Source organism: Balaenoptera borealis (genome assembly GCF_965194805.1).
Source record: "Balaenoptera borealis genome assembly, chromosome: 12".
NCBI classification, from domain to species: domain Eukaryota; kingdom Metazoa; phylum Chordata; class Mammalia; order Artiodactyla; family Balaenopteridae; genus Balaenoptera; species Balaenoptera borealis.
Window position 1 is genome coordinate 74,568,911 of NC_138869.1, and position 72,089 is coordinate 74,640,999.

The following is a 72,089-nucleotide window of genomic DNA, read 5'->3' on the forward strand; positions in this document are numbered from 1 at the left end:
CATAGCACAGGGAGATCAGCTCGGTGCTTTGTGACCACCTAGAGGGGTGGGATGGGGAGGGTGGGAGGGAGGGAGATGCAAGAGGGAAGAGAAATGGGAACATATTGTATATGTATAACTGATTCACTTTGTTATAAAGCAGAAGCTAACACACCATTGTAAGGCAATTATACTTCAATAAAGATGTTTAAAAAAAAAAAAAAAAAGAAGAAGCTTGGAGTAATAGCTTTCCTCGTGGGAGGCTCTCTCCTGGCTTTAAGCGATCTCGCTAGGCCCTGCTTGTGCCTCAGCGATGGTGTGGTTGCCCAATTCCAGGTAGATTTCCTGGGTTTCAGGCCGCATGTCCAGGACTCTAAAAGCTGTGGGTGAGTTAAAGCAAACATCACTGTAACACACATTCACTTTCACTTATAAGGAATCCAAGTCTCAAAAGCAGACAATCCCTTAGGAGCATCTCTTTAAAAGAAATCCACAGTCTCAATGGACATTAGCTGTGTGGGCATTTCTCACAATCCCCTACTAGATGAGTAAGGACTCTCTTGGTTGTGACAGAAATCCAAGTAAGTCTACCTTAGACAAAAAGGAAATGTTCTCGCCTTCAGGAAGGGTGCAGGTGCAGCTGGGGAAGACTGGAAGCAGGGATTCCATGATCTTCCTAGAACCTTCTCATGGCTCTTCTCTGGTGCTTTAAGTGTCAAATTCATTCTCTCCTATGGAAGACTGACTTTCTCCACTCATCTCTTGCCAACTTCACTACCAGAAAGGAAAAGGCTTTTCTCAACCAAGACTTAGTTAAAACAAGAAGAAGGAATGACACTTGCAGAAGAGGGGCCTGTGATCGAAGCAGGGACAGTCATTCCTGCTGCCAGGGAACCAGGTGCCCTGAGTGGTCTATCTTGGGTCATGTGCCCTCTCATAGCCTATGATTGACAACTTCCGGCTCAAACTGCAGAATTGGAGTAGAGGGGGAGAATTCTTCAAAAGAAAATTGTTCTTACTAAATGAAAATGGTATTTGGGAGGGAGGAAGGATGCTGAGCAAGCAATAATGGATCTCTATGTCTCAACTCCCCAGGTACCCAAAGGACACATTCACAAAAAGTAGAAGATTTAAACTCAAGTGCTTCTATTAGCTAGGTCAAGGACATGTAACCCTCAGAGCCCTGAATTATGCACAAGGCTTGGGTTTGAGGTTTAAGTAGAACTTGCTCCCTACCCCGCCAACTCAAAAGTCATAGGTCAGCAATCAACGTGCTTAAGAAAAGAGAGCAGAGCTTCAAACTGCAAGGAGGAAGGAATTTGGCAAAGTTACCCACTCAATAAAGATCACAAAGCTTCCAGAAGGGCTCTCTCATTCCAACTGACAGAATCAGTGCCCCGAGTCAGGAACTCCCTAGGAGGCCTATCTCTGTCCCAACTAGTAAATGAGACCCAATCAACATCTCAGCGATCTGGGTAGATAACAAATTCTCCTGGGTGGTGAGTAGGATTAGGAAGGAGTGGATTGATTGGTGGAACTGTTTCCTCGGCATTTACCCACTTTGTGTTCTGTTGGCCCAGTGAGCTCAAGATTATGGTCCTCACTCACATCTATGGTCAACCAGGAATGAGACAACCCCCTTCAGTAGGGGAGACCAGGAGTCATCAAGGGAAACCTCTGAGGCTACCCCTTAACATTGACCACTTATTTCTATAAACTCCTAGAACCAGAGAAATGGGCAGTTCTGCTATTGATTCTAGAAACTTCTCAAATGAACAGAATAAGACATTTAGCCCCAAATCATAAACTTACCAAATGTTGACCCCCTACTGTATTTGCCAACCAAATAATTGCTAGCCTTATAGAAAATTTTGGTTCACTAGAGCAGTAAACACCTAAGTAGCACAGTACAATGACCGCAGTATAAAAACTGTCCCAAATTGAAACCATATGAATCTTCACCCTTTATTAAATTCCCTTGGAGACATTTAAGTTCTAGCAACGTATTCTCCCTTTTTTTGTTGCCATGGAGAAAACAGAATCTCTCTTCCCTGGGGGAAATTAAAGTCCCAGAGAAATTAGAGGCCAGAGTCTCATTGTAATTTTCTAATATATCACAATCAGCTAGACACAGCCTCACTGTGTTCATTCTGTTTACTTCCCTGCACACACCCCCTCCTCCCACCCCTCACCTTTCTCAGATCCTTTTCTGCCCTTCTCTCTGCCCTGGGAGGCTGGTCCCTGGGAACTGCATCATTGGAGGTCCCTTGCTTGCTGGCTTCTCATCAGGTTCAGCCAATGAGAGCCATTGATTGGAGACTGGAGGGTGGGAAGAGAGGTTGGAATATTTCTTCCAGCTTCCTCCCTGCTTTGGGACACATTTCTGGCAGTGGCTGTGTACTTGAACAACTACAGATTCTGTCTAGAAACCCCTTCTACCCAGATCTAGCTCTCAGTGGGCTAAGATAACACTTTTTCCTCTCCTTTCTTATTTAAGGGTATTACCAGGTTCCTGCTGTTGCCAGCCTTGGTGACTCAACCACCCTGTTGATTCCCTTAATTCTGTCCATACCTCTGACCATCCTTTAATTACATCCTCTTCCTTTGACCCATTGGTGTTGCCTCCTGTTTCCTGCTGTAATCTTGACTTCACACTTAAATACCTGGCACCAGGCAGTCTGGGTCCTTCTCCAATAGCAGGATTCCAGGATGTCTTCCACGAAAGTGGATGGAATCATTTCAGCACCTGCACTGTTGAACTGATTCCAACTTGAAGTCTCATCTGTTCCACTTTTCCAAAGTTCCAAAGGGTAACAGGACATAGGGATGTCATAGCACCAATCCTAGACCCATACCATTTAGTTACAATAGCATTCCCTAAACAAGAGTGATGTTTCCAGAACACAGTGCTTATTACGGTCTCTGGGCCCACACTGCTGTTGCCAGCTGTCGACACTAACACAGACGAAGTGCCATCTGAGAGAATTAAGGTAGACAAGAAAGCAAAAAGAGAAGAGAAAATCTGAACTTCAGCTTCACTGGATGCCAGAGCATTAGTCAATAATGCTGTTCACCAAATATTCACCCATCTTCCCCATTCCAAGCACAAAAAAGGACTGATTTCCTGGTTCCTTGTGGTTGGGTGGGGTGTTATGACTAGTTCAGCCAATGAATCTTGAGTAGAAATGACTGGAAGTGACGTGTGTCTGTCTGTGGCTGAGCATTTACTATCTGGTGTGAGACTTTCCAGAGAGCTCTTTCCTTCTGGCGTGATGACCCGCCAAGTTCAAAATTTTGGATGCTTCACCAGCCTGGGTCCCTTAGTGACCATGATGAGAACCCCCAAGTTAATCCATTATGAACATGAAGTATGAGAGAAAAATACATCTTTGAGCCACCAAAATGGAGAGATTGTGCGTTACTACAGTACAATTTAGCTTACCCTGATTCAAATTATTTTTTAACATAGTTGAAGTCTAATGAACTCAATGACCTTTACCACTTGCTTCTTTCCAAGCCTTGCAGAAGCCCCACTTGAAGAGCTATAGAACCTGTCATTGCTTATGCTCCAAAAACCAAGTGCAATGCATCATGTCCTCTGTCTCACACTCTGTAATGTCTTTCTTTAGCCTTTGGATCCCCCGGGCCATGGCTGATTTTACTACTCTAAAGGCAGCACCAGAATCCCTCTTTTCCACCAGTTTCCCTGCAGCATCAGTTCCCCTGGAGAAGCAAAAAATGTCCTGAGTAGCATTTGAGAATGAGTTTCTTGAGGTGAGGGAGGGGGAGTTGTGATAGCAGAAGCCATTCTACCCACAAAGATGAAAGAGTTTTCTCTGAATTGCATTTGCTCTGGCCCAGCCGACAGCCCTTCCCTCTCCATGTGGGGTGAGGTTAGCTGGCAGAGATTCATTACATGTGCAGATACTTCCACAATTTAATGTCCCAGAGTGAGTCTCCCCTGACCCTAGGAAAGACATTTCTAATGAAGGCCACGACAAGACCCAAGTTCATTTAAGATCCTGAACCAGCCATATACCAGAGACCACAACCTTCTAATAATGTAGTGATTGGTTCCCAGATTCTGTGAATGTACCCACTTGATCTGCCATGATTTCCCAAGTGTTATAAGCAGAGGGGGAGGAGTTTAATAGCACTAGATGGTATTTCCATGGGACTCTAGAATGTCAGTCATTTCTCCAGTTTACAATGTTCCTTAGAGAAGCACAAGGAACAGGAGCTAAACTGAAAAGCAATTATTCCTTGATTGCCAGCTAGACTAGGGTCTCCTCCTTCTGATACTTACTCTTTTTCTTTTTTTAATTTAATTTTATTTATTTATTTTTATACAGCGGGTTCTTATTGATACTTACTCTTTGCAAAAGCTGGGTAGGAGGGCCAAGAAGGCATGGTAGACAGCTTCCAATACGGCCTGCAAAGATTCACATCTAGTGCTATCCAGACTCAATCTCCAGCAGTGATCCCCACGCCTAGAAATATCCACACTCTTATGCAGTCTACTCCCACCTTGTATCAGGATTGGTCTGTGTAATTAACGCATGCAGCCGTAGCAATGGCATGACACCTCTAAAATTAGGTTATAAAAGACATCGAAGCTTTGTTTTGGGTTCTCTCTCCCTTTTGGATCACTTGCTCTGGAAGAAGCCAGTTGCCATGTGTTTTGAACATTGAGGGAGCCCTATGGAGAGGCCCGTGTGGTCTTCCGTCCAACAGCCTGGGAGGAACCAAGGCCAGCCAATGCCCACGTGAGTGAGCTTGGGAGCAGATCCTCCAGCACCAGATGCCTGGTGCCCCAGTCAACAGCTTGACTGTAACCTCCTGAGCCAGAACTACCAAACTAAGCCATTCCTGGCCCTTGAGATTATGTGAGATAATGTTCTTTTAATCTGCTAAATTTTGCAGTATTTTTTTACATAACAATAGATAATAAAAGGCCAATGGCTCTCTGAACCATGGGACCTTCCCAAACCTCTGGTGGCCAACAGCGTACCAGAACTTGAAGCAACATTCAGCCTCTTGGTTCTGCCTTCTGGGGTTGAGTGCCGTGCCTCAACGACCCACCCATCAACTCTCTATCCTTTTGGGAGCAGAGGGGTAAGAGAATAGGAAAGGAATGGGTATACAAGTAGATCTGTGATGAAGAAAGGAGACAGTTTGAGATTTATTTCCACTTTTACACATACCTAGACTAATGCTTCTCTTTATTATCTGTGTAATGGTCTGCTGTTGGCCGAGCTGGGCCTTTCTCATTGTACAGGCAATGCTTCTACTTCTCTTCCAAGTGTACCTAAGTGCATAGATACCGGATGAGAGGATTTGCTTTGGAAATTGGGGGAGCAGTTTTGGTTGGAGAGGAAAGTCTAGGAAGCAAATGTAAACAAAGGTAGTGAGGGGTCTGAGCTCAACAGTCACAGTGACAGAGGCTGAACTTGCTCTTCAGGAGAGATTCATACACAGAGCGAGGCTCTGGGCCCAGGAGAATCACTCTGGATCTGGGCAGGAAGCTTTTCTCCCTCTTGCTGCTGTAACCCAGGAACTCAGGCATCTCCAGGTTGGAAAACCCAGGATGCATGCCCCTGGCAGTGGTGGGTCCCTGTCCCTCAGAGACAAGATCAAGTTAAATTAAATCACTAGAAGCAGAGAGCTGACACCAATCTGGAGTTAATACAGGCCCCATCACCCAGGAAATCAGAAGAGGAGGAAGATGGGAGACTAAACATGGGCATTTTTTTTTTTTTCAGACCTATCCTGACACCAACTGGGTATCTAAAAATTCCATTCTAAAGATAAAAAATAAAATAAAAAAATAAAAAAATAAAAATTCCATTCTGACATTAGCAGCTGATGGAAGAGAAGCATAGGGCAAGGTCAGGATGCAGGGGTCGTCCAGAGCTCCTGCCTCCTCCAGGTGTGCCACCCTCCCGGCACCTCAGCGTGCTTACCAGCTGGGAAGTTCCTTGAACCTCTTCATTTAGGGGTTTTTATGGTTGTTTCATTATGTAGGTAGGATTGATTAAACCGTTGGCCATTGGTGATTGAACTCAATCTCCAGCCCTTCTTCCTTCCCTGGAGGTTGAGGGGCGGGCCTGAAACCTACAACCTTCTCATCATGTGGTTGGTTTGTGTGACAACCAGCCCCACCCTGAAGCTATCTAGTGATCTCTCCTCCAACCCATGAGTCATCTTCCTAGCACACAAAAGATAGTAAATTCCAGGGGTTTTAGGAGCTCTGTGCCAGGAACCCAGGACAAAAATCAAATATTCTTTATTATACCACAGCAAGAGACTTTAGAATAAAGTGACAAAGTTGGGGCAATTTTTGAATCTCCCTAGGAGTACACAGAGGCCGTAGTGCTGGGACTCTGGGCCCCTGCCCTGAGTCTCCAAAATGGGCTACTCCAGGTTGCAGGGGTGTGTCCCACAGGTGAGCTCTGTCATTACTCATCCTATGGGAGCCATGAAACGGTACATGTTTTCAGAAAGGAGCCACTTCAGGCAGAACTGAACTCTCAAAAATGCCTTGCACTACCTGCTCAGGGATTCCTTCAAGCCATGTCCCAGGTGACAGTTTCCTTTGCACTAGGCCAAACCTAAGGTATGGAAAGAACACAGACTATTACCCTGAATATTTAATATTTTTCCCTGGGAGTCTTGAAGCATGAAGAAAAAATGAGAATGTTCAACATATGAAGAAAATGATTCTTGGCTCCAGGAAAAATCAGACTAAGCACATTTTGATTTCAGTATTATAAAGGCAATTAAATTACCTTTATGATATAGCAAATACTCCTATAGGAAAACTATAATTTTCTTTTTAAAAGGTGGTTTTGCTTTTTTCCCCCTTCTTATTAATTTTTAAGAATCTTGAGTTGACAGCGCTGTTACTAATACCAAAACCCACGGATGGTTCCTTGACACATTTGACTGGATGAAACTGATGGCCTTGGGTTTCCTATGCAGCCATGTTTCACATCTAGGGAAACAAGTTTGTACTGGCTATAGGAGACTACAGAAAGGAGTTAGTCTCATCCTTCCCTGGGAGTGGGACTGTCTTCATTTAAAGATAAGGTGGGGTGCACTGTGAAGGGAAAGAACTGAAGTTATGTCACTTACTTTAGCAGTTTTCTGCAAAGCAAAATATCCTGGAAGCAAACAAAACAGTTCTTGAAGACCTGCCTTATACTGTTTCCCTGCACATGAGCTTCTCAAAAAATAAAAGGCACCAATAAACGAGTTACTTTTTCATTTCCATACATGGGGAAATGTACAAAGCTCTAGTAATATGCCTACTCACAGTATTGCAGTTGGTAATGTTTTCATACACTTGCAAATGTTAAAAGTCAAAAGTACTTCAATCTTGTACTCTTTGTAAATATGCAAAGTTTTGTATAGGATTCTTTTACTCATTAAAAGCCTGTAGTTTTTAATATGTGATTTGGAGGTCTTCTTAATTCTCGTTTGGGGATTTTATTTATATTTACATTTTGCCCCCCAAATCTTGCTTTTATTGTTTTTAAGGAGGCTGGTCAGGACACTGAAATAACAAAATGCTTTTAGAAATTAAAGAAAAAAGAAAGTAAGGTTATAAAAAATTTTTTAAGTCAGGCAATGAGATGCCTGGTACATTTGGGTCACACACATCTGATTTCACATCAGACAATGGCTTATTAATCACTGCCTGGGTACAGACACTGAATATTTGAATATTCAAGAATGTTTATTGTATTGAATGAAGAGAAAGAAGGCTAAATTCAATCAGCTGTTGGGCTGCTGAATTTTTACATTTTAGGACTTAGTTTCCTCATCTGTAAACTGAGAGTCTTAGATAAGACTTCTAAGGCCAGTTTTAAAAAATACTTTAAAGACTACAGCTTCCAGCTTCTCAGTCAACTGTTTAATACTATCAACTCTATTAGCTACAGGTCAGGTTCTCAAACTTGGCTGCACACTGCAATCACCTGGGGAGTTTTAAACCATCCCAAAACCCAGCCACCGCTCTTGGATTGACTGAATTGGTCTTGGGTGTGGCCTGAGCATTGGGAACATGGGAGGTGGGTAGGGAACAGTGGTCAAGGGGGTTAGATGCTCCCCAGGTGATTCTAATGTGTCGCAAAATTTGAGAACCACAGGTCTAGGTCCTGTATTAGAATTACCTAGGTTGCTTCTTAAAGGTGCAGGTACCCTGCTCTCAGGCTCAGATTCAGTAGGTAGAGGATGAAGCCTAAAAAGCTACTTTTTAAACAACTTCGGGGCTTCCCTGGTAGCGCAGTGGTTAAGAATCTGCCTGCCAAGGCAGGGGACACGGGTTCGAGCCCTGGTCTGGGAAGATCCCACATGCCACGGAACAACTAAGCCCGTGAGCCACAACTACTGAGCCTGTGCATCAGGAGCCTGTGCTCCGCAACAAGAGAGGCCGCGATAGTGAGAGGCCCGCGCACCGCGATGAAGAGTGGCCCCCGCTCGCCGCAACTGGAGAAAGCCCTCGCACAGAAACGAAGACCCAACACAGCCAAAAATAAATAAATAAATAAATAAATAAATAAACAACTTCGTCCCGTGGTTGATGCAGTGGTTCTCAGAGCCACGATTGAGAGGCACTGCTTTAGATAATAATTCTTGGGTGCTCACTTATGGTTTAGATAAATGGGACCAGCCTGAAGGAACAGCTCCTCCGAATTGGGTTCTATCTTTGGGAAACTGGAAGACAGTGAAGAACACTGGGGCAAATGGTCATTCCGTGCAATTATTATAGGTTGAGATTTACTTGGGAAAAGTTTGGGATGTTGTCAAGAGCAGGAAAATCCCTCCAGCCACGTGAAATCCCCTGTGAAAACAGAGACCCAGATCTGAACTGTTTAGACAGAGCCACAGGAGACCATACCACAGGCCAGAGTGTCTGGGGCTCAACCAACCTCTTTCTTCTTTATAAAGACCCATCCATGTCTTCTGAGTCCGTACAATCTTGGACATAAGCAAAGTGCTTAGTGACATTCTGCCATAAATGCTATGGCCCAATGTCACAGTCTTTGGGTGGGCCCATCATATCAGGACACCCAGTGGGCAGCACTTTCCTGATGGCCTGGTCCCATACAATCACCGGTGCCCTGCTCTGGCATCCATGATGCCCATTTCATCTGGACTCTCTAAATAATGGTGGAGAGGAGCAAAGGTATCTGGTTGGGTGTAGCAGAAGCTGTTGGGGCCCTGTCCAGACTCTTCCAACCCCTTCTGTTTCAGTGCATGCTGGTCTGACTTCCATTTCCCAGCACCTGCTTCTCTGCCTGAAGACCTTTTGTTTTATCCTCAAATACAGTAATACACACATGAAGCCCTCAACTAATGACTGATGGGAGCTGGAGTGAGCTTCCTTGCCTCTTGGGTGGGATAACTCTGAGGTATGTTTCCTGCAGAGGTTCCCAGAATTCCTCAATGGGATTAAACTTCAGAGCCCACAGTGGCAAGTAGCATACCCTTTACTGACGCTCCCCTTCCTTGTCTCACTTCCTCACTCTCCAGCCTGACCGAGTCCATCCATGGATGAGGTTGGCCAGCCTGTCTTAGGAGGTTTCTGGATGGGAAAAAGAGGGAAAACTCTACTACATAAGAGCATTGAGACAGTGACCCTGCCCCACCAGTGAAGCGTGGCCCATGAATGTCAGATTCTGACCTATTGCACTAGCCATTCCTCTCCCACAGAGGAGCAAGGTGATGCTAAAAGGTAGTAGACATTCCTCTGTCTTCATGCTCTCACATGGAGGGGGAGAGGAGGTCCCTTCTTTCATGGTCCATGTCTGTAGTGCTGTTAAGCCCATTCCTCCACTGAGCACAAGTCTACTATGTAGGTAGACCTATTAAATCTCTTTCAGGTCATCTCATTTCTCTTTGTCTCCTGGGTCACGCCCCTATCTCAGGCCACCAAAAAGCTCGGATCAACACCACAGAGCCTCACGTGCAAACTTTTCTTCATTTGCCCCTCCATGTCCTTCTCTGTGCCCAGGAGGCTGACCCCCACAGACTGCATCACTGAGGTTTCCATGCCATCTGTCTTCTGCTTAGGTTAAGCTAGCGGGAAACATGGGCTGAGGTCACAGGGGAGGGGTCTCCTCTCTGTCTCCCTACCGGCTGGGCGTGATCTTGACAATTGTTGCATTCTTCTACAGCCACAGCTTCTGTTAGGTGGCCCCTCTCCCATGGCTCCAACCCCCTCCCCTTGACCTTGTGGGATTGGTGTGGTAAAGGCTCTCACTGATGCTAGTCCCCAAGTGCCGCACCATCCTTTCTGGGCTTAATCTGTCCACATCTCTGTAAATGTCCTTCATTAACCTTTCTTCAATAAAACCTTATGAGTGTGTCATATGTTTCCCATGGGAAGCCTGATACACCCTCTAAATCAGGGGTCCCCAACCCTGATTAGGGTCTCCCCTGTTAGGAACTGGGCTGCACAGCAGGAGGTGAGCGGTGGGTGGAGTGAGTGAAGCTTCATCTGCCGCTCCCCATGGTTCCCCATCCCTCAAATTACCACCTGAACCATCCCCCCACCCCCCACTGTGGAAAAATTGTCTTCCACGAAACTGGTCCCTGGTGCCAAAATGGTTGGGGACCACTGCTCTAAATGATCCCCCTGCAATATGCCCCTATAATCCATTCTGCACACAGAGGCACAGAGCCACTTTTCTAAAATGCAGATCTGCTACTGCTCTCCTGATTAGCATGCTCCAATGTGATTAACTGCCCTCAGGTTAATTTCCAAACTCCTACAAGTTCCCACATGATCTGTTCTCATGTTGCGTCTTGTCACCTTCCCTCTTGTTCTTTTCAGTCCAGCCAGACCAAAATTTTTAGTTGCTGAAAACCTCCTTGTCTTGAACGTTTACAACATACAGCTGTACCCACCTCATCCACAGTTTTGTTTTCCACAGTTTCAGTTACCCATGGTCAACTGTGGTCTGAAAATACATGAATGAAGAGTTCCGGAAATAAACAATGCATAAGTTTGGAATTGCAGCCATTCTGAGTCATGTGATGAAACCATGTGCCAGCCTGCTCTGTCCTGATTGGCATGTGAATCATCCCCTTGGCCAGTGTATTCATGCTGTACACACTACCCACCCATTAGTCACTTAGCAACCATAGGGGTTATGGGACCAACTGTCACAGTATCACATTCACATAACTTTTATTACAGTATATTGGTGTCACTATTCTATTATTGTTGTTAATTTCTTACTGTACATAGTTTATAAATTAAATGAACATATGCACATATGTATAGGAAAAAACATAGTGTATATGGGGTTTGGTACTCTAGTTTTAGGCATCCACTGCCTTGGAATGTATCTCCCGTGGATAAATGGGGACTACTGCATGGCTTTCTGCCTGAAACCTGCCCTCTTCCTCCTTTATCTCCTACCCCTGAGCGCTACAATCTCAATCTTTTATCTGGATAGATTCTACTTGTACGTTAGGTCTTAGTTTGGATGTCACCTCTTCTCCCTTCAACAGTCTGGATTAGGGACTTTAGTTTTCGTAGCACACATTTATTTGCCCACGTATCCCAGCAAACTATGATTTTCCTGCCTTCCAGAGCTCTCGTTTGTATCATCCTATTTCCAGTCTCAGGAACAATGCCTGGGAAAGGAACAGGATGGTCAACAGCTCAGTAACTATGACATTTGTTCACTGGTTTTGTTTCCTGCAGTAATTATCTCCTGCTCAGCCTGCAACTGTGGTATACAACTAAGAACCTTATAGCAAAAGGAATGTAATACAGGAACTCTCAGGCTGATTGGGATCCTATAAAAAGAAAAAAAAAATAGAATGATTCTCTGGCTTCAGATCACCCTACTCTCAGGGCTTAATGTTGACGGATGGTGCACATCCATATTTTAACTCAGCCTCTGGATATTTGAGAATCCCTCCACATATATAGACCTCTTTTCAAAGATAATTACTATAGAACCAGTCTCATCTCATGTTTTTTAAAAAAATCTCACATAGAATTGGATTATGGATTGGCTATAATCTTGTCTTATAAAGCATTCATCATGAACCCATGAATAACTTGACATTTAGCTATTTTTAATAATACTTATATTTTCCACCCCCCTCCACCCCCAAATTAAGATCTTGACGATAACCTACCTCCAACAATGCAGTTTCATCCATCCCCTGCCCCTGCTTTTCCTGCCTCAGGTAACTACCATCCTGAATCCTGTGTTGATTACTTATCTGCTTTCCTTTTACTATAACTATAGGTATAAAGAGCATCTGTTTGCATTTTAGTGTTTTTAATTTTATAAAAAAGGCATCTGGATATAATTATATATACTACACATAAAAATAAACCTTTGGATTTATTTTTTCACTTTATTTACTTGGTTAAAGTTCACATGTATTGTTATATGTCACTGCAGTTATTTTGTTCTTTCTGCTGAATAATCGCCCACAGTAAATACATCATAATTTATTCATTCTCCTACAGGGGACAGGCATTTGGATGGTTTCCAAGGCCATTGCAAATAATGGTGTTACAAACAGTCTATTACATGTCTCCTGTTGCATATATATTAGTCAGAATAAGCTATTATATGCTACAGTAACAAACAACTTTTAAAATCTAAGCCTTAAAACTACAAAGGTTTATTTCTCACTCATGCTATGTCTCCTCGTAGTCAAGAAGGAAGGCTCTGCTCATTATAATCACTTAAGGACTTAGGCTGACAAAATAGTCATCACTTCAAATGTTGACAGTAGGTGTTCCAGAGGGGAAAAAAGGGAGCCCTGAAGGGTCTGACATCAGCGTTTCAGTGATCTGGCATGGAAGTGACACATCACTTCCACTTAGAATTCACTGGCCAAAACTAGACCTATGGGCCCACCCAGTCACAAGGGACCAGGAGGTTCATTTTCACAGAAGAGGGGAGAACCAGATATATTCAGAAAACAGTTTGGATATTCAGCTTTAGGAGATAATGCCAAATACTTTACAACCCAGCCGTTCCCCTCCTGTGTATATATGCAAAGAATTTTGCACATTGTTATTTATTAATGCTATCTTCCAGAATGATTGTACCAAATTATACTTCCACTTGCATGATAAGAAATCTTGTGGATGCACAACTTTTCCAACTCTTGGTATTGCTAGATTTCAAGAATTTTCTTTTTTCCAATTGAATGGGTATAAAATGGTATCTCACTGTGATCTTGATTTGTACTCTTTTGATCACTGATGACTGTCTTGTTTTTATGGTTATGTATGTTTCATCTTCTGTGAAATGCCCACTTATGTCTTTGCCTATTTGCTATTTACTTGTAGGACTTCTTTCTATATTCTGAATACTAGTATTTTATAATTAGTATGTATTACAGAAATCTCTCAGTTTGTAACTTGTCGTTTCACTTCCTGGATGAAAAACTCTTAATTTTAACATAATCGGCTTTATCAGTTTTCTGTCATGGTTAATGCTTTTCCTGTCTTAAGAAAAATTTCCAAACTCCAAGTTGCAAAAAATGAAACTTTACAATTCTCAGTAGGAGATAAGTGAATTCTTTAATTCATATAAAGTTATTGGACGTGTCTGTGTTTGAGGGCTGTATAAGTTCAATTTGATTTTACTCCATATGGTTAAAATTTTCCAGGGATATTTGTTGAAAAATCGTTCCTTTACCTATAACATGACATACTGCTGTCATGTTATGTTTCTGGGGCTCCCTATTCTTTTTGTCAATTTGTCTATTTTTTTCAGTACCACCCAGTTTAAATTAATGTAGCATCATATTTAGTGATTGTATCTGATACAGAAAGACTCCTTTTTACCTTTTTTTCTTTTTTTGTAGATTATTCTTGGCCATTTGACATTCCATATAAGGTTTACAATCATCTTACTGAGTTCTATAAAACCCCAGCATTAAACTTTCAATCAAACATGCTATAATTCTCCATTTGTTTAAATCTTTAAAAATATGTCTGAAGGTTTATTTTCCCTATACAGGTGTTACATATTTTTTGTTGGATTTATTCTTAAATCCTTTATATTCTGATAGTGTTATAAATGATGTCTTCTTCTCTTCAACTACATTTTCCAATTGTTTGCTGCTGCTATCTAGAAATACAACCAAATTTGAATATATATACTATTCTTACATCCAGGCTTCTTAACACATGTTGTTTCTGATAAAATTTAAAGGAATCTATATACAAGTTACCTTCTATAGCCAACAGCAGTTTTATTTCCTCCTTCCCAGTCCTTATGCCTGTATTTTTCTTGTCTTATTACACGGGCTAAGACTGTCAATATAATGTCAATCAATTAGTGAAAATTCTTGTTTCATTTCTAGTTTTAAAATAAATGCTTTTAATGATTCCCTAGTTAAAAATTTCCATCATAAATGACTATAGAACATTATATGTCTTATCATGAGCTTTTTAGATAACTGTCATGAACTGTGAAGGGTCTGAGATTTTACCCTCCATGCAAGCTAGTAAATGAGACTACCATATCTTTATAGACTCTGGCAAAAGATACGAGGCTCTTGGGTAAGAGATAAGGGACTATTACCCATGGTGCAGCAGGAAGCATTATCTTCATGCTCATATCTGATCCCCTTGCCCCTCAAGCCCTACGAGAACAACACAGGGCTGCCCAGGTGGATGCTGCACATGCAGTGGATTTGCGCTCTAGCTGAGAAAGTGAATCTTTGAAAATAGACTACAAGCAAATATGTCCAACATTCAGCCTGAAGTGAGACATTATCTTTATTATACAAGACAGTAAAAAAAAACCTGTCATTTGCTTCAGAAAGACAATATCTTTCAAGGCTATCTTCTAGGCAATGATCTTGAAGAGAGAGTCTGGAATAAAGGACATGGTAGCTTCTGCTCACAAAATGTGCATAAATATAAGATCCATAGAGAATTGTCTCTCAATATTTCCTGTTAACCTGTTGATGTGGCAGGTTATACTTATGAGTTTTCTAATATTAAGTGAGGGTTTTCTCACTTTCCTCTTTTGATGTTTCCTGCTTTAGCTTTTCCAGTATCAGTCTTGGAGGAAGGGGTTAACATTGACTAGTTCAGCACCTTGGTAGTTCTGGTGGCTTCTCATCCTTCAGTATGGCTGCAAAGGCTCTCTGTACCTACCAAACCTTGTGTGAGGAGGTCAGGTATTCCCCATCCAACTTGAGATGGGAAATTAAGACTCACAGCATTCAGTGATCAGCCCAAAGGCCAGTATGATCTCCACAGTCAAGCTGTCTCATTCGAGGTGTGGGCCAGTACGTCTGACCTTCCATCTGCATCTCCCTTCTCCTACTTTCCCACTCACCCCCAAGGTAAAGAAACACACAGCTTGTCAGGGAACAATATTCCCGTCAACTTCCTCTACTGCCAACCCATGGCTGTCAAGATCATGCCTCTTCTTAGGCAGTTTTACTTAAATTTCCCTATCAGGCTAAATGGAATACAGAATAACCATCATGGGGCTCTGCCCCAAGCAGATTTCCAATGGGGACATGTACTGGGCCCACCTGGATAAGAATGAAACCAAGACATGAATAGGCAAGTAACCATTAGATGAATTCAAGCCTATCAATCTCCATTGCATGATCCTTTCTGTCTACCCAGAACCCTCGAGCTGCAAAATCGTCCCTAATCAGCATCCCACAGCCAAACCTTTTTCACCTTCGTCTCCCTCCCCCCTTTCAAAGCTTGTCAGTCCTTTGTTCCATCTTAATAATTTAAAGAACCATCTGTACAGTTAGGAATAATAGATGCTGGTAGATTTATGACCTTCCCCTCTAACATAGGTATTTTATCAGATCTTGTTAAAAATGCTCGTAATTCCATAAGAGTGGTGAAAATATTTAGAGGTAATTAGGTAAGTAGGTACCTTGGAGAAGCATATATTAGGGATTGGTATTTTTTTCTTCCCTAGGATTGATTCCTAGATGCTATAAACTACTGGCATGGGAGATACAGCGTAAGAATGGGGATCAATAGGAAGGGCATTTGGGGGCTTTATCACCCCTGCAGGGACTGGGGATGGGAACTCACGCATCTAAGCACAGGCAAGAACTACAGAAAAGATGTGGTATCCCACTTCTAGATCTCCAAGTCTGCTCACTCTCACCTTGTACAAACCATCTGTCTTTTCATACCTGACTATCCTTCTGGCTTGAGAGACCCCAGCAAGGAAGTGGGAGGAGGGCTGGAGAGGTCTAAATGGTAACCTGGAGCTGTTAACTCCGACTTTTTTAGGTTTGCCATCAGCTGCATGGATGTGCAACCACCCAATAGCTTTACCGGTAACTCACCTCACCAAATACCCTGTTTCTCACTGAAGTGGGTAGGGAGGAGGGGAAGATCAGTTTTGGATGTGTACCATTCAATGAGTCCTCTTCTGCTTTCCTAAAGCCTTTGGAACCATGTCAGAACTCCAGCCATTCCCAAGATACACCATGTAGCCAACCGCCACTGGGTGTATCCAGACACTTCTCCCTCTCCCCAAATTCCCTTCCCCACCTGATCTAGGTATGCCTTTCTCCCTCTAAATTCAGTCTAGCTGTCATCTGTGAAGTTACCAGTAAAGTCCTCTCCTTTCTGACCGCCTTCCCAAGAGGCGGATTTGACTACCCTCCTTGCTATTTACTAGAAACATCTTCGAGGTGTCAGATGCAGAGGGCCATCGTGCTGTACCGCCTTTGGTAAATGCCTCCCTTTCTAAGCAGGGTTTTTTGGAAGCAAGGAATCCCTTTATCTCTCTCGCCGGTACTTAGCACGGTAGGATTCCTTAAATTTGTTCATAGGACATGTCCCCAGGCAGCCAACAGGATACGTCCCTTCTTTTCAGTGTTTCTCACCTCATTCCATCAGGCTGAGGGGTGGCAACAGCTCCACTGTAACCACCATAGTATCCTATGTGAGTCCTTCTACCTCACCCTCGCCTGGTGAAGAGCCCCCTCACAAATCAACCTTCTTCCTAATAGGAGTTCTTCTAACGGGAGCCATCTGTTTCTGTTGGGATCTTGACTGATATTTATAACTTTATAAAATATGTTTATAAATACAGTTTTTACAATGTCATTATAAATACGTTTCTTAGGTTTTATAGTTTAATATTTGTTACTACGTTGACACAGTATTTCTTCCGGAAAGTAACGTGTTAGGGGGCCTGCGATCATACATGGCATCTCAGAGAAAGTAGCGAGAGAGGATGAGAAGCCGCTTGGCCTTTTAGGGGGATGCTGGCAGGCTGCACAGGCAGCCCTGCTTCGTGGTTGGTGAGCCGCAGCATGAGCGTCTTGCTCTAGAACCCGCTAAGAGCAGGGACGAGCTGTGTGCAGTCTCCGGTTTGACAGAGGAGCTGGGCACCCAGTGCCTGGCCAGCCGAGGGCAGGAAGACCTGCTCGGGCTCTGGGTGGCAAGGTTGCTGAGCGCCAGCCCAGGCCAGGCCAGACGGTCCCCTGGGGCGTGTGAGGGCGAGGAGCAGGCCTGCTCTGTCCCAGTCACGGACTGTGCAGGCTGCAGGCGGTTTCCTTCCCTCCGAGGTCTCATCTGTGGGGGACCCACAGCCGCCCGAATGGTGCTGATATCCTTGTTAAATATTTAAACTTCATTTGCCGGAGCAGCAGGTAAGATGCAATTAGATGTTACAGGAGAAGACGCCTCTGAGAGCTAGTTCGTTCTGTATCTGGGGACCCTGCACTCTCCCTTCCACTTCCTTCCTCACGGCAGCATCAGGGAGCCTTTGATCCCCCTCAGCCTAGGCCGACAGCTTGCTTGGGACGGGAGATTGGCTGCAGGAGATGCTGTAAGTCCTGATGGGGATGGGAAAGGGGTTGGAGAAGGGGAGGGCCGTGTGTTAGAGAGGATGGGAAGAGAAAGAGTGTTGCAGGGGCAGGCCAAAGGCTGGGATGTGGGAAAATAGGCTCTCGCGTTTGGGCTGATCCTATACAATTGGGGAAATACTAGCTGATATTTACTAGTGTTTTAAAGTTTGCAAAACACTTTCACATTCATTATTATTGAATTCTCCACGGACCTGTGAGGTCAGATCATCAGTGATAAATCAAATGGGCTTAGAGTTTGGGGAGAATTTCCCCAGAGTCTCAGAGTTGGCCCTCCAACCCAACTCTGACGACACTTCTCTCCAGGCCATGATATGGGACCCTGTGCCTCACATCCTCTAGGCCCACCTCTTACTCCAGTCACTGCTGTCATGTTCTGCCCAGAAGCTTCTCTCACTCCTGACTCCTGCTGACACAGCTGGAAGCATGGGCACCGAGCAGCTGATGTCCAAAGGGACAACTGTCAACCAACGGAAGAAGGGAGCCAGTAAATAAGTGTTCCCCAATTTTGTCCCTTGAATGGACATTTCTAGGGGCCCTGATACAGCACCTAGAGTCTCAGGGAGAGCACACCTTCCTCGTCCACGTCTGTGACCAGCCTGATGGATAACACGTGCTTGTTTTGGCATCCCTTCCTTTCCTGTTGCACTTAATCTGTTTCCTCACTTGATTTCTTGGACTCACTTCTCAAACTGAATTGCCTACACATAAGCCCTTCCTTTAGGCTTCGATTTGTGTCTTTCAAGCTAAGACCATCGTGATTCCTTTTTCCATCAGTGCAGGTGGGAGGGGTGGGAACAGGACTGATATAGATGGTTTGCTAATTACTACCTGTATTAACAGGTTAACTGTTGTAACAAGTTGCCAAACTTGGTGGCTTAAAACAAATTTATTCTCATTAGTTCTGGAGGCCAGGAATTCAAAATCAAGGTGCCAGCCGGGCCACACTCCCTCTGAAGCTCTAGGGGAGAGTCTTTTCTTGCTTCTTCCAGCTCCTGGTGACTCCAGGTGTTCCTTGGCTTGTGGCTACATCACTCCAATCTCTGCCTCTGTCTTTACATGACCTTCTGTGTCACAGTTCCCTCTTGTTTCTCTCATAAGGACAACTGTCACTGGAGTTAGGGCCCACCCTAAATCCAGGATAATCTCATCTAAATATTCTCAATTACATCTGCAAGGATCCTATTTTCAAATAAGGTCACATTCTCAGGTTCTGGGGGTTGGGACTTTGACGTATTTGAGGGGGGGAGCATTATTCAACCTGTTATACAACCCCTTTGCAGAGAATATGGAGATATACAGGCACCTTGAGCTGAAAATCTCAGGATATGAAAACCTAGAAAAGAAGGCAGGCAAAGAGAAGGTGTGAGCCCAGAGAAAGTGCTGGAGGGAGTAGAGCCAGGTGGTGCAGTGTGCAGGTGTGGCCAAAATGCAAGGCTGAGAAGAAGCCAGATGTAACCAGTGTGTGGGCACCTTGCATGGAATCTGGCCAGGTTCTGCAAGCGGGAGCAGGCCCTAACAAGCTGGCCCTTAAAAAAAATTTCAAAGGTAACTAGATCTCATCCAGGTAACTTTGCACCTTCATGGAAGATGGAATGCGCAGGTCTGGAGTATAGCAGCAGACTAGATCTGGTAAGAGACTCAAAGTTCATGCCCTAAAGGAAGTACAAAGGCATTCTCTTCTGGACTAAATTGCGGCCGTGTATTGATGAGATGGAAATAACAAGACTCCTGAGTTTGGTCCAGAATGAAAAGTACAAGACTGAGAGCCTGGATATAAGGAAATGAACAACAGGCTCTGAGCATTGGCTGTCTAGGCACTAGACATTGTGGTGGGTGATATCCAAGTCTAATTAAAAATGCACAACAACTAGGTATCTTTAAAGTAATAAACACTGATTACAGATACATCTTCTATATACTATATAGAACTTGGAAAAGCATAAATGTTGCTTGTAATAAAACCAACCCGAAAAAGCCACTGTTGTATTTAATGCTTGCAACAATGAGATTGCACTGTTTTTAATTACATTTTGCATTTTCACGTGTCAAAGTACATCAACATTTTTTCATGGTGGTAGAACATTCTATTGTATAGAGTTACCATAATTTAATCACATTGCCAAGTATTTAAATTGTATTTTTGTATATTTTCTCTTATTATAAGCACTACAATGGCTGCTTTTATACACTTGTCTAATGACAAATTCTCAAGAGTAGAATTTGCTAAGTTAAAAGGCTATGTGTATTTTTTTCCTTCAAGCCTAATTTTCTTTTATTGGTCAGATGAGATCTCAAGTGTACAACCCAATGAATTTGACAAAAGGTATCCACCTACTCAAAATATAAATCATTTCCACCACCTAAGAAAGTTCCCTCACATGCCCTTTTAGTAGTCAACCCCATCCCTACTTTTTATAGGCAAACTCCATTCTGATTTCTTTCACATTAGATTAATTTTGCCTGTCCTTGAACCTCATAAATATGGAATCATATGGTTTCTCTCTTTTGTGTCTGGCTTCTTTCAGTGAACCTAATATTTTTCAGATTCACCCATATTGTCACATGTATCCACAGATCATTCTTTTTTTACTGTTATATTTTGTATTTATACATTTTAATTTTTATTTCATTGTAGGAAAAATGCTATAATTTGGCTTCTGTTGATTTAATATTATTGTTATTTTTATTGTACTGTATGAATATACAGTTTGTCCTCCATGTATTAATATGTGGGTTTTGTATCCACAGATTCAACCAACTATGGATTGAAAATATTTGAGGAAAAAAATCCCAGAAAGTCCTAAAACGCAAAACTTGCATTTGCTGCATGCTGGCAACTATTTACGTAGCATTTACACTGTATTTACAACTATTTATATAGCACTTACGTTGTGTTACTTATTGTAAGTAACCTAGAGATGATTTAAAGTGGAGGATGTGCATAGGTTATATGAAAATACAATGCCATTTTATAGAAGGGACTTGAGCATCCACAGATGCTGGTATCCATGGGGATCCTGGAATCAATCTCCCCACAGATACCAAGGAATGACTGTACCACTGTCCCATAATCCTGATTTTACAGAGAGGGCACAGGAAAATGGTGCAGTCCTAGAATGTCAGGGTCTAAAAGATTCCCACATCTTTGCCCCCGAAAATGAGTTGGAGATGATCTAATGCAGAACATTCTAGATATAAAGCTTTCGTTCATAGAAAAAACTGTAAGGGGATGGGGATTTTCTCGGCACTGTTCTATAGGGTCTCTGAGAGCCTTTGGAAGCTTTGGGTCAGACATCACTCATTTACAAACTTCCTTCAGAGAAAGACAGGGAGTGGAAGAGAGACGTGGGAAGATGTAAGGGTTGGGCTTCTGGATAGCAGAATTTCTCCCTGCCTGGTAATTTAACGACTCCAATACTCCCAGGGGCAGTAACTCTGGAGGAGGTCGGTTAATTACTGCCGGGTCACAGAATAAAAGTTCCCCAAGACCCCCGTTTTCTGAGCTGCATTTCATACCAATTAAAAGTTTAATCCAGTGGGACTCTTTCCCGGCAAATTAACATCATGGACTTTGATGAACTGATGCCTTTAATAGACTATGGTATTTTGGTGGACTTAGTCACAGTTGTAACTCCTCTCCTCAATGAGGTCAGCTAGGCTAGACCCGGACATTCAGGTCATTGGCACCAGGTGGACCAGAGTGGTGAGGGTGCAGGAGAGTGAAGTTCAGTTAGGAAAAGCTCTTTCAGTGGGCTCATTCATTTTTGACCAACTCTATTTATGATCAGAAGCAACTGACAGGAATCAGGTATGCTGTAGGAGTTCACTCAATCACTGGAGTTCTTAGAATGCCAGGCACTCGGTACAGGAAGATAAAGATGACTCTTTCTACCTCTAGGAGTTAGGAGTCCAGAGGGAAGAAGACTTCCAACATCCTCCTGTCCCCACAGACACACATTCACAGTTGTTCCTATGAACTAAAGATTTATATCTAGAATGTTCTGGTTAATAACCTACTACAGTGGACACATCCTAAGTGTAACTCTGTTGTTGCCTTGTGAATTTTAACAAGTACTATGGTATACCCGCTCTACCAGCATTGTGGGGTAGAGGAAGGAATACAGAAGCAAGGGGAACTGTGGTTAAGAGTCACTATCACTTTAGTCTGGAGGATGGTCTTATAAAATCTAGAATATTCGATTGCCTTAATTTCAGATGGAGCCCTATCTACAAATTATTTCAGGGCTCCTCTAAGTACAATCAGATATCAGGAGATTGGGCTGATAATTAGGTTGGAAGTACTCATGGAATTTTAGTTGTCAGACTTTAAATCATTTTAACAGCAGCCTCTATTTTCTGAACCAAAATCAGACTAGGGTCTAAAGTAATATGGTTCTTGCTGCTACAACTTCAACCCATTCCTTCCTAAGACTGGTGCAATAAGATGCAGCCATGGACACTACCTACCTCAGTGGTGATAAGGTCATGGTGGAGACCTCTATCTAGCTGTCCCTCATGGAGGGGGTGTTGAGGGTTCTAAATAAGTCCTTAGAGAGGTCCAGTCAGCTCAGGGATCTAGTAAATTATCTAAGAAGACTTTGGAGGAAAATAATGGGAAATTCTCACCCTTACCAACAGAAAAATCAGGGGTTTGAGTGCCCTGAACTTTCTCAAGCTAGGCTCTCCATCTTTTCTGTAGCAGGTGCCAACATAGACACACAGGACAGGCTAGGCCCAAGAAGTGTGGAACAAATGACCATAAGTGCCCTTCATCCCCAAACCCTCACCTTGGGAATAAGCTCCATCATAAGGGAGTTTTGCCTTAAAATATCTTGCACACGCTTTCAAATGCACGGTGAATATTCCTACTCTATCCTAGGCTGCTTTCCCCACCCACCCTGAATGTCTCATTTCTTGAATTCATGCAGACCTTTATTATTATTATTATTTTTTTAACAGAACACTTTCCCTCTCTTCCTCCCATCCTTCTTTTCTTGGCTAATTGCTACTTATTCTTTAAGTCTTAAGTCTTCCAGACTTCTGGATTATCTAATACTTCCCGTAGCAGAGAGTATGTAGCAGACATTACCACTATTCACTGATATCCTTAATGGCACTTTTACTTCCCCACTCCCTTGAAGTGTGCCCATGTGACATGATTTGGCCAATGAAATGTGATGTGTCACTTCTGGGTAGAAGCATTTAAGTACCTATGGCTGACACCACCTCTCTGGTTGCCCTGAAACCTCAGTAATAGTGGAAGCAAGTGTTGATGTGGCAGTACAATGTCACATGAGAGACAGCTACTCAGGAGGGTCACCCCAGAGTAGATTTTACATGAGTGAAAGATAAACTTTTGTTGTTTACAGACCCTTTTAGAGATGTTTGTTACTACAGTGTAACATAGCATATCCTGCCTACTACGTGGTATTAGACTCCAAATATTCTAGTTAGGTATCAATGACTCAATGTCTTACTTACTGGGGCTGCTGTTGTCTCTACCTTGAGTTGCCCATTCATGTTTTTATTTCCCAAAGCACTGCAAGCCTATTGAATTCGTTACAAAAGTTGAAAGCTGTCACTTAATACATTAACATTTTAACTGTTGCTCAATGAAGTACAGTGTAGATTGGGACAGCACTCTAAATCTTACAGCTGTGCCATCTGAAACTCTTGGTCTTCAAGATTACCATGGCAGGAGAAGAGAATGAGAGAGGAAAAAACATCAGAATACATGTTATGCCCACTCATATTCCATTGGCCAGAAATAGCCCCAATCTAATTGCAAGGGAGGCTGGGAATATGAGGAGAGCATGAAGTACTTGGTGGAAATCAACTGTCTCTAATTCACCTATTATCCACCCTTTGCTTAAAGGCTGGGGGTACAGGAGTTGGGATTACACCCCTGCAAAGCCGGAAACAAAATGAATGTTAAAATCCTTCTTGAAATCCTCAGCCAGCCCCATCCCAGGAGTTTCTTCACTTCTCTTAGAACCCATCTGCTAACCTCTCCTGTTAAGTATCTTCCTCTCCTTCCCAGTGAAATTCAATGGATGCTCACCCTTCACCCCACGTGGTACCTGTTTTGCCTTTCCAAAGAAGGGAGGTGCTGATGGTCTGAGCCATCTGCCACAGTCCTGCCTGGGCACAAAAGCCCTTCCATGTCCCCCATTTCTTGTTTGTAGGGAGAAAGCTTTCCGCCTCCTAGACCTTCCCTGAGTTCCAAAGGGCAGATTCCAGCAGTTACTAATTAGGGGAGTGAGGGGTAAGATGTGACAGGGTGAGAGAGCGGCATGGACATACATACACTACCAAATGTAAAATAGATAGCTAGTGGGAAGCAGCCGCATAGCACAGGGAGATCATCTCGGTGCTTTGTGACCACCTAGAAGGGTGGGATAGGGAGGGTGGGAGGGAGGGAGACGCAAGAGGGAAGAGATATGGGAACATATGTGTATGTATAACTGATTCACTTTGTTATAAAGCAGAAACTAACACACCATTGTAAAGCAATTATAGTCCAATAAAGATGTTAAAAAATAAAGTAAAAAAAGAATAGTGCAGGATGGAGCCCGGTTCTGGTTTCTCCTCAGGGTATATGCATAACAACCTGATACATATCTTGAGTTCTTCTACAGGAACTAAGGCCCCCGCCACGTGGAGGATGGCAACTGCAGGCTGAGCACGAGCACAGGGACCCCAGACTGGTTGAAACCAGAAGGCTAATGATTGAGATTCTTGGAACACCACCCTGTTATCTCACCAACCAATCAGAGGAGGGTTACACACCCTGCAGCCCTCCCCCCAGGTTTTGCCTATAAACACTTCTTTCCTGAAACCCCTCGGGTCTTTTGAGCTTGAGCCACTGGTTGTCCTCATTTATTGGCCCTGCAATAAACCTTTCTCTGCTCCAAACTCCGACCTTTTGGTTTGTTTGGCCTCACTGTGCTTGGGGCACAGGAACTTGGGTTCAACAACACACTCTTAGATTAATGACTCACAGAAGCTTTAAAATTCATTTTTCCAAACTGGGATTAGAGAAAATTCTCCAGCAAAGTACCCTCTTCCTAGTTGTTTCTAAATCAAAGGGGATTGATAGAGCGTTTGTTCTTCCTTTCTTTAGAGCAGGTGTTAATAAATTCTGATCTTCAGTTTAATGCAGTCACTACTGCTACACGCTTATGTAAAGTTTTATTAGGACATGGCCACAGCCATTCTTTCACGTATTGCTATGGATGCATTTGGGCTACAATGACATGATGACTATTTGTGACGGAGGCCAACTGTCTGGCCCTTTAAGAAAAAATTCGTTGACCTCTGGTTTAGAACAAACTCAAGGGAGGGTTTTTTCTTCTTTGTATACATTTGAATTTCTCTTGAAACTCTCTAAACCCTCCCTCTCACCGCCCCTCCCCAGCCCCCCGACCCCAGTGTAGCCCCCCTGTAGCTCCCTTTTCACTGTCTTTCCCATTATATTGTGGTTGCCAGTTCACTTGCTGTGAGAGCCTGGAAGATTCCATCTGCTCCATCGGTTCATCTCCCTTCACAGCACCTTGCTCATTAAAGGCGCCCAATACATTTGTTCAATGACTGAGCTCTGACGTCACCTCATCAAGGTACGGCCTGAGAAAGTAGTTGCCTTCGCCCTGTTATTTTCATGGGAGTGGAAGCATTGTGGGAACCACTGGAGATGAAGACTGCTTAGACGGATGCTTTCAGATGGAGGCCGGGAATGAGTTACAGGGAGTGAAACAGAGCTTGGGACAGCAGCCAGAGCGCCCAGGCCAGTGGTCTTCGGTGACCTCAGTACAATGATCATTTTCTCTGAGTTCCTTGATGCGTAGACGGATGGGAAGCACTGACTTAGAACTGAACACAGGGGCCAGGGATGTGCCAGCACCCTGATCTGTCCAACTAGGGGACCGTGATGACCCCAAAGCCATTGTGAGCTGAAAGCTCCTTTCACAAATGAGGCAGCTCTGGTTGGATAAGAACCAAAAGAGTTGCACACCTTATGGATGGGAAGGCTGGGAGAGAAAGGAGCATGAACAGGGAGATGAAAGAGACCCATTCCTCTTTGCCATCAAACTGGGCTGCCCACTCCACCTGGTATCTTCCAAAGTAGTTCACTGAGCCATGCCCTTCCGTGAGCTCTGCCTAATGCTCCAAATATCAGGGCTGTAATTACTTCTCTCCTCCATGGACCGTGACATTTACATGTCACATCTGCCTCTGACAGCCCAGATAGCCCCCAGGAGCTCCTTTACTTGTTCAAACGTGCATTTTCTGAGCACAAACATGTATCACATTTATCAAAACATCTGCTTGTCACCAGGGAATAAGGATGAATAAGACAGCCCTGCCTTCCTGGAGGAAGCTTAGAGTCTTACACTGAAGTTTGCAACTTGGGCCAGCTTCCTGGTGCTTGATGATTTGGTCACCTCTGGATATGCTCCACAGAGCTTTACTATAGGCCCCCTCAAATGGACCAAACGAGGGAATGGATGCTAAAGGCTCATCATGTGACCCTGGTCACATATATCTGGTCCATATACCTTTCTGGGAACAAACGGTAAAGTCTTTGTCATTCTGCACAACTTACTCTCAGGTCCTGAGATATGTACCCTTAGCAAAGCTAATCTTTCCCCTCCTTCAATCCCACAGCAAGTCTTGCTCTGGAGTTTTTTAAATTAGGGAGGAATTTTTAAAAAACACCCACAAACCAAAAAATAGAAGTCACAGGAGCCTGGTTATCCAGATGGGGAAATCAGAGGACTTAAAGAATCTAAACTTATGGAAGCCTGGTACACACTCACCATCCTCTGTGCTCCTCCACTTTGTCCCCTTCCTCTCTGTAATGCCACCCGAAGTGCCACCTATTAGGAGTCCCCTAGATGCCAAGCAAGGAAGGTGGAGGGGCACTTCCCAGTACCTGGGAAAGCAGAAAACAAAACCAAGGAATTGATCAATATATCTGGTGCCACTGGATATAAATTGATATACTGGTAGCAAGTTATTTACAAATGATGTTTACCTGTAAGGGACTGGACATCATTTCCAAATGGACAATTCAGAGTTTCCCCTGTGAAGATCACTTGCTTCTCCTCTGCTCCTTCTCACCAGTTCAGCATCACTACGTCACTGAACCCTACGCCAGTGGTTCCACACAGAGGGACAGAAGGAGCTTGCAAGAAACAGGTCTGTTACACCGTCTAGGAGATCACCACATTCTTCCCCTCAAAAAAAAAAAAAAAAGGAAATTCTAAATGCTCCAGGTGACATGCAGCGTATCCATGGATGGATGTAGGAGAGACAAGGGAAGTAGAGAGAATCCGCTGACACTGAAATCCCAGCCCGAGTACTGTGAGGCACCCCAGGATCTTCTACCTGAACTCCGACCTCACCCCAACCCAGCAGAAGCGGACTTTGCTACAGACTGAGTTTTACTTCTGTTGAGTTGGGGCAGCCAATGTACTTTCTGGGATTTGTACCAAGGGGCTTAATTATTCCCTTTGTCGACAGCAATGACCACAATAAGCAGACTCACTATTAACGTTAGAAGGAAGTAGGCTCAAGAAGTGGGCGCCTTATATATGAAAAGGTCAGTAGAAATAAACTATTTTGATAAGAACTTCCATGTCCTTGTTCCATGCAGCTGCCTCAGTTTCCCTCAACTCTACCCAATAGTCTGTGACCTTCTTTGGGAGAAACAGTGCATTTAAGGTTAGGCATAACTTTGCCAATCTTTCAATCAACAAGAAAAAGAAGTCCCCTCCACCCCCCAATTTTGTGGGCCTAGGGAGAGGCAGGACTGTCTGGAAACCAGAAGGAAGTTCTCCTGAAGGATGCACTGGCAGACACCCACACAGCAGCGCCCCTCAAATGGACTACACAAGGGCACGGATGCTAAAGACTCACCTTAAGAAGCTAGAAAAATCCTTATACCTTTCTGGCACTGATTAACTGGTATTTTTCAGGGTAAGGGGACAAAGAATTAAGACCTTATCCCCTGCACCAAGAGGTGAGCCTTCGGCAAATAGCCAGAGTGCAGCTCTCTAGACCTTCCAGCCTGATCCAACTCTCATGCCTCTACCATGTGTGATTTGAGGGCTGGGATGTGAGAGAGCCCTGCTGCACTGCCCCTCCTCCTGAACTTTGGAGATGGAGAAAATGTGTGTGTGCAGGTAGTGCGGACACTTATGCAGACCTGATGTTCAGTAACCCAATATATGGCTGGTAAGGAATTCACAAAGCTCATGTCTTATATTCCCCCAGAAACTGGCCCTAAGACAAGGGAGGATTCACTGCAAGTTGTTTAAGGGGTGCATAGGAACTGGTAAGGGATTGAGGAAGTAACATAGGGAAAGGAAGGAAGCCAATAAAGTCACAGAGGGCAACTAGAACTTAATTCCACTTGGAGACCTTGGGTAACAGTGCTAAACAAATGCCACAGAATTATCCCACTCCAGTGTGTGTGTGTGTGTGTGTGTGTGCGCGCGAGCGTGTTTGTGTATGTGAGTTGTGGTATTTATATACCTCTCAGTCAATGGTTGAGAGCAGCTCTTAGGGAATGTTGATTGCCTAGTGCTTTGGGCCTGATGTCAGTTGCCCTGTAATTTCTGAAAAAGCTATCAGGCACAGAGATGCTAATACTGACAGTTGGAAGTCAAGTCCTGATACTCTAAAGGTCGAAGGCAAGTAGGAGGATTCCCAGATTCTGCCTCAGCTATAATATATCAAATAGGAACAACCAGACGACACCCAAAGGGAGAGCTAATGAAGGCACAGGAAAGACTTTCTAAGTCAACATCAGGATCTACATGGCTTGGTGTTTGTCCTTTCCTAATAATCCCAGAAATCCCCCCTGCCCACAAGAATGCAATCTCATTTTACAATAAGTAATTGGAAAATGGTTTTCACTAGTCACTTTACATCCAGTATATACAAATCCAGCCATCTTGTTATGAATCCTTTTCCACGAGAACCAACCTCCAATGTGAGTTAAACAGCAAGCTCTCTCCTGGTTCATTGAAATGATTAAATTTGCACAGGTTCAAGGACATGTCTAAGGTGGGTATGACTACCCACAGAATCTCAATTTGTAATAAAATGAAATTACAGTCCAGCAGATACCTTAGATTTAAAGGAGGTCAGAACATTTCATACCTATTATCTACCTCACTTTCTCTAATGAAAATCCTTGATCAGGCAGTAAGATACAACAGGGCTTAAACAGGAAAGATTTAGAAACAAAACTGTTTTCAGAGCTCTTGGTTAGAGCAGGGTCCCCTCAATGTCTCTGAAAAATGAGATTAGTGCACATGGCTCAGTTTGAAGCCACCTCAGACTCTACTCATTTGACCACCACCCACCTAAGACGGTCTCAAAATCCTTTAGAGCAATCCAGCCAAGAACTGAGCCTGCAGCTGCTCAAATAATGGAGGAGGACCCCCTGACTTCCAGGGGATCCACTCTTTATTCACACAGCCCTGAAAGCCAGGGAATTTCTTCTAAAGTCAAACAAGTCTGCCTCCTTATAATTTCTGCTGTCAGGGCTGCACAGAAAAACCCACCCATCTTCCTCAGGTCAGCCTTCACATGTGGAATGATAACAGCAGTGACCACCACTTGTTGACCATTTGCTATGCACCAGGCACCATGCTGGATAGTCTACCCATGTTGGCTGCTGCAATCCTCCTAACACCCTTAGGAGGTAGTTATGGATTCCTACTTTATACATTAAAAACTGATGACTAGACTGGAAATCATGAAAATTGCCCAAGCTCTCTCAGCTTGTAAGTGGTTGGGCCAGATTCAAACCCAAGACTGATTTGAAAGCCACGTGACTTCCTTGACCATCCAATCATCTCTTCCAAAGTCTTTCTGAGGTTCTTGAACCTTTCTTCATAAGCCCTTTGGCCATATTCCTATTTCTGCCAGCATGCCTTTCTCTGTTACATCCCTCTCTCTCAGCCTTGACATTCTTCACTTCCAGAAACCCTTCTTGGACTATATGCTATCCAGAATTCTCATCTGGACTGTTACTTTATCCATCTACCTTTAAGGTACTATCCTGCCTCCTTAGTTAGCTCTGACATCTCCTACTATGAAAGGCCATTATCTCCCACCCCCTTTCCCCTGTAGCCCTCACCCTAGCCCCAGGGGTGGGATGTTAACCTTAGTGCCAAGACGACCTTATGTGGTTCTACCCAATAGACTTCAAGTCATGGAGCAGTGCCAGATCAGCACCCAGCAGAATAAAATTAGTATGTATCGTGGACCAGCTGACACACTGAAATTAATACCCCTACAATTCAATAATTCAGTCAAGGTATATTAGATTCTAGACATACCAGATACCTGCAAGCCAGTGGCACAGGAAGTATCTTTCTACTGTGTTCTAAAATTCCCTGAGTGTCCTTCCCTGTTCTTTCTCCTAAGGTAGAATACCAGTAGATTTGGCATCATTATACATGGAATAGTGGTGGTAGATTTGGCAGGTGGGGTTGCCCCGAGGCTTGGGCACCCAAAGAACCTTTCTCGAGCCTATTGGTATTTGAATCCAAGCGGAGCACCATATGCCTGCTGGTTCCAGCTACCTGCCCCAGGAGAAGTAGGAACGCATAGGGCTTAGGCTCCTCTGCAAGGAGCAAACACTCAGGGGCTATTTTCTCATCATTGTGCTCTCTTGCCAGACCTACTTAGTACCTGCAGGTCAGCACTCTTGACCACAGCGCTGACAGCAAAAGGCAAAGTGGTGGTAGTATTGGGTCCAGAGCAGGGACAAAGGCAAACGACTCCATGTAGGGGCCCAGGCTTGAGGGATTCATATCAGAAGAACTCTTGGGGAATTCTGACTAGTCTGATTAGTCTGTCAATTGCGATTTCTGGATGTGGTATTCCTATTTCATAGATGAAAACTGGGCAAACCATTCTACTTTCAAACCAAAGTCACAACTAAGTGGCAAACTCAGACATTGGAATCAGCTGTCCGAGCCAAGTCTAAGACTTTTTCAGGCCACCTCAAGTTGATGCCCAGTGTCTCAGGTTGGGTTCTGTCAGAAGAAGCCCCAAGATAAAGATGAGAGGAAGTTATTTGGGAGGTGAGCCCAGGAAAACACAGATAAGAGAGGGCAGAAGTGAGACATAGAAGGGAAGGCAGTCAGTGAACGATAATGTTACCAAGCTCATCACCACTGCGGGGCATTCGGAGAGCACACACACCTCAGGCAGCCGGGGGTTCATACATCACCTCCTATCAGTCACTGGCTGAGGGCTGCTCCCTATGGTGTTAATTCCCTGCCCCTTCAAGGCTGCCATTTGCCAGATTTCAACAGCCAGTGGAAGCCCTCAGATGAGGAATCATAGGCGCAGCTAAAGTCGAACTTGAATACACTGAAGTGGTGGAAGCCAGGGGATGCGGGCAGGCCACCAACACAATCTGACCTAAATGGGTTCTCACACATCATGCCAAGTTCAGTAACATCTGTTTAAAGTGCACTGTAGCATGTATTTAAGAACCAGGCTGCAGAGCCTTGAAATCCCTAGCCAGGTGATATCCTGAGACTCAGAGCCTGGCCCTAGTACCTGTGCGAATGGGCTTAGCTCGGTCCTGAGGGGCATTTGGGGGTGTCGAGTCACCCAGGCAAATTGCCTGCTACAAACATGGGGGTTGAACATCGTGTCTCCTCTGGAGTTGATTCTCACCATAGACCGATGTCAAGGGTTGGCGAGTTTTCTGTAAAGCACTAAACATTTTAGGATTTGAGGGCCATCTGTTCTGTTTGAACTAGTCGACTCTTCCAGTGTAGAAAGCCATAGCAGTCATAGCCAATATATAAAGAGTCCTGGGAACACCAGAATGAGTTGGTCACCTTCATCAGAAATGTGTGCCAGCCACCCTGGGAGCGGATCCCCCAGCTCCAGTCAAGTTTTCAGGTGACCGCAGCCTCCTGAGCTGCCCTGAGCCAGAATCACCCAGCTTAGCTGCCTCGGATTCCTGATCTGCAGAACCTGGTATAATGTTAAGCTAACTTTTAGGGTAATTTTTTGCACAGCAATAGATAACAAATACATGCACACAGTAAAGAACCAGCCTTTCTGCCCGTTCTTGGGAGTGAAATTTGATGAGGGCACATACAAAGTGAAGAGAAAATTAGGAAACCTTGGTCCTAGACGTGTTCCTCGAGATACCTTCATTATCCCCTAGCCCCTCTGCCGTGGGAGGCTGAGCTGCATCAACAGGTTTCATCACTGCTGTCTGGAGGAGTTTAGTCCATAAGGAGCCTGGGCAGAATTATCAGAGTAGGGGAGGGAGGTCACTTCTGCCTGGCTGTGCTCTTGACCAAAGGGCACCGTTAAGAAGAGCTGTGACTTTTCCTTGGGACTCATCCTTCCTCCCCAACCCCAACCTCAGGGCCCAAGGCTGCTACAGCTGTGCGGCTTGTTACTGACCACTCCTGTGGTTCCCCTACTCCCAACCCCCAGCTCTGAAATGAGCTCTTCTGGAAATAAGTCCTCACTGAAGGATCCAAACTTGAGGGAGACACCTGTTCCCTATTGGGACCCCACTGACAGATCCAGGGGGTGAGCCACTGCTGGGCTCTGACCTCAGCATCAGTGGCATCCCCTGGCAGGCAGCTCCCCTGTGACAGTGCAGGGGGACCTGGGGGTTGATCCAAACTCTGCTGACAGGTGCTTCTGGGAGTGAAACAGGAACAGCCTTAATATTTGTCAGCAGAATGTCACCACCCCATTCTGATAAGCAATATTTTAAGCCGTGCAAGGAGCCCCTGACAGTGGGACGTGCCCTGAGAGGTGGTGTATGGCGCAGCCAACAGCATGTCCTGGGAAAGAGTGGCTCTCGGGGCAAAGCCCACACAATGTCCAGGCCACAGAGCCTTGGGATCTCCAGCTAAGTAGGATCCTGAGACTCTGGGGAGCACCTGTTGGGGATGGTCTTATCTCAGTCCGGAGGGTCATCTGGGGATTCCTAATCACCCACGCATGCCTTAGTTGCCTTCCTGACTGAGCTAGGTGAAAGAAGCAGGCAAGACAGCCTCACCTGACCAGTCTTCATCTCAAGGAGACAAGGAACAGGGCAGTCAGGTGCCTGCAATAGGAGCCAGGCGGGGACTGAAGCAAACGGGCCTGGGGTCTAGTCCGGCCACACAGCCCAGCCTCCATTCCAGCACCACAGCTGAAGGAAGGCAGGGCATGTCTATAGGCGTCCTGACCACCCCTGCTCCTGACCTCAGCTTGGCCATTCCTCGGCCTCTGGGTCAGACAGCAGGGCAAGCGCCTCTGCTCTCGACACTCAGACAAAAGCGGGAATCCACAGGAGCTGGGAACCGGTCATAAGCACTCGTGGGTGACGGACAGACAAACTTCTCCGGCTCCTCCAGCTCCATTTCTAGGTGATCATAAAGGAGAAAAGCAACCATGAGAAGGGAAGCATTCTCCCCTCCAGGAAGTGCTGCAGTTCTGCTAACTCTTAATTCATTACTGGTGTTTATCTAATTGTCTAGTTCCTTAATGCATTTACTGCTCTGTAATCACTAGCTCTCTGTCCAAGGAGGATTCCCAAGGGCCTCTGTCCTGCTGTCTCAGTCTGAGTCTGGCTGTCTCAGGAAGGAGAGAGGAAGAGAAGGCAGCAGAGGAGGCTGTGAGTTTGATTCTGGCCCATCCTTTCAAGACCAGTGCAAGTAGCACCTTGACTCAGACCTATGTCTAGAGGAACTAAAGTGACCCATGACAAAACCCCACTGTCTCTTGTGCAAGCCGCAGGGACCCCCACCTGCACCCTCCCCGGGGATTCAGGGGTTGTCATCCTTGGCTTCCACAGCCTGGAGCCAGAACAGAATTGGCAAAGAGCAGCGTCATGCAGCGGGGAAAGTCTTAGAGGGGGGAATCTGGGTGGTACATCTCCACATCAAGGAGGGACTTGATGCCATGCCTTTTGGGGGGAGTTCGTGCCCAGTGACACGGGGGTCTGGGTATAAAGGCCTGGTCATTCTGGCCCAAAACTGATGGGCTCCAGTGGCTGCAGGGCTCCCTGCAGGGTTGCTACAGGCTTTGTTAAGTTGGCTTCACAGCTCTTCCTCTGCCCCATCCTGCTTCTTCTTCTTTTTGTAGGTGCTGACCCCTAACCAACTTGCACCTGTGACAGAGAAACTTGACATACAGAGGAAACGTTCATAGTCCGTCCTTAAAAAAGCTCTGTGTATGACAGATGGGATCAGAGGAGGGTCTTAAAAGCTATTTACATGTAAGAAAATCTAGATGAAATGCAGAATCACTCAAACGAGCCATAGGGGGCTTGGAACCAATGGCGCAGCAGCGAAAATTGTGACTCTGCCTTAAGTTTACTTCAATCTAACAGTTCCCCATCTCTAGCCTGAGGTACACAGGGGATCCCCACCACCCCTCCAGTCTGAGCACAGCCTGCCCACTGCCAAGAGTAAGCCAGGTTGCCGTGCTTCCAAGGACAAAGGACATTTGCCACCTCTGTGGGCCGTCAGCCAGCTCCCTTCACTGGGACCCCATTCCAACTCACTCAGACGTCCTCAGAAGCCTCGTCCTCTCCCCGGGAGGATGCTGTCACTGAACTGCTTAATCAACTCACCCAGAGCTGCATCATTTTAGCATCACTGTGGAGTTTTCCTTGACAGCACACAGGGGGGTCGCACACAAGTCTGACATGCACGCATGCGCCTGGAGACAGTGTCGACTGCACAGACAGGTTCTCATGCACCTGGTGGGGAGCATATGACGGGGATGGGATGTGTGGGTGAACCCACCTTCAGATCCCTACACACGTCCCCAGACTGCCTGGGCTCCCTCAGATCAAAGGGCCCCAAGTGCACTTTAACTCTACACTTTAAGGGAAGGGATAGAGCAGTAAGAACACAGGAACGGGAGATAAGTGTTGATTATTGGTCATTTATGGGTTGTTCTGTGTTGACCCCTCAGTGCTACTCTGTCTTGCTTTGCACGTAGGTGGCTGGCCTGTGGGGATTGCAGCACCCATCTATCTTGCTGTCACAGGTTGATTTCTCTAGAAAGAAACACTGAAATGGAGTCTGGGATGCAAGGTGTTCACTAGGTACCAACACCTGTGAGAGGGAGGTAAGGAAGCTGGATGAAGCAGAGAGAAATCAAACTGTAATGCAGGCCCAACAAACTTTTAGCCAGCCTGGTGGGGACTTCTGAAGTTTACTCAGCTATGTCATCCCCATACGGGACACTGAAAAGGACCTGTATACCTCTACCTTGCTCAGTCATGGGCTAGGGGCTGCTACAGGTCAGACATGACCTTGAATGAATGGCTCTATGTACCTGGGAAGCAAGGTGGTCCTTGAAAGGGGGCACATCTGTATCTTCCACACTTTCCCTCTGACTTTTAGGGCATTCAGCCAATGGAAGGCACCTACAGAAGGTCAGAGAGTGGGAGGAATGAGGTTGCAGTGCTTATTCCCCATACTTCCTAACAGGCCACCTCTGGCAGCAATCGAGTCCCTCTACCAAAAGCCACAACTCTTATTGGGCTGCCTCTCTTCCACGGTTACAACTTGTACTAGGTTCCAGTAACAACCTCCTCTCCATACCCCTCCAGGTGCTCGCGGTGGTAACCGTTCTCCTGTCTATACTCCCTTGGTGCTTCACAATTCTTTGTTTCCTTAACCGTACTTCTATCTCTTTAAGAGTCCTCTTATTAACCACTCTTTAGTTAAATCCATGAAGTATGCCATCTCCTTCCTGCCAGGATCTGATTGGACCAGTAATCCAGGGATTCTCTCCATGCTGGTTCTCTTGTCCCACATTCCTTTTAACATCTAAGATCCTCTTCAAATTAGAGAGGCGTTTAGGGAAAACCTGCTTTTTAAGACTATAAGGTGAGGAGTTTAATGTATAGTAGCATACAGTTGGTTTTGAGGTAGGAGATACATGGGCCCCAGCCTGAGCAGCTGCAACCAGACTCCTGCTGACACTTTGAGATAAGATACTAGCAGGAGCATTGGGCCCTGATTGGGTAAAAGACAAAGTGACCACTTTTTTCTCATTCTTGTGGTCAGGGGGATTTCCCAGCCTACACATGCGCAGAGAAGGTCCTCAGTCTAGGGAAGGGGTCAAAGGGAGAAAGAGTCACCAGCCAACCTCCCAGAAACCTTCGTGCTGGAATCCATCTTGGCTGAGAGATGTGCGTGCCTGTCAGGAAGGACCCTGAGTCAGGCCAAATATGGCCACAAGCAAGAAGATTGGCCAGAGACAACCTGGAAGACTGCCCCCCCTCCCCATATAAGCGATCTAAGCCACCCCCATTGGGCACAACTCACTCCAAGTTCGCCCTTGTGCTCTTCCACAGGTACTTTGCTTCTAGTAAATGCTTTATCTATTTCACAATCTTGGTCCCTTTGCTGAATTCTTTCTTCAAAGAAGACAAGGACCGAGGTCCTGCTTCCAGCTGTCTTGCCCCCCGAAACCAGTTTCTTAATCTCAATAAGCTACAAGCTGCTGTTTGTAGAGTGAGAAATGCAATATACACTTTGGATCTCAGTTACGTTTCCTAGAAACAGACCGTGAAATGAGGATATGTACAAGTGATTCATTAAGGAAGGGTTGCAAGGAACATTGAAGGGAGTCTGGGAAGCAGGAAAGAGAAGAAATCAAAGCAGGTGTATGACTCAGGCAAGGTCCCACAAAGGGGAACAGCAGGCTGATCCCATAGGGAACTCCAGTGGCTGTACCTCCCAGTTTGATGGGTGTGGATCACCTTTGCCCCAGGTGTGGACAGCCACTGACTAAGGACTGCCCTAGGGAAACAAACTCCCAGACTGTTCCGGCTCTCTGTCTGCAGATGAGGTAGTTCCAAGCTTGAAGGCAGTCCTCCAAAAAAGAGGAAGTGTAGGTACAGCCCTATTGGAGGCAAAAGCTCAAAGCCAGGGAGAGACGAACAGAAACGGTAAAAAGGAGTTGGGGTGACACAAGCAAGATGGCAGAATAGAAAGCACCAGGTTTGCATTCCCTGTGGAAACAATGAACAATACATAGGCTAAAGAAGCTTTGCAAAGACTCTAGAACCAAGTTAAACTGTAATAACCAGCCTAACCAAGAAAAAGCTGCCCTCGAAACAGTAGAAAACTCTCTGGCATTTCTGTTTGCCATTATTCCACCCCCTTTGGGGTCAGTTGGGAGGAAGCTGCCAATTCCTGGGCCATCCCTCAGGAGGGAAGGAAAAGAATGGAACTTGCTTGCAATGTTCTGGCTTATCTGAGGGCTGCTTGAAGGATTGGCTTCTGTCTCATTCGACTTGGAACACTGATGGAAAGAGCAGCATAGTTTGGATGTCACGTTAGAGGCCCCTGAAAGCAGTGGGAGTTACCACAGTGTGAGAGCTGCAGGGTGACTGCAGACACATGGGCTCCTGGGGGCAAGAGATTATGGGCAAAGGAATACAAGAGAACATTAGGAGTCCCTTTAGGGGGTGAGACTCTCAGGGACATTAAGACATTTAAAGGCAACTGGGTATATAGAGAATTGGAGTAAGAACACACAGAGGACCAGGGAAGATGCATCACCAAATTAGGTTTGAGAGAACATTAAGCCTTTATGTTGGGCTGATTAGCAAAGGTTTTTTCCCTACATGAAATTCTGCAAAGACTGGGAGAAGTGCCTGTTTTCAAATGCCCAATTTTCAAGAAGCAATTATAATGCATATGAAAAACAGGGAAACATGGCCCATTTAAAGGAACACAATAAATCTCTAAAACTTGACCCTAAATAAATACAGTCCTCTGACTGGAGGAAGACTTCAAAACAGTCATCTTAAGTATGCTAATGAGCTAAGTAATACACAACTAAACTAAACCATGAAAATGATATAGGAACAAAATTAGAATAGCAACAGAGGTAGAAATTGTAGAACAACCAAACAAGTTCTGGAGCTGAATTATAATAACCGAGGTGAAAAATTTACTAGAGATTCAACAGCATACTGAACAGGCAGAAGAATCAGTGAACTTGAGTGATCTGAAGTTATTCTTTCTGCTCCTCGGAGTCAATAAAGAAAAGTGAACAGAGCTTGAGGGTCTTATGGAACAATATCAAATAGGCCAATATATGCATTATGGAAGTCCCAGAAGAAAAAGAGAAAAGGGTCAGAGAGCTTCTGTGTAGTACTAATGACCTAAAACTTGCCAAATTTGAGGAAAGAAATGGATGTACAAAAACAGGAAGTTCAAACTCCGAGTAGAATAAAGGGACACACGCTGAGATGTTATCAAACTGCCTAAAGACAAAGAATCTTGAAAGCAGCAAGAGAGAAATGACTCATCATATAAAGAGAGCCCCTATAAGACTATCAGCAAATTTTTCTGCAGAAACTTTATAGACCAGAAAGCAACAAGATGACATAAAGTGCTGAAAGAAAAAACTGTCAGAGAATACTGTATCTGGCAAATCTGTCCTTAACAATGAGGAATAAATACTTTTCAGATAAAGAGCTGAGGGAGTTCATGATCACTAGACTTGCCCTATAGAAACAGTAAAAGGAGTCTTCTGGTTTAAAAGAAAGTATCTAAACAGTAACTCAAAGCCATATGAAAATATAGAGTTCTCTGATAAAGGTAAATATATGGACAAATATAAAAGCCTGTATTATAAATTTCATAGCTCTTAAGATTTAAAAGAAAAGCATGAGAATTAAATTTATGTTTGGTACACAATATATAATGATGTCATTGTGATATAAGATCAAGTATGGGATACCCATGCACCTATGGTCAATTAATCTATGACAAAAGAGGCAAGAATATACCATGGAGAAAAGACAGTCCCTTCAATAAGTGATGCTGGGAAAACTGGAGAGCTACATGTAAAAGAATGACATTAGAACGTTTCCTCACACCTTATAAATCAAAATGGATTAAAGATCTAAATGTAAGACCTGAAACCATAAAACTAGGACAGAACACAGAACACTCTGACATAAATCACAGCAATATTTTTTTGGATCTGTCTCCTAAGGCAAAAGAATAAAAGCAAAAATAAACAAATGGGACTTAATTGAACTTAAAAGCTTTTGCATAGCAAAGGAAACCATTGACAAAAAGACAACCTACTGTATGGGAGAAAATATTTGCAAATGATATGAACAACAAGGGGTTACTATCCAAATATATAAATGGCTCATACAATATCAAAGACTTGATTAATAAATGGGCAGAAGACCTGAATAGACATTTTTCCAAAGAAAATATACAGATGGCCAACAGGCACATGAAAAAGATGTTCAATATCACTAATCAGAAATGTAGATCAAAACCATAATGAGATATCACCTCACACCTGTCACAATGGCTATCATCAAAAAGTCTACAAATAACAAATGTTGGTAAGGATGTGGAGGAAAGGGAACCCTAGTGCACTGCTGGTGGGACTGTAAATTGACAGTCTCTATGGAAAACAGTATGGCGGTTCCTCAAAGAAAACTAAAAATAGAACCACCATATGATCCAGCAATTCCACTCCTGGGTATATATCCAAAGAAAACGAAGATACTAATTCAAAAAGATACATTCAACTCAATGTTCATAGCAGCATTATTTATAATACCCAAGATATGGAAGCAACCTAAGTGCCCATCAACAGATGAATGAATACAGAAGATGTGATATATATCTATATCTGGGTAGATATATACACACACATACAATGGAATATCTCTGTCATAAATAATGAAATTCTGCCATTTGCAACAATGCAGATGGACCTAGAGTATTATGCTTAGTGAAGTAAGTCAGAGAAAGACAAATTCTCTGTATTATCACTTACATGTGGAATCTAAAAATATAAAACAAGTGAATATATATATAATAAAACAGACATGGATTCAGATATAAAGAACAAACTAGTGGTTACCAGTGAGGAAAGAAAAGGGGGGAGGGACAAGACGGAGTAAGGGATTAAGAGATACAAACAACTACATAAAAAATAGATCAACAAGGATATATTGTACAGCACGGGGGAATAGAGCCATTGTTTTGTAACAATTTTAAAGGGAGTATAATCTATAAAAATACTGAATCACTATGTTGTACACCTGAAACTAGTATATTGTAAATCAACTATACTTCAATAAAATATGCAACAAACAACAAAAAGACCAAGTGTGGGAGGTAAAACTATAAAGGAGTAGTTTGTATTTAATTGAAGTTATCAGTTTAAAATAAATTGTTATAGTTTAGGATATTTGATGTAATTCCCCTAGTAGCCACAAAAAATATTTATAGAATATACATGAAAAGAAATGAGAAGGGAATCAGAACATGTCACTACAGAAGTAAATTCAACTAAACACAAAGGCAGGGAGTAAGAAGAAAATGGAGGACAAAAAGCTATAAGACATACAGAAAACAAAGGAATGTCAAGAGTGAGTCCTTCCCTATCAGTAATTTAAATGTAATGGATTAAACTACTTGATCAAGAGACAGATTGGCAGAATAAAAACATAGGATGCAACTATATGTGGTCTACAAAAGACTCAATTTTACCTTCACTTACTCCTTCTTTGGTGCTCTTCCCTTTTTATGTAGATTCGAATTTCTGACCTATGTTTTTCTTCTCTAGTTACAATTTTATATGTGAGATATACCTTAATAAAGCTGAAAAAACTTAGGAAATCTTATCTTTTTGAAGTTAAGGAGAAAAGTTTTTAATGACGGCCCTGCTTCCAATCTGCCAGAGCTGATTCCTCTCCTACAGAGGTCTTGTTAGGGGTCTGTGGAAAGGAGTCAGCCTCCACGCTCCCTGCCATTTCCACAGCTGAGTGAACTACAGGGAGCAGCTCAGCAACCCTCCTAGCTGGCCTTGCCCAGGTCAGGCTCAGAGCTGTGATACAGCCTCTGGCAGAGGTTATGTCACTTGCCATTGGGTGGATGTGCACAGTCTTCACCTCTGCCCAGCCAGTACTCATCATCTAGCTGGCCTGGACTCCAGTTCTTAAATTTGGTCTCCTAGTCTGTCCCATCCACTTATTTCTGGAATCCATCAATATTACTGAGGGTCATCCAGGGGTAGCAGAAGCCTATATGTTCCTGGACAAAATTCTGGAATGAAAGAAGGGCAGTCATGACTTCTCCCCATGCTAGAAGTTCTAAACTTTATCTGTTCACTAAGTCAGGTAATGAGTGTTGGGATCTAAATAACTTAACATTTCTTGCAAGGTGGGTCTACTGGCAACAAATTCCCTTAATTTGTTTGAGTGAAAGTCTTTCTCCTTTACTTTTGAAGGATGTTTTGTAGGGTGCATAATTCTAGGTTGGTTCCCATAATTCTCTCAACACTGTTTCACTCCACTGTTTTCTGGCTTACCTGGTTTCTGAGAAGTTAGATGTAACTCTTATCTTTCTTGCTCTATAAGTAAGGTGTTTTTTCATTTGGCTTTTAGCTGTTTTTTTTCATTTGGCTTTTAGGATTTTCTTCTTTATCTTTGATTTTCTGTAGTTTGTAAATACTATGTCTAGGTGTAGGTTTTTAGGGGGAGCATTCATCCTGCTTGTTCTGAGCTTCCTGGATCTGTGGTTTGGTGTCTGACATTAACTTGGGGGATGTTCTCAGTCACTAGTGCTTCAAATATTTCATCTGTTCCTTTTTCTTCTAATATTCTCATTATACATACACTACAGTTTTTGTATTTGTCCCACAGTTGTTGAATTTTTTTTTTTTTAGTCTATGTTTTTACTTTTTTGGCTTGAGAATTCTACTGTGATATTCTCTAGGGCAGATTCTTTCCTTTGCCATGTCTATCTAGTTTATTAAACCCAAAGACATTCTTCATTTCTATTAGTGTTTTGATTTTTATGTCTAGCATTTTTGTTTTCTTAGGATTTCTATCTCTAATTACATTGCCATTTGTTCTTACATGCTGTCTACTTTATCCTAATGGAACACTTAGCATATTAATCATAGTTGTTTTAAATTTCCAGTCTGATATTTCCAACATCACTGCCATGTCTGGTTCTAATACTTTGTCTCTTCAAATTATGTTCTTTTGCCTTTGGTATGCCTTCTTTTAATTGAGTTATAATTGACATAACATAGTTAGTTTCACATGTACAAAATAATGGTTCAATATTTATATGTATTGTGAAATCACTTTTTTCTTGATAACCAGATATGATACTGTACTAGGTAAAAGGCACTGCTGTACATAGGTCTTTAGTAATGTGGTGGTGAGATATGGGTACAGAGAGTGGTGACATTCTGTAATCCTATGATCAGGTCTCCATCTTTTAGCAAACCTCTTGACTGAATTTCCCAAATGTTTCAGAGATTTTCTCCACCTGGAGGTGGACAAGTTTGGCTAGAGTGGGCTGGAGTTGGGTATTTCCCTTCCTCAGGTCAGTTAGGCTCTGATAATACACCAGCAGGCTGGGCTCTAGTTAACTAGTTTCCTATCATCAAAATGTCTACAAACAGTAAATGCTGGAGAGGAAGTGGAGAAAAGGGAACCCTCTAGCGCTGTTGGTGGGAATGTAAACTGGTACAACCACTATGGAGAACAGTATAGAAGTTCCTTAAAAAACTAAAAATAGAACTACCATATGAACCAGCAGTCACACTTCTGGGCATGTAGCCAGAGAAAACCAGTCCGAAAGAATACATGAACCCCAGTGTTCACCGCAGCACTATTTACAATAACCAAAACATGGAAGCAACCTAAATGTCCATCGACAGAGGAATGGATAAAGAAGATGTGGTTCGTATAGACAATGGAATATGACTCAGCCATAAAAAAGAATGAAATAATGCCATTTGCAGCAACATGGATGGGCCTAGAGATTATCATACTAAGTGAAGTAAGACAGAGAAAGAGAAATATAATGTCACTCATATGTAGAATCTAATTAAATAAAAAAACAAATTAATTTCCTTACAAAACAGAAACAGACTTACAGATACAGAAAACAAACTTATGGTTACCAAAGGAGAAAGGCAGTGGGTGGGGGAGGGATAACTCAGAAGCTTGGGATAAGCACACACTCATTACTATATATAAGATAGATAATCAACAAAGACCTACTGTATAGCACAGGGAACTCTATTCAATATTCTGTGATAACCTATGAGAAAATAATCTAAAAAAGAATGAATACATGTATACGTATAACTGAATCACTTTGCTGTACACCTGAAACTAACAACATTGTAGACCAACTATACTCCAATAAAAATTTTAAAAAAACCAACAAAAACACTAGTTTTCCCTGAGGGCAGGTCTTGTTAAGAATAGAAGGATCTGGTATATTTCAAAATGGTGGTTCTCTTCCTTCCCTCTGTGAGAATTCAATATTTACTGTGGAACCTGGTTGAACACATAGAGGTAAATCTCAATACTGTGTACCCTGAAGTTTTTAATGGAGTTATCCACATTAAGCCTCTAGCAATTTGTCAATCATAGTTCAGGCTTTCCTACCCAGCACTGGTTTCCCACAGTTTTTGCTTCAGAGTCTTGGCCCTGGTAAACCATGACTACCTGTTTTCTCCTGTCTCTCCAATCTTGGGGGTAGCAGTGTGCCCTGTGTCTTACCCTCTCTTATGGATTCTAGAAGGACTGTTGATTTTTCATTCTGCTCAGTTTTTCACTTGTTAAGACAGAGTGGTAACTTCCAAGCTCCTGACATATGGCACCTCAGACTCACTTTAGATCTAAGGACATGTGTAATGTAAAAATTAACAAACAAAAAACTCAATTAAAATAGAGTTTTGAGGCCAAAAGGGGAACTCTCGTGCTCCATGACAACTGAACCTGACAGGAAAACTAAAGACTTCTTGCCTGGCAAGATCTCAGCCAATGAGAGACCATCACAATTTCATCAATGAAAAACCACTCTACTTTAAACTCTCAGTTCTTCCAATGGACTCTGTTTACTATAGCCTTTCGAAACTTCCTTTTCCCCCTCTATAAAAGAGTTCTCTCCTTGTGCTGGACTTGCACATAGCATGCCATGGTCACAGATCCCAAACTGCAATTCTTTGCTGATCCCAAGTAAACCCATTTTTTTTGCTGGAGAAATAACTTGCAGACTATTTAAGGTGAGTGGGTTCAAAGTGAAAGGATGAAAAAAGATATTCCATGAACATAGCAACAAAAGAGCAGAGATGGCTATAGCAATATTAGACAAAATAACTAAGTGAAAGCCTGTTACAAGAAACAAAGGACATATTATATAATGATAAAGGGTCAATTCACTAAAAATTATAAATATATGCATCAAACATCAACTCTTAAATGTGAAGTAAATGTTGACAGAATTGAAGGGAGAAATACAGCTCTAAAATAATATAAGACTTCAGTACCTCACTTTCAGTAATATGGAAAGACAACCAATAAGGAAATAGAACTTGAACAGTATAGCCCAATCGTTCCTAACAGACATATATACAAAACAGTCCACCCAACAAAAGAACACACATTTTTCTCAAGTTCACATGAAACATCCATGTTAGACTGTAAGACCACAAAACAATGATTAATAAAAAGGATTGAAATCAAAGTATCTTTCCTTATCCAATGGAATGAAACTAGAAAACAGCAAAAGGAAGACTTGAAAATCCACAGATGCATGGAAATTAGACAACATGATCTTAATGGATCAAAGAAGAAATCACAAGGGAAGTTAGAAAATATCTTGAGGCAAATGAAAATATAAAATTCCAAAACTTATGAGGTGCAGTGAAAGGAATACTATGAGGATAATTTATAGCTATAAACACTTAAAAGATTTTAAAACAACCTAACTTTTTCACCTTAAGAAACTATAAAAAGTAGTAAAAACTAAACCTAAAGTTAGCACAAGGAAGGAAATATTAGAGATAAATGAAATAGAAAATAGAACAAGCAAAACTAAGAGTTGGTTCTTTAAAACAATCAAGATCAATGAACGTTTAACTAGATCGACTAAGCAAAGGAGAAGACTTAAAATCATAAATGAAAGAGGAAACATTCTAATTTTTATTCTGTAAAATTGGTTGTAATATTATGAACAATTAGGTTATTCCATTTTTGATACATAAATGAAACAGATAAATTCCTAGAAATAACCACCAAAACCAAACCATGAATAGAAAATCTGAACAGACCTACAACTTGTAAGCAGATTGAATTAGTAATCAAAAAACTCCCAAAGCAAAGCCCAGGATCAGATGGCTTCATTTGTGGGTTCTAATGGACACTTAAAGTATTAACAGCAATACTCCTCAAACTCTCCCAAAAAATTGAAGAGGAGGAAATATGTTCAAACTCATTCTATGAGGCCAGCATTACCCTGACACCAAAAGCATATAAAGACACTACAAGAAAACAAAACCACAGACCAATATTAATGATGACTGTTGATATAAAAATTCTTAACAAAATACTAGCAAACAATTCAACAGCACATTAAAGGATTACACACCATGACCAAGTGGAATTTATTCATGGAGTTCAAAGATGGCTCAGTATATGAAAATATGGTACATTAACAGAATGAACAGGGGCACGGGGAATCACATGAAATTTTCAATTGATGCAGAACTTGACAAAATTCAATACCCTTTCATGAATAAAACACTCAAGAAACCGGAAATAAAAGGAAACTCAAAATAATAAAGGCCACATATGAAAGTTTACAACTAGCATCATAATTGTGAAAGGCTAAATGCTTTTCCTTTAAGACCAGGACTACCACAAGGATGCCTTCTTTTGCCACTTCCATTTAACAGTGTGCTGGAAATCCTAGAGCAATTAGGGAAGAAAAATAAATAAAAGGTATCCAGATTGGAAGTAGTAAATTTATGCTAGCAAACATTATCTTATATGTAGAAAACCCTAAAGATTCCACACAAACATATTAGAACAAATAATTTTAGTAAAGTTTCAGGATACAACCCCCCCAAATCAGTTGTATTTCTCTACACTAAACAATGATCTGAAAAAGGAAGTTAATTCCATTTACAATACCATCAAAAATAAAATATGTAGGAATAAATCAATATACTGAGAAGATGCTGCTAAAAGAAATTAAGGACACCAATATGCAGAAAGACATCCCATGTTCATGGATCGGACTTTAATAATAATATTAAATATTACCCAAATTGATGTACAGATTTCATGCAATCCCTATGAAAATCTCAATGCTATTTTTTGTAGAGGTAGAAAAAAAAATCCATCATAAAATTCATATGGAATCTTGAGGGACCCTGAATAGCCAAAACGATCTTGAAAAACAAAGTTGGAGGTCTCACGTTTCCTGATTTCAAAGCTTATGACAAATCCATGGTAATCAAAACAGTGAGATACTGGCATAAAGATAGGCTTATAGACCAAGGAAATAGAGAGCCCAGAAATAAACCTTCATGTATATTGTCAAGAAATTTTTGATAAGGGTGTCAGAACCATTTAATGAAGAAAGAACAGTCTCAACACATGGTGATGGGAAAACTGGACATCCACATGCAAATGAATGAAGTTAGAAACTTACCTTACACTACACCATAAACAAGTAACTCAAAATGGATCAAAGATCTAAACATCCTAAGAGCTTAAACTGCAAAACTCTTAGAAGAAAACATAAGGGAAAATTTTCGTAACATGGAATTTATTAATGATTTCTTGGCTATAATGAAAGCAAAAATGAATTACATCAAAATTTAGAATTCAAAGGACACAATAAAGAGTGAAGAGGTGACCCATGGGCTGAGAGAAAATATTTGCAGATCATTTCTGATACTTTAATACCCAGAATAAATGAAGAACTCCAACCCCCCAAAACAGATAATCCAATTAAGAAATGGGCAAAGGACTTGAAAAGATATTTCTCCAAAGATATACAAATGGCTAACAAGCCCATAAAATGCTTAACATCATTCATCATTAGGGAAATGCAAATTAAAACTATCATGAATACAATCTCATTAGGATGGTTACTACAAAAAAAAAAAAAACAAGTGATAGTGAGGATGTGGAGAAATTTGAGAGATTGTGCATGGCTGGGGGGGATGCAAATGGTGTAGTCACTACGGAAAACAGTATGGTGGTTCCTCAAAAAACTAAGGATAGAATTACCATGTGATTCAGCAATTCACTTTTCAGCACATACCCAAAAAAGTTGAAAGCAGGATCTTGAAAAGATTTGCGTACCCATATTCATAGCAGCATTATTCACAATAGCCAAAAAGTACAAGCAACCCAAGTGTCCATCAACAGATGAATGGATAACCAAAATGTGGTATATGTATACAATGGAATATTGTTCTGCCTTAAAGGAAATCTGACACATGGCAAATTCACAAGCTTCAACATGGTTGAACCTTGAGGACATTTATATTAAACGAGACAAGCCAGCCATGAAAGGATAAATACTGTGATTCTACTTAAGAGGTACCTAGAATAGTCAAATTCAGAGACAGAAAGAATGATGGTTGCCAGGGAGAAGGGGAGAAAGGGAATGGACAGTTGTTGTTTAATGGGTATTCAAGTTTCAGTTTTCCAAAATGAAAAGAATTCTGGAGATTGGTTGCACAGCGATGTGAATATACAGTTGACCCTTGAACAACATGAGGATTAGAGGTGCCAACCCTTTCAACTTATAGTTGGCTCTCTGTATCCCTGGTTCCACAACTGTGGATTCAACCAACCTTGGATTGTGTAGCACTCACTATTGAGAAAAATGCGTGTATAAGTGGACCCACGCACTGTGGTATTCAAGGGTCAACTCAATATTGAAGTGAACACTTAAAAATTGTTAAGATGATAAGGTTTATGTTATGTATATTTGTCACAATTAACAAAAGGAATCTGAGTCTTGATGGGGCACTGAGTGTCCACTATACTTAAGAATTTTTTCCTGTGAAAGGCATTTTGTAATTATGAACTTAGGCTCTTCAACTGTTGCCCTGGGATACATTTGTAACACGACCTTTTGCAATAGGACTTAAAGGGCCACTACCTCTTACCTCGGTGTGCAGAGTTGAGAGATAAGGGTGAGGAGATCTCTTTGGAAGTCCCTGGGCTCCTCACACTATGTCACTACTGATGCTCCCCTAGATTAAAAAGGAGGGTCTGCTGAACCTCAGAATTCTCATCTGAAAACCTGCCTCAGAGTTGTAGAGGACTGAAGGAATCCAGGTCAAGCACACAGCAGCCTCAGGTGATTACAGCACAGCCCCAAAGACAACCCAGGTCCTGGAGGAGCCTGGGGTCTCTTCAAAGGAACAGAGTCTAAACAGTCATGAGACATACTTTGCTCTCTTAAAACTGAGTAAAATCTCAGTAAACTGAAGTCTTTTGTGCAGTGAGACAACTTAAACCTTCTCCACAGTGATGCCCTTCACCAACCCCACAGGAAACAGCTCCCCCCTAAACTCTGTTTAGCCTCCAAACAGACTCACTCCCACTGATCCCAGTAATTTTTTTTTTTCCTTTTAAACTTCTGCAACAATTTCTCTGCTGGCAGTAAAGTCACTATTATAAACACAACTTCCCTGATTCTCATGTTTTCCTGATTACTTGGATCTGAATGAGGACTAGGAGCTTGAGGGATGGTAGAGATAAGGGAGGAAGAGGAGGCGGCAGAGAACACTCATACATTAATCATTTGACCACATCACACTAATTACTATTTGCTAGAAGTTAGCCATGTGTCCTGTAATATGCTGCCAGGACTGTGGGTTAGGAAGAATGTATGCCTGGTTATCAGAATTTTCCCTTAAACTCATTCCTCAGGAAAGATGGAGTCGAATTATGAGACTCTAAAAAGGACTGAGCTTTATAATGACTGAGTTTACAGTGACTCACATTTTGGCGCAGGCTTAGTTGTTTTTATTTTAAATACAAAGTGCCATGTGAGGAAGACACATGAACCAGAAAAGACCCCAATTCATGCTGGTTCAGGACTGCTAGAGGTCACCTGACAGAATTGGCAAAGGCAGTGAGCAGTGTGGACGCACAAACACACATGAGCACACACAGTAACACCAGATCATTAATTACCCCTTGGGGTATGTCCTGTGTCCTCAACCAAATTTTAGGTGTCACTATGAAGCCTTTGAGGGATCACTTTAAAAAGCAGAGTAAGTTACACTATAGGAAACAAATATATGATCATAGAAAGAATAAGGGGAAAGACTGGTGTTACATGATGTGAATGGGTCCCCATGGCTTGGGATCAAGTTTCTTGCAGTTGTGTCTGATATAAATATTGCCTGTCACATGACTAAGCACATGCGCTCTGGAAAACTTAGATGACTCGGTGTGTCACTAGTGATGACACAAATGTTAAAGCTACATATGAAGAGTGAATTGTTATGTGACTAGAAAAAGCAGTATTTCAAGAATGTCTGATGATTTTAAATGTATGTCTAACCCAATTGGTAGACATTTGACAGTTTTCAGCACTAAGAGTGTATATTCAAGTGTCCAGAAAACACTTACATCTTCTCATTGGAAGGTGGAAGTGCCTTGTTATTTGTTATCACCCTGTATTTGGGCATTTAGGGCACTCATAGCTGTATGAAGCCCAGAGCCTTACTCTGCAAGGTCTTATGGTTACAGGATCCCTGGGCTACTCCAACTGCAGCTCCTTCACAAACCAGTTAGTTCTTTGAGGAAGGACAAGATAACTATCCTGTAACTAAGAAACTGACTTGTACTCTTCATTAACTCTCATTATATATGGCAGCTATTGCAAGTTGGTTTCTTCCACAAACATTTTATTGCCCCTTTCTCTCAGCACAAGTCCTCACCGCCCCCCCTCCTTCAGCCCCCTATCCTCACCATGAACGAACGTTACTTAGGATCTTCCACCACCCCCTCAACTTATCAGGAAGTGGCTTCTTCTGAGGTTAATCCTTCCATGTTTCCTAAAGCCCAAGTTTTCCCTTTCTCTGATATACTCTACTGAATATCCATCCATCCTCCTGCACCTTCAGCTTCTCTTCCAGAGGTTCCTTCCCCACAGCTTAATACTCCTGTCTCCCTCATCTAGTTTAAAAATCTCCCAATGTTTTCTAATTATTACTGATTTCCTCACAGATCAGCTCCTTGAAGTGTTTATTCATTATATCAGCAGATCCCAAATTGAGGTGAATGTACCCTCAATCTACCCCAATAAAATCTCTTGGGGTGTAGAGACTCACATTAATGTTGGTGAATTCTGATAAGGACACTGGACACACAGGTTGACCCCCGTTCATTTGTGCATTGGATGGTCAGGGGGCACCTGGGACACCAGAGACGTGAGCAAAGAGTAAGCTCTCCAGCCTGGAGGTGCTGACTGGGCTCCCTCAGGCATGGTTCTGCCTTCACTCCGCAATGTGTTGCCCTAAGTGGATTGGGGGATATTATTTTAACTAAACTAATCCTCAACACAGGTGGTGTATGATTTAGACTGCTACAGTGAAACTACAGATTGAAGAAACTAATGCAAGCCCCTGAGAATAAGAGAAGCTGATAATTTCTACTCCTAGTGTGTTTCTTCAATAGCCACGTTAAGAGATATAATAGTTCAATAAATCTACCAAAAGATTTAATTGAAAATTAAGACAGTTAGGGTAGTGTTTGTCATCGGTAGAAAAATCCCTTTTCTTAAATGTATACAGTGACTCGACAGGTTAAATTTGTACTAAGTATTCAGAATATAGAGAAACTCTGTCAGTGCTCTGTAAAATTATGCAATTATTCCAATACTCCACAAGATTTCACTAAATTTAGCCATAAATGTTTAGGAATGAAAGATAAAACATCCATTTACCATTGGGGAAAACATTTGGCTCTTTCTACCATGATGGAAATTGCTAGAACACATTGGAAATAAAACCAAATATGTTCCTTTATCACCAAATACCATTGGCAGAGGCATGGAAAATACATCTTTTTTTATTTTAAATACAAAGTGCCATGTGAGGAAGACACATGAACCAAGATGATTTGAAGAAATAAGTCTAGAACAAATTATATAGTGTGGAAGATTGCTATACAGTTGGATGAAAGTACAAATGTTTTGAACATGTCTTAGATTATGGTATCTGTCAGATTCTATTTCAAAAATGACATACACCTAAAATTACTTTCGTGAGCCACCTTCAACATGAAATGACCCCTTCATGGAAAATATAAGTGTAACCACAGTTGATATCAGTAGGTTTATGGATATCACACCACATGTGCAATTCACCCATCACATCATTCACAAACAGGGAGTTACCAGGAGGAAGTTGAAAATAGTGTATATAGTGTTAAGTTGTCATTGATGGGACTAATTTCATGAAAGCAAGACTCTTAAACCATAGTTGACTCTTTGATACTTTGCAATAAGAACCAAATGTCCATGGTATGAAAAATTCATCATTCCCTATTACAAAAAGAGAAAATATTTAAAGATGAGTTATGCGTTTATCTTTCCAAAATTTCAAATGTTCCACATTTGCTGACTTTGATAGTAGGATACTCTCTTGGAGAGGTACAAGTGAACTTGTAGCAATGATAGGACAAACTGCTTTTGAAGAAATTCATGCTATGAGAACAGAGTATTGTAAAAGCACGTTTTGACATGATTCCAATGTTGAGATTTTTGTCTGAAAAAAATGTCTAAAATCTCTTGTGTCTGTATACTGAAATCTGGAAGAGTTTTAAAACAGATTAGAAGATTCTGTTTTCAAACAATTTCATCAGGTTTGGGCTAATTGGTTAAAGATATAGAAATACTATACCTTCCAATTAGTTGCAACAATTGATTGACAGAAGATGTGAGTTTTCCAGAAGTATCTCAAAAACAGAGTTTTGTGTAACTGGTAGATGGAACTAAACAGTAAGTTTCACAATTTAATAAGTGCCAACAGTGTAGTTCATTTGGAGCTACCCATCTTTGTATAAGATATTTCTCAGCTATGACAACCCTTAAAACCAAGAATCAAAACAAACTAAGATCTTCAAAATACTGTATCAGAGTGTTAAAAACAAACTTTAGAAAATAGAGCACTTTTATTTACATCATTGACAAATTAATGTTTTCATTTTTAGTGAAGAAAGGTTTTGTATTAAAGAAGGTATTTTATGATATTTGAGAATAAAAATATACATACTACATTAACACAGCAGTGTATACATATGACATAAGTATACAGACATACCACTGTCACTTGTCTACCCAGATCACAATCCATTTACTGGTTAGTATGTTATGGCCTTGATCTATTTATTTTTTCATTCTGGGAACTAGACTTTAGCTAATGACTTCCCAATTTTATCGACTGAATTTACTGTTTGATTTGATACCATTTTTCGAATTCCTCCTCCTGAAAACTCCTCTCTCTTGGGTTTTGTGGCAACTTTTCTTCTCTCTTTTACTATTCATTCTTGAAGTTTTCCTCCAGGCACCTCGCTGCACCTGTCCCTTAAAAGTTGGTGTTCAACAGCTGCTCAGCTGTATGTATTTCTATATACTCCCCTGGAGTGGATGGGAGATGTTTCTGCACCACTTCAACCTCTTTGATCTCATCTTTAAGCCATTGCTACAGGGACCAGTCCCACCTAAGATCAGCCCAACATCATCTCACCCACCTGGTACCCTGTCCTAGAGCTTCTGACACTGCCACATAGATGCCTGTGGGAATCTGCTCAGTGCTGATACATGTAACCCAGAAAACCATGGAGCTACACTCGGCAAAACTTGATCAAAAGGGGCAATGAAGCCTCTTGAATAAATGCCTCCCTGTTTCTTCTGAGACCTTTCTTGAAGTTCCCATGGGATGGAGCAGTCAATCACCTGAAGTGGTGACCAACTCAATAAATCCTTGTACTGTCTAATTTCCCTACTACTGAAACAGCATGTAAGACACTGACCAGCTTAAACTAGTTTTGCTTCCTTAAGCAGACTGTTGATTAATCAAACCTTGAGTTATTTTACAGGAACAGCACTGTGCATGTGCAAGATGGGAACCCATGTCCCCAGGATGACCCTGGAACCAAGAATCTTAAGTCTACAGAACCCAAGTAATAGTGATGTTGCCACCTGAGCCCTTTACAAAGCAAGACGTTCTTCAATAAGAAAAATTCAGCTTCCAGCAGCCCAAGTAGCTTTGTTACCATATAAGGATTGATTTGAGACTAGCCTATCAGCCACGTTTGAAATTCCCCTAACCCCTTAAATTTTGCCCCCAACCCTGGATTGGGGAGACAGGTTTGAGCCCTGCCTCTTGTCTCTTGCCAGTGACCTTGCGGTAAAGCTTTCTTTTCTCAGAAGCTGGTACCACAGTATTGGTTTCTATGTGCATTGGGCAGTGAGTCTTTGCTCGGTATCACTACCTCTGACTCATGCTATTTTCCCAATAAACTACCAGTGCTTCAGTCTCCACTTGAGTCCTCTCAAAACAGAATCTGAAACAAAGACGTGGGTCAATCACCAACCACAAGTACTTCCGCATCTGCAGGTCTCCTGGGCTTCCATTCAGCCTCTAATTGCCAATGTCTGTTTCCCCCGAATGACCTGTAGGAATCTCAAGTCCCAAGAGAATAGAACTTATTTCTATGTTGCCCCTTATTTAGTAAGGGGTACAACCATTTGAGTTGATCACTTCTGAGGACCTTGGAGTCATTCTTGAGATCTCCATTTTCTCACACCTTCAACAGCTCACAATTCTGAATGCTGTACCTCTTGCCAATTCTGTACATTCCCCCAACCACTGAAGCCTTAGTTAGGATTCTCCTCCTAACTTAGAATCCTCCTCCTAATTAAAAACCCAATTGCTGTCCCATCCAATTTTGTTCACCCCCATTTTTGACCTGCTCTAATCATTTCTTGTTCTATGAATATTTATGACATAAAGACTAATTAAGTAAACATCTATGTGTATAAATCATTCACCAAGAAATGGAGTTTTACCAATACCTTTGAAGCCTCTATTTTCAATTAGGATCCAAATTCAAGCCCATCCAAGTTTCTTTTAACTAATAGTTCCTTGAAATTGGAACCACTTACAAGGCAGATGATCTAGAATCTAGATTTGCAGATTTTATTCCCATGGTGTCATCTGTCGTGTTCTTCTGTCCCTATCTTCTATAAATTGAAAGTTAGATCTAGACATTTTTTGGATTCAAGCCTGCATTATTTTGGCAAGAACAGTTAATAGGGGAGTGTTTTAGGCCAGGTGCTCTGGGGCAAAGCAAATATTTTTGCCACAGGTTCTGACACTTTATTGTAATAAAGTAAAATACCAAGAAAAATGGGAAAAGTGAAGGAGGGATGGCAAACATGACAAGAGTACTTTCGAGTTGGCCATAGTTCTCTGACAAACTGATTTCTCAGTCTGCCTGGAAGTCTTTAGAGAGGGCAAGGAAGTTATTTCCCCCCAAATCCCTCCAACTGAGAAGGAATAGTTTATCCATCAGTTCCTTTCTCCCACTGCCAGAGCTTCCCCAGGGACTATAGACTCCCACTCACATCTGATGTGCATTCAGAGGGTCTCCAATGGTCTCATGTTTTCAGAAGGAGGCGCCATTAGGCAAGGCTCTGAGCAACCTGAAGCCTCACAATGCAGCCCTCACAGATCCCTTGTTCTGCAGACTCGTTGGACTAGTTGACTGAGGACTTTGTTAACTGGCTTCATACATCCTTAGTCCAGCTGGAAATTCATAAGCATTTTTCCATCCTTCATATTAACATGTCTAACCCTTTACCCAACAACTCCTGAAATATAGTTACTTAAGTAAGTGACCATAGGTTCCTTTTGGGATGAACTTTGGGGAATCACTACTGTATGTAGTTGCTATAGTATTACATAGCAACAGAGTTCTTTCTTCAAGGGGAGTTAACTAGTACTGGTTCAGGTGAGAACTGAGTAAGGGATAGTGGCTTCCCATTGGAGCAGCTGGTGTAAGTGTTCTCACCCACTCTTGATCTTTTGGTATACAGGTCAATACCTGTGTGGCCACCGATCTTTCGCACTAGACACACACTGTCGAATTGCCTTGTGGATCAGGACCTTCCGCTTGCTGTTCTGGCTTTATGGCCATGTGGATGTGATCAACTGTTATTGTCTGACCTGTGCTATTTCCAAATCCTACTATCCCTATGGACACCAGTGAGTCCAGTTCAACATAAACCTCTACTCCTCTCAACCCTGGTCAGTAGAAGGCAGCCACCCCCATTTCTCAGTGAGGCTGGTTCCTTCCATCATTAGTACCTTCCTTGTTTTAGGGAAAGGACAGACCTCAAGAGCATCCTGGGGACCATCCTGGCTTCTCTGGTGATGTATAATAAAGGTTTTAAAAAAGCCCACTCTGAATCCTTTCTTAAGACTTTCCTGAGGTAAATGCCGTCTCCTCCTCATTTGCTGCGTGTCAGTGGCTCTCAAACTTGACTGAAGTTAAAATCATCTGGGGAGTTCTAAAAATACTGATGCTTGGGCCTTGTCTCCTGAAATTTGTAGAAGGTTATGGGAAGTTTAAGGGTCAGGATTTTTGAAAAATCTTTACATGATGTGAATGCACAGCCATGTTTAGGACTGATGCTATAGGCCAGCTTTCTATACCCCCTCCCTTGCTCGAAGCTTCTGATAGCTATACCAGAAGCATATTAAGGCTGGTTCCATATGTCTTTGCCAGGACATTAGTCCTGTGAGAGCACCCCATAAACTCTCCATCATCCAGCCTAGTGTTCTCTACCCCCTGCTCCAGCAACTTTAAGTCATTCCTAAGTCTTAAGTTCCTACTGACAGAGTCACCAGGTCCTATATATCCTTTGGCGAATAATCCCTTTTGTCACAAGGACAGACTGCCCCACTGGGGCCATGCTGGACTTGACACCAGTAATTATCCTAGAAGCTGTGAGGGATATGGGGCATCACTTACAAGGAGCAACCATCAGCTTATGAGTGATGTGCCTCAGGTGAGGCCTCTGCATTATCCTTAAGCAAAAGGAGGGGGCCAGAGGATTCTGGGAAACTGGGTGGTTCAAGGATCTGAAGTGCATCTGTCCAGATGTCCCTGGACCAGGATCCTAATTTATCAGGGCCCAATGTTAGTGTACGAGGCTTGCCAGGGTGAGAATTTACATCCCTGTAACTCTATTGTCCTGATCATATACTGGGCCTGATTCTCAGCTGCACGTGCACTTTGGCATCATGTAGAGAATTCTCATCCTCTACAGCCATAATCGGTATTTAGCTGAACTGAGCTCCCATTTTTCTTCAGTGCTACTCTGGCCAGTAGCCACCAACTTCTCAATCCCTGTGATCACTATTGCTTCCCCATCTCTCAAATGCTAGAGAAACTGTATGTGCGAGTACATCCCCTCCGACCTCCATCATCCCTATTCACCACAGTAATTATGATGCTATAATACAGAGGTTCCCAAACTCAGCATCAGAATCCCCTGGAATGCTAGTCAAGCACAGAGGCCCAGGCTCATTGAAGCAGGAAAGTGTCTGGACTTTGTATTTTCACCAAGTTCCCCAGGTGATTCTGATCCTCACCAAAATGTGAGAATCATTGGTACAGCATGCCGGGAGTTATTACCACTCCACTGACACCTGCAATATGGTCTCCTTGTCATAAAGTGGATGAGAATGATTTAATTCCAGAATTCTAAATTACCAGTAGAGGTATCCACTCGCTGAAGATAGAATAATCTGGACATTAATAAATATAACCATAATAGGTTGTGACACCTTAAATGTGTAAAGTTGTCTAGGTAGAGAGCTAAAGTACTGATCATCAGCCTTGGCTAGTGAATATTGTAACTTTTAACATTACCACTAGTATCACAGAAAGAATATAACCTCATTAACAGAAGGAAATAATGGGAAAAAAGTATAAGCAGCTTAAAAGAAGGAGTAGGGGGACTTCCCTGGTGGCACTGTGGTTAAGAATCTGCCTGCCAATGCAGGGGACACGGGTTTGAGCCCTGGTTTGGGAAGATCCCACATGCCGCAGAGCAACTAAGCCCGCGTGCCACAACTACTGAGCCTGCGTTCTAGAGCCCGCAAGCCACACCTACTGAGCCCACGTGCCACAACTACTGAAGCCCGTGCGACTAGAACCTGTGCTTCGCAACAAGAGAAGCCACCGCAATGAGAAGCCCACGCACCACAACGAAGAGTAGCCCCCGCTCGCCACAGCTAGAGAAAGCCCACGCACAGCAACGAAGACCCAACGCAACCAAAAATAAAATAAATAAATGTATAAAAAAGAAGGAGTAGGAAGAGAAGTATCAGACCATGTGGAATATATCTTAAATCCAAATATTAGTAATAACAAAGGGTTAAATACTTCAGTTCTCAGGCCTCATAGAAAATCTAGCTGTATATACACATAAGAGATCCAAAACTTAGGGATGCAGGAAAGTTGAAGAGGTAGAAAAATACCACTTAAACAAAGCCAAAAGCTATATTAACATGTCAGACAAAACATACTGGGTACACATAATAACTTGATCTCAAATTGACTATCATTTTAAAGTGACTCATGGTTTTGGGCCTCAGAATGTATCAACCAAAATTTGTAGTTCTCTCTAGGTAAAAGACAAATGCATAAACTTAGTGGGATATTAATATAGTTCCCTCAGTTGATTAGTAGGCAAATCAGTAAGGATATGAGAGATCTGACCACCATGACAAGCTGGAACACAACACACTGCACACCTAGTAAATGCAAACACATTTAAGCATGTGCAGAGCTTTTGCAAAAAAAAGCAAATCAAACTTCAAAAGGCAAGTTATACTGAATGAGCACCAATTAAAGGCAAATAGGCTGGAAATCATTCACAAAAGTGACTGAAAAACATTCACAAAAGTGACTGAAAAAATCATCCTATTATTTGGGAATTAAGAGTCTCACCTGTAGAATAATCCATAGGTCAGAGAAAAACTCATAGTGCAAATTAGAGATTTTGGGACGAGGTACTACTTATGTAGAATGTAGAAATCCTCAAGAGAACACTCTTCCCTTAAGAGAAAGCCAGATGATCCACAAAATTTTAACTTTTGATCCCAGAGAGCTGAGGTTGCAAGGCAATCAAGGAGTTAAATTCCAGCACGCTAACCCCCTCTGAGGAGCATAGCACAGGAAGATGGGATGGAAGCCCCTGCATAGAGGTGGGTAAGGAAAATCAGGTAGAACATTAAGGACTTCTTCAAGGCCAAGCGTGGGCTAAAGTTTGGAATATCTGGAGCTCTGAAACACACAAGAAGTTCACGCTTTCAGGCTCTTTGCCTAGGATCCCCGCCGGCTATTCATGAGAAAGACTGGGGCAGAGACCAGAGCCCTGCTCGGTGGCACAGGCTTGCGGGATAGGACTGGCTGATGCTGGAGGCCAGGTACAAACACCTCTTCATTCCCTGAACCTTCTCTCAGAAGAAACTAAAGCCTTATGCCACCGGGAGAAGGGTGGGAAATGCTCTCCCCTCCCCGAGCCTGGCCAAGACCCAAAACCCATCCGCCTTTGTAGGAGGGAAGGTATTCCCTCTCTCCCATTGCCAGGACTACAGGTAAGAGCCACAGCTTCTGGGAGAGGGAAGAGCAGGAAACCCCGGAGCCTGCCCCCGTTCCTACACCAATGGATGTGTGTTGCTGCTGGGGAAGTGGCAGAATGTACTTTCCCGCTAAGATCAGAGGGCATGTGGCTGCCATGAGGATGGGGCAGAGCCGCTCAGAAACCCCCATTCCAGATGCCCAGGAACACAGACAGACTGAGATGAAGGCTGGACAAGGAGAACAGAGGACCACTCTGCCCTACCCCCGCCCACCCCCCATCCCAAGCCTAGCACTGGCAACAATCACAGAAGTCTACTGCTGGGGCAGGGCAAGGTCATGGAGAGAGACCCTTTCTGTGGCACAGGAACAGCTGAAAGCCGGGGCTGGGTGGGAACACTGAGGAAAAGCCTCTGGCACCATAAACATAAGGCAAAAGCAGGCTCCACTGGAGAAATGGAAAGCGGTGAAAGTTACAACAGTACCGAGAAAACCCAAAACCCAACTCCACATCTGAACAGATTCACTGCCCCTTCCCTCCACACATACAGCCAACAGCCTAACAGCCCATTTCCAGGTGTAAAATTTACCTGTACTGTTCATAAAAGCGAGCATGCAGACATGTTGAGAATGGAAAGAAGGTAACCCATTGCAGAGGGATGACGTAGTCAACAAAGCCAATTCGGGGATGCATCAGATGTTAGAGCATCACACAGGGATTTTAACTAGGATTCTATGATAAAAGATTTAGTGGAAAGGGTAGACAACAGGCAAGGGCCAGAATAGGCTCGAGTACACAGAAGTTTAAAATGACACAGCGGGTGGCTGGAGCAGGAATGAGTGCTTCGATACATGAGTCTAGGACGGAGGTTTTCATATGGGGAAAAGAACTCGAGTATGAACCCTATCATGGGCCAAAAGTCTATCAATTGCAGATACAAAGATCTGTAGATGTAAAAGGCAGCTTATTCTACATTGTCTTCTTGGGGTAAGGTAGAAGGAATCCTTTGGTGTGTAAAAAGCACACAAGAATGTCAAATGATTTACTATAAAGAATTAAGAGTTAAGGAGGTATCCAAGGGAAAAGACTAAATTGGGAGAAAACATTTGCACCATACAAACTAAAAGAGACTAGTATTTTGATTATATAATGAACTCCCATAAATCAGTAAGAAAACGTCCTCAATAGCAAGTTGTGAACAGAGTTCACATAAACAGGAATAACCAGTTAACGTGAAGGTGGCTGGTAACACTAATAATCACGGAACAGAAGTTAAACAAGATTACAGAAGCGCCAGGTGGGCAGCCATTATGATAAAGACTACCTGCCTATATACCAGTCTGAGTCCAGACTGGGGAGGCAAATGGCTCCCTCAGTTTAGAACATGAGGAGGGTTTGTTTGCAGAGGGATTCCTCACAGGGGTGTTGGCGGTGTGTAGGGGAAGCACAATGGTTAGTGCAGTAACCAAGGGGAGAAGCTGTTATTCTCCCCCAGCGGGTTTCAGGGGAGGAGTAGTCACCTTCTTTTAGCTCTCTCACCAGTGCTCCCTACTGGTGAGCCCCAGCCAGAGATCAGAGGGCCTGGGAGATGAAGTCCATCCAGGTCAGCCTCTGGGAACATAAGAGGTGGAGAAAGGAGTTCAGAGGAGCCAATGGAAGATCCTTGAAACTCTACATTGTTAGGGACCCAGAGCAATGACAATTTTCAGCGTAACTGGGAATGGGAAACATACAGGAGCTTTAATGGTTTCCAGTAAAATATAAGGTCCACACACCCAATGGCTCCTGGATATACACCATAGAGAATCTTAAACCTGTGTACTGGGACACACAGTCAAGAATGCTCATAGCAGCACTGCTTAGACAGCAAAACCCTGGAACGAATCCCAGCGTTTGATGTTTGCTCCCAGTTTCGGTCTTTGCCCTTCTGTTCCACTCAGGGTACTGCAGGGGGCTGATCCTTGAACTTGCAGGCTGCGTTTCCCAGGCTCCTCATTCAGCTGGATCTTAGCTGCTTTTGGCCAGCAAAAGCCCTGGTGAGGGGTTGAAGGATGGAAGAGTCCAGGGTATTTTCCTTTTCCTCTTTGTCTCAGGCAGCTCCTCCAACTCAGGTAGGCTCACCTTGGTTTCCGCCTCTCCAGCTGCCCCCATCCCAGGCTCCCTAAGGCTGTTTTCCCCTACTCTGTCTCCCCAACCCAGCGGCAGTAGTGCATCCCTGAAGCTGTTCATTTCTTAGTTTTCTCACCATCTCATTCCCTGTTTCCCAGCACCTCCATCTTCAGATTAACTCATTACCTGGATTAAATTCCCTTTGTAATAAATACTTGGAATGCTTTGTTTTCCAGGTTTAGACCCTGATTGATAAGAGTTTGAGGATATGCTGAATTAAAAAAAAATGCCAAAGATGAAGATTGCCTAATTCATTGTATGAAGCTAGCATAGTTTTGAAACCATAGACAGAATGAGAAGAGCAAGCTATATGTCAACATAATTAACAGATGCAAGGAGTCTAAAAATATTAGAAAATCAAATATAGCAGTGTATTAAAATATATAGGGACCAAGTAGAATTTGTCTCAGAAATGCAAGGATAGCTCAGTATTGGAGGGGATATCAATAACTTCATTAACATGTTAGAGAAAAACCACATTATCTCAAGTTTCAAAAAATCATTTGCAAACTTTATGAATGAGTGAATTTTGTCAAGCTAGGAATAAAAGGAAACATCATAGCTTGACAGAGAATATTCCAAAGGCTTAGAGCAAACATCACATTTAATGAGCCATTAGAAGCATTCAGTTTATTCAGAGGGTATTACTACTCTTGCTATTGATGTTGTACTGGGAAATTAAATACTGCTAGTATTAGGAAGGGAGAAATATTTGTAGCCATGATCATATTTCAAGTTCAAGATGAAAATTCAAGTTCAAACTGAGTACAGGCTGAAACTATACTTATTATTCCTCACCTCATATGTCAATGTTTCAGAAAGTTCATGAAAGAAAACATATCCATGCTTAAAATGGGGAGGGAGGTTGAAAGAGGTGCTAGACCCAAGACAGTGCTCCATGCAGGACCCCAGGACGAAAACTCTAGTTGTGATGGGTGACGTGAATTTCTTCTGCTTAAGACAACACTGCCCATGGACACCTACCTCCATCCCCCTGGGGAAGGTACAAAGATAACTTCCTGTGGCTCAGGCTCAAAAGTGGGGAGTGGGGGAGGGATTGATACCAACCAAGATAAACCCAGTTACTCAGGCCTCTTGACATCCATGAGCTCAAACACACCAGCTCATTCCCTTCAAAGCCAAAATTACTGCTAGTATTTTCTTAAGCTTTATTGTAGTCAAATCTTCCTTTCCCTGTTTCCAATCTCATATTAGCTTAGAGATGGTAAGCTTAAACTGAGGAAACAGTCTGTCAAAAGCTAAGTGACCAGTTAATGGTCAAGTCTCCCTAAGCCCCATCATTTATCATCTAATATGTCTACTCCATAACCAAAAAAAAAAAAAAAGCTATTCCCTATCCATCCCAGTACCTAGAAGGGCCAGCTCTTGGATTTATCAGTTCTGTTTTAATACATTAATTTCTGCTTTTATTACTTTTAGTGATCTCACTTAAACAGAAAACTTGTTTACGGAATTGGGCTAAAGCTATAGTTACACTTGAATGTTCTGTAATGTCTTTAAAAACATGTGTTTTTAAAAATTAAGGTTATGAGTTTACCTCTGGGTATTTGATTTATTCTTTGAACTGGTAGTTATGAAGTAGAACATTTTAAATTGGAAGAGCATGGGAATTTTTTCCATTGCATAAATTATATTCCCTTGTGACAATGTAATTTCTGCCTTTTGAAATGTAAGATTATCTGGCCTAGTATAGAATCTATTTTTATTAGCCTTTCATGGATGCTTAGGAAATTCACACTCTTAATAGGGTACAAAGTTCAATGTCTAATTGTCAGTTTAGCATAGAGCTCCATTTTTTTCTAAGAAAATCAGATAGGAGATGAAGAAATGTAACCCAACAGTCACATTCTTGGATATATCCCAGAGTACTCTCAGATTCATAAATATTCTAGAATATTCATTTTGGTGTTAAGGAAAGTTGGCAAAGAACCTAGATGTTCGTTACAGGAAATGGAAAATAAAATTACAGAAGTTAGAAACCATGAACTCCATGTAGTGTAACAACCAATTTTGCTTGTTAAGTTAAATGAAAATGAAAGATCTATAGCACAATATCAGTTACGCAAATGAAAAATACATGCAACGTTTTATATTACCCAAGGATAAATGCATATTTGCTGACATTTAACACACTCTAGAGTGATTAGCTATGGGAGAGGTTGAAATTGGAGTGAAAAATCAAGGATAAGGAGAGAAGAGGAAATAAAGGCTACAATTGTTCTGGTTTAGATCATTTGATATTTGGTACCTAAGACATCAGGCTCATGCAAGTCAGTTGATTTGTACTCAGATCCTTTGCCTCCCTCCCCCTGCAAACTACTATTTGCAGGTTCCCCTGCTGTGATGGGCAACTTCTAAGACAGCCCTCATGATCCCTGCTTCCTGGAATTCACACAATTCCGTAACAGCATCCCCTTCGGTGTGGGCAGGACCTGTCACTTGTTTCTAACTAGTAGGACATAGCAAGGGTGATAGCATGTCACTTGTGTGCTTATGTTTTATAAGACATCATCTGCATAAGATGAAGGTCACAATTTCCCTTCTGGCTTTAATGAAGCAGCCATCTGTGTTAGGGAAACCCATATGGTAAGGAAATTAGGGAAACCTCTAGAAACTGAGGACTGCTTCTGGCCAGAAGCCAGCCAGAAACTGACTCCCTCAGTCCAAAACAAGGAACTGAATTTTACTGACCATCTGAGTTTGGAAATATATTCTTCCCCAGTCAAGCCTCTATATGAGAATGCAGCCCAGGCAACACCTGAATTGCAGCTTTGAGAAACTCTGAAGCAAACAGGACCAGTTAAACTGTGCCCGGACTCTTGATCCTTAGTAATTGTGGTAACTGTGTATTGATTTCAACTGCCAAGTTCAGTCATATTCTTGTGCAGCAATAGGTAAACAAATCTCTCAACTTCTGGCTAGGTTCAGAAAATGGCACACTAACAGAATGTTGGGCAGAGGATAGACAAGCTCAATATTTGCCTTCTCTTTCAGCTTTGAGTATCATCTCAGTGACTCTGTGTTACATGCTCCTGCCGGACAGCCTCACGCGACACTGGTTCCTAGGCTCTGGGAACACCAGATCCTCACTTTGTCTCACTAGCCTGCTGTTGCCAGTTCTCTGGGTTACTGCCCTCATCTCTTTTTGCTTTATTTTTATGGTAGCTATGTAATGAATTCTTTTGAAGTCTCTCCAATAAGGAAAACTGAGCCAACATTGACAAAAGGGCTGATCTTCAATGGATTTGTTCTTGATTTCTTAATGAAGTATCATAAATATATGTAAAATATTGAGAAACAAGATCTAAGTAGAGTGATATGTCATTTATAGATTGGATAATTCATATTGTTAAGATGCCCATTCTCCCCCATTGATCTATATAATCAACACAACACCAAAGGAAAATAATTTTCTATAGTAACTGACATTATTCAAAAGTTCATCTGGAAGTGGAAGTAGAAAGCCCAAGTCATTTTAATATAGAACAAAGCAATTTTATTACCTGATTTCAAGACTTAATAGAGCTACAAAAATCAAGGCAGTCTGGTATTTGCATAACGTAGACATACATCACTTGTCCTGTCAGGCTTTCTGGGAGGCAGATACTGAGAGAGTTAGGGATGCAAACATTTTGAAAGAGAAATGCCTTTGAAAGGGAAGGAGGAGGAAAGGTGGGTCAGGAGAATCCACCAGGTTGCAGTATAGACCTGACAAAGTCTCTGCAATGTAGAAAATTTGGTCCTGAGGGGAGGTCCAAAATGGATAGAAATAGCTAGGTCTTTGATCAAGGTAGTGGTGGATAAGGGCAAGCTCTCCTCTGCTCAGCCTCCAGCCAATGACTGACCAAGGTGGTGGTACAGTAATCAGTTGGGGCAACCCTGAAAAGCACGTGACCTCACGTCAAAAGCTAAGGCAGACCCTGAAGAGCTAACAGCTTAAAGATGTCAGATAACCGTTTTTCCTGTACCTGGGCAGTGAGTCCTTTCCTGAATACATCAGTAGAATAGGAAATCCAGAAACAAAGATCCATTGGAACATAGGAAACCTAACAAAGGCACCCACATAATTCAGTGGAGAATATGTTTTTATATTATGACTAACACTAGATGTTTCATATGGAAGAGAGTTAACTACAAATCCTACCTCATACCTCAATCTACACATAAAGGTTAATTTAGGTCTGTGATTCATTTCAAATTAAGTGCTAAAGCTACAAAAGTTTCTGAACTTACATAGGACTGCTACTGACCTGTTTATCCTCCCTCCTGGAGGGATCTATAGCTGCTTTCGCACTATAGTGGCAGAGTTGAATTTGCAACAGAGACCATATGGCTCGCAAAGCCTAAATTATTTAGTACCTTAGCTTTTTCAGAAAAGATTTGCTCAGCCATACTATAGGGTATGCTAGGTTATCTGGTCCAAGCAGCATAGGCTGGACTGACTGAAGAGCTTGTTTCTTCTCTGGGCACCACTTGGAGTTTGTAGGCTTTCTTTACACTCAGTGTTTGCAAGGCAGTAATCCTAACCTTACAGACAGCCCCACAAGGTTTGTGCTTTATTCATGATGGAAGGTGTAATAATTCATCTTTTACTTTGTGCGGAATGTCCCAGCATACCCTTGGTCACTGGTCTTGTAAAAGTTTGACTGATGTGGCAGGTCCTTGAATCTTTGGTTTGTCTTCCATCCCATGAAGCACATTGCTTTACCAATACCTCCAATGTGTTAGCCCCTTACTGCTCATCTAGACCAATTAGTATGTCATCAATAGAGTGAATCAGTATGCCCTTCAGTGCATTCAGATGGACCTGATCTCAAACTTCAACAGAATATGAAAGTTGATTAAGCTCTGGAGCAAAATCAGATTTATGATGTCTATTTCTTATAGATGTGAGCCACTTCTGATTCTCCGAAAAGAAGATATTAACCATATTAACGGCTACATACCATGTATCTGAGGCCAGGTTAATCAGTTCTAGCAAAGGTAGACATCACTGCAGCTGCTAACATCCCTGCAGCTGTGATGGGGGCTACTGCTAGTAGACCCAGCAAACTCGCTCCAGACTCTGGATTTTTCAGCCACCAGACTGGTGAATTAGATGGATATAATGGGCACCATTAACCCTGTCTCCTTTAGATATTTTTTAAGTGGCATTGATCTTCACCACTTCCTCCTGGGATGTAATATTGTCTTGATTTTGGCTGGAAGAGAGCAGTTTTAGAAGCTCTCATTTGCCTATCGGGTAAAGCTACAATGGCCAAGGGCTCAATATGGAAAGGGCTCCAACCACCAAGTCAATTTATAATTACAGAAGTTGCCAATTTTATCGAGTACAGAATTGGGCAGGATGGGCGAACAGACCAATAGAAGAGAGTTTAGACACGAGCCCATGCATACATGGCAATTTAACATTGACTTAGATATATTGCTGGTCAGTGGGGAAAGAACGTACTATTTTATAGGTTATCCATAAGGAAAAGAGAATTAGATATTTAATTCATCTGTAATTGATTTGTAAATGGTGGGAGGCTAATACTGAAGTGTGAGGCAGCACTTTAAGAAAATGAAGGATACTTTATGACTTTAAGGATGGGTTTCTTCATCTAAATCTAAATACTTTTCTAATTAATTTCTTTCTTATGAACTTGATTTTTAATTTGCATTATTTAATTTGAGGTATGCAACCTAGTATGGGAAAAAATGAACAATTTTTCCCTTAAGACTAGGTTTGATGAGGTCACTAATTCTTCCAAGCTGCAACTTCCTTATTAATATGAAATGAGAGTAGCCAACTCACAGGAACGTTGAGTTTCATTTTGTTGTCGTTGCATAATTGTTACTTTTTTATTTTTTACTATGTAAAATTTCAAATCTACATAAAGATAGAATAGTAAAATGATCCCCAAGTATCCCTCATTCAGCCCCACAATCAGCAACCCAAGGCCAATTCTGATCCATCCACCACCCACCTAACTCCCCATTATTTTGAAGCAAATGCAAAATATCATGTCATCATGTCGTTCTATCAGTAAACATTTTGATATGCCTCTATAAAAGACACTCCATTTAAACATAACCACAATGCTATTTTCACATCTTAATTTAGCAATTGACAATATTAATTTTCCAATTAAAAAAGGAATGGGTTTCTTAAGTATACTACGTATCATCTATAAGAAAATATTAATTTCTGTTCCAAGAACATAAGGAAATAAAAAGTGTAATTGGGGAGGAGATTTGAGATATAACCATTATAGGATTAGTACCCAGAATATGTCAAGAACTCTTAGAAATCAGAACCTAAAAACGAAATGGTTAAAAAGATATGATGTATGAAACCTTGCAAGAAAAAAACTGTTGAACACATTTTTATGTATGTAATCAAGGAAGTGATAATTGGGCTTCCCTGATGGCACCGTGGTTAAGAATCTGCCTGCCAGTGCAGGGGACACGGGTTCAAGCCCTGGTTCGGGAAGATCCCACATGCCGCAGAGCAACTAAGCCCATGCGCCACAACTACTGAGTCTGTGCTCTAGAGCCCGAGAGCCACAACTACTGAGCCTGCGTGCCTAGAGTCCATGCTCCGCAACAAGAGAAGCCACCACAATGAGAAGCCTGTGCACTGCAACAAAGAGTAGCCCCCACTGGCCGCAACTAGAGGAAGACTGCGTGCAGCGACGAAGACCCAAAGCAGCCAAAAATTTAAAAAATAAATAAATGTACACAAAAAAAAAGGAAGTGATAATTATAACGCCTGTATTATTATATTGGGTTGGCCAAAAAGTGCCTTCGGATTTTAAGTAAAAATAAAAGACATTTTTCATTTTCACCAAGAACTTTATTGAGCAACGTAGTCACCTTTTGTTCCACTACCTTCTGCCATTTTTCAGGTCAGGCAACTTCATAATTCCATCTTCCCAAAACTTTTTATCTTTTTGAGCAAAGAACTGTTCCAGGTACCTTTTCCTGTCTTCCAGGGAATTGAAATTTTTAACATTAAGAGAATTTTGTAAAGACTGAAATAAATGGAAATTTGAAGGTGCAGTGTCTGGTGAATATGGTGGATGAATCAGAACTTCTCAGCCAAGTTGTAACAGTTTTTGCCTGGTCATCAAAAGAAACATGTGGTCTTGCATTATCGTGATGGAAGATGATGCATTTTCTGTTAACTAATTCTGCACGCTTTTCGTCGAGCGCCACTTTCAGCTGGTCTAATTGGGAGCAGTACCTGTTGGAATTAATTGTTTGGCTTTCCAGAAGGAGCTCATAATAGAGGACTCCTTTCCAATCCCACCATATACACAACATCACCTTCTTTGGATGAAGACCAGCCTTTGGTATGGTTGGTGGTGGTTCATTTCTCTTGCCCCATGATTTCTTCTGTTCCACATTGTTGTACAGTATCCACTTTTCATTGCCCGTCACAATTTGTTCTAAAAATGGAACGTTTTCGTTACATTTTAGTAGAGAATCGCATGTGGAAATATGGTCAAGAAGGTGTTTTTCGCTTAACTTATGTGGAACACAAACATCAAAGCAATTCACATAACCAAGCTGGAGCAAATGATTTTCAACACTTGATTCGGATATTTTGAGTATGTCGGCTCTCTCCTGCATGGTATAACATTGATTGTTCTCAATTATTGTTTCAATTTGATCACTTTCAACCTCAACTGGTCTACCCGACCATGGAGCATCGTCCAGTGAGAAATCTCCAGTGCGAAACTTCCGAAACCACTTTTGACATGTTTGATCAGTCGCAGCACCTTCTCCATACACTGCACAAATCTTCTTTTGCGTTTCAGTTGCATTTTTACTTTTCTTGAAATAATAAAGCATAATATGCTGAAAATGTTGTTTTTCTTCCATCTTCAATATTAAAATGGCTATACGAAAATTCACAAATTTTGATGTCTTTTTTTTAAATGCATGCTGATATGACAGCTATCACATACAATCTAACAAAATTGTTTTGAATGAAGTTAAAGACAACTAAGCAGTACTACAGCCATTTTACAGAAGAAGAAAACAAACATTTTGGCCAACCCAATACCATTGTAGTTTTGTCTGATTTAACTTTTTTTTTTTTTTTTTTTTTTTGCCAGTACCAAGAGCTGGTAAGGATGTGGAACAATGGGAAATCTATATTATACTGGTAAGTATTTTTTGGTGCTGTAACCTCAAAAATATTTACCAGAATTAAAAATATGCATACTCAAACCCACTCCCAGGTATATACCCTAGGAAATATTGTATACCTCTACAAGAAGTGTCCAAGAAAGTTCAAAAAACATTAGCCATAAAATTATGTGAACCTGAAGTCCACTAACAGGAAAAAGTATGAAGCGGTCACGATTTACCCATTGGAATAATTTGGTGATGAAAAATGAGTAAACTACAACAACATACATGTCTCACAGAGAGTAAGTAAATTACAGAAGGATTATACTAGTTCGTTTAGATAAAAGCTTGCAAAACTACCACAAATGCATGGATTCGTATTATATTGTCCAAAGATAAGAAATGAATTGATGAGCAATTCAAGAGGCTGCCTGTGATGAGCTATTGCAGTTGCAATGAAGTGAATTGGTGGGTACATTATGACTGGTTTTTTGTTTTTATTTCATTCTCCAACTAAAGATATGTTATTTAAGTCTTCATTGAGATAAAATATATACATTGTACATACCTTCTAAGTGTACCGAGTTTTATATCTACCTAACCACTTTCCCAGGCATGATATAGAATATTTCTATCCCTGAGAGTTTCCTCTTACCCCAGGAAACAATTGATCCGAGTTCTCTCATAGATTAGTTGACTGTTCTAGAACTCCATATAAACAGGTTCCTAAGATACATACCCTTGTTAATGGGCATTGTTTCATCTTCCCTATTTAGCTTCTCTGGTCTTCTATCACCCCTGCAAAAATCAGTTGTATTAGAAACCACTCTGGATATTTCAAGCAAAGGAATTTCTCCTGATTGGACCTTGACTGTCAACTTAACCAAACTTACATTCCTGTAAAAGAATATGTTAGTGTTTTTATATCTGTACATATTGCTAGGTCAGATTAGCTAGTCTTAAGATTATGAATACCAGCTTCACAAGTTTCTTGTGCTGTCCTGATTTAGTTTCATAACCAAGGTTATTTGGGCTTTGAAATGAGCTGAGAAAAATGTCCCTTTTTCTTTCTCTGGTAGACTTTGTAAGATTGGAATGAACTGAGAGTGCTTGGTTATGAAATACTCTGGGCCTGATTTTATTTTTCACTGGAATAGAGCTATGAGTCATTTCTTGATTTCATTATGGTTAAGTTCTGTTTTTCTAGGAGTGTGTTCATGTCATCCAAATTTAAGATTGGCTGGTTGCTCCATGGCATGTGGGATTTTCCTGGACCAGGGATCGAACCCGTGTCTCCTGCATTGGTAGGCGGATTCTTTTTTTTTTTTTTTTTTTTTAATATTTATTTATTTATTTGGCTGTGCCGGGCCTCAGGTGCAGCATGCAGGATCTAGTTCCCTGACCAGGGATCGAACCCAGGCCCCCTGAACTGGGAGCATGGAGTTTTAACCACTGGACCACCAGGGAAGTCCCGGCAGGCGGATTCTTAGCCACTGCACCACCAAGCAAGTCCCTCCCTTGACTGCTTTTCTTGTCACACTCCTCACTCCTGTTCCCAGGAATCACCTCCCAAGTAAGTCACCTGTACCTGAGTTCTCTCAGGCTTCAATATCTGGGGAAACCAGACTAAGACAGGATGGTATCTTGAGGTTCATTGAAATTTGCTTTGAGCCCTAAAGTGGCTCATAGCATTCTTATTTGTCTGTAATTACATTCCATTTCATAAGTCCAAATATTGTTTACTTGTGACATCTTTTTGACCAGTTATTTTAGTTTGAGTTTTCCCAGAAGCAGATCCTAACACAGGTTGAGGGCAAGTAGATTTGGGAAACACCAGTAGTTAGAGAGTGGAGAAGTGAGACAAGAGAAGGCATCCAATATGGCTTGCGTTATTAAGACTCAATGACTGGAGCCTAGTCTCATGGAGAAACTAAAGGTATCCCACCTGAAGGGCAAGAGTATGGGGCATTTACAACCTAATTCCAATCAGTAATTGGTTAAGGCCTGCTCCAAAGATGTGTTAATTCCCTAGCACTTGGGGCCTGTCCTGTGCAAAGACAGAGGGGCCTTCTGTGGCTTTGGGCAGAGCCCTCAGAGATGCAACACTGGCAGTTATATGCCAGCCTGTGCCCACTGGTATGTTAAGATCTGAGGGCTATGGGTGGGCACCTGAGCCCACCACACCAGTCTTACAAGGTCCGTCTACCTCCTTGGCCTCTCCAGGTAGTCGATGTCTGGTCTTGTCCCTACTGCATCACATTTCATTTCATTAGGTTCTGCTATCATATATATGATATAATGTAACATATATATAGAATCCAAAAGGTGGAAAAAAACAGTAAGTTTGATGTTTGTTCATCAGTATAAAATGTTAAAAATGGTTTAAGTTTCTCTTTAAATTTTACTCTCCATATTCCATAAGTTTTGATTTATGGTATCGATCATCATTCATTTCTAGTAACTTATTTGTTCTGAGACCAAGAATTTCAGTATTTCCTAAATTTAAACATGTGGGTAATTAAGCTGAAGTCAAAGATAACAAACTTGTATTTCGGTCAGAGAAGGTGATCTACATGCAGCAGAGTTCTGGTGGCCCAGCTCCACGCCTTTGGCACACCTGATTTCAGTGTGGCTGTGAAGCACAGTGTCCTATCTCAAAGGCTCACCAACCGTTTTCTTCCTCGGGGCTTTCTCTGAAACGCAGGAGCTCATTCAACCTGCAGGCAGGGCAGCTCAGAAGTGGCGGGGGGGAGTGGTTGATACTTCTGGAGGCAATTCTCCATTAACACGGGATGAGAAGTAAGGGGCATGTGCTCTGGCCTCCCATCTTGCAGACACACACCTGCAGCACGTTCTCCAGGGCTCTCTGGAGGGTCAAGCCCAGCTGCCTGTGGCAGTAACCAGCTCAATAATGCTACCTTGACTGCTTTTCCTTTTTTTCTTTTTCTTTTTCTTTTTCTTTTTTAAAGTTATTTATTTATTTTGGCTGCGTTGGGTCTTCGTTGCTGCGAGCAGGCTTCCTCTAGTTGCGGCAAGCGGGGGCTACTCTTTGTTACAGTGCGTGGGCTTCTCACTGTGTTGACTTCTCTTATTGCGGAGCATGGGCTCTAGGCACGCAGGCTTCAGTAGTTGTGGCACATGGGCTCAGGAGTTGTGGCTCATGGGCTCTAGAGCACAGGCTCAGTAGTTGTGGCACACAGGCTAGTCACTCTGTGGCATGTGGGATTTTCCCAGACCAGGGATCGAACCCGTGTCCCCTGCATTGGCAGGCGGATTCTTAGCCACTGCGCCACCAGGCAAGTCCCTCCCTTGACTGCTTTTCTTGTCACACTCCTCACTCCTGCTCCCAGGGATCACCTCCCAAGTAAGTCACCTGTATCCGAGTTCTCTCAGGCTCCAATTTCTGGGAAAACCAGACCA

The 72,089-nt window shown here is 42.3% G+C and overlaps 1 long non-coding RNA gene across 1 annotated transcript; it reads right to left on the bottom strand.

Annotated features, from left to right (window-relative positions):
* Positions 1-614: 614 nt before the first annotated feature.
* On the bottom strand, positions 615-40,841 carry LOC309608273. Its single transcript, XR_014232773.1, has 3 exons — positions 26,882-40,841; positions 26,664-26,779; positions 615-753 (listed from the first exon to the last, which is right to left on the bottom strand). It is a non-coding gene; the product is annotated as an uncharacterized lncRNA (long non-coding RNA).
* Between the last annotated feature and the right edge of the window lie 31,248 nt (positions 40,842-72,089).